This window comes from Erpetoichthys calabaricus, chromosome 11, assembly GCF_900747795.2.
Source record: "Erpetoichthys calabaricus chromosome 11, fErpCal1.3, whole genome shotgun sequence".
Classification (NCBI taxonomy): domain Eukaryota; kingdom Metazoa; phylum Chordata; class Cladistia; order Polypteriformes; family Polypteridae; genus Erpetoichthys; species Erpetoichthys calabaricus.
In genome coordinates, this window is record NC_041404.2 from 83,587,116 (window position 1) to 83,659,204 (window position 72,089).

Here is a 72,089-nt window from a genome sequence, read left to right on the forward strand (position 1 = left end):
CTCCTTCCTAAGAGCTGCCTAAAGCATTTCTATTGAAGATGTTACCTTTTCAAGATCAATCCTGGTCAGCAATCTTGGCATGATTATGGACCGCTTACTTTCATTCATCAAATATGTATGTTTCTTCAATGACTCAATCCTGCCATTTCTTTCTTTATAAAATATTCAGAGGATTCAACCCCTGTTCAATAATTATGCCATGCAACTCTTTATTCAGGCAACAGTTCTCTCTCAACTATTGAAACTCTCCCCTGGCAGGGTTTCCTTTAACTGCTATCAGAACTTTCCAGGTCCTTCAGAGTGCAGCAGCTTGACTGGTGTTCTCAACTCTTCATCTCACTCCTAATATCCCTTTGTGTTGGTCTCTCCAGTGGTTTCCTTTTGCTGCAAAGGTCCAGTTTAAAACTCTTAACTTGACCCACAGTTCTCTGAAAGGTTCTGCTCCATAAGTATCTCCAGTCTTTAGTCTCTCCTTTATGTCCCTTTATGAAGTCTGTTTTGCCTCTGCCTGTCTGCTGACCATTCTTCTTCTTGCCAGATGTGGCAAGACTAGACAATGCTTATCCATTCTTGCTCCAAATCTGTGGAATGATCTACTTGTCAATTAAAATGACACCCAATTTACTTGTGTTTAGGAATCTTCTGAAAACACCTAATTAAATATTTTGGAAGTGCTTTGTTTCTCTTCCACAGAATAGCTATTCCTGTACCGGCAAAGAACTTAGGGTACAGATTTTTTTGTCCTCGTCTAGTTGTAGATAAACTGTAATTACATAGTAGTACTACTCCCTATTGCTCAGTTTTTATCTTGTTTTCTGTTGCTTTTGAGTCTACTAATCATTGTTGTAAAGATTATAAATAATGTAAATATTATAAATATTGTAAATACGTTATTTTGTCTGCTCAATAAATAATAATAAATATATACATTAAAATATAAAAAATGGACTAATCATGTACAGTATAAAGTTTATTTGATCATTTGAGGTGTTCAATACAATATGTATCAATAATAAATTTTTCAGTACAGGACTGAAGCAGACCAAAGCTAATTCAAGTAACACTGGGAACAAGACAGGAAAAAGATGGTACACACCACCTCACTCATTTATACAGGAAATGTTTAAATCGGCAGTCAAATTAAACTGTACATCTTTGGGAGGAAAGCAGAGTACATGGAGAAAAACAATGAAGGCACCAAGACAGCATGCAAAATCCAGAATACAGTGTTTGGAGCTGAACAGGAGCAATGCTAACCACTGCTCATCTGTGCCACCTCGAGTAAACGTGTTACAGTATTTACATATTTAATTTTTTTCCGAAAAAAATATAATTTTTTTAAGTACAATTTATTTATGACTTGGTTAAACAAGGTGTGCCTTTTAACAAACTGTTAAAAAACATTTTCATTAAGAAGAATTAATTCTGCTTTCAGGTTTCACAAACATATAAGTAGTACTAAGCCTGTAAGAAATCAAGGCTGATATATTTTAGTTTTTCTACTGAAATTAAGGTATGTTATTGATAATCATGATTTCTAAATTGGAGAAATGAGATTCCATTTAATAGTCTTAACCTGTAGAAAGACTATTGCAATTTAATTGCTGACCTTTCTTTTGGCATGCTAATGATCTATCATTCCTGTTGCAGTGGTGCACACTATGCTAGCTTCCAGGAAGAAGCTTAAAAGTATATGAAAAGCATTATAGTTTTTTCTATCCTTTCACAGCAAGTGATAAAATCCCTGTCACCAATATAATACATTACACTGTGCTTTCCAGTTGAAGCATGTTAAAGATCCAAGTTAGTACTCATCGCCTCATCCTGTGCTCAATGGTTTGCATGTACAGTAAGATTATTTCAGCAAAGGAAGTTCATTAGGCGTATCAGAATTAGTGCCCAACTTTATTAGAAAAAGACACACTTATATCTGCCAAATACATCTTCAGTGATCTTAGAAAGAGCCACCAATGTGGCCTAATGGCTAAGGCTGTGGCAGTTCAGGCCACACTTTTGACTCACTGTACGACCCCTGAGTAAATAACTTAAATAATCTGCCATTGCTCCAATGCTGTGGATGTGTCACTGTCTAAACAGTTAAAGGATAAGTTTGATATTTTTCAAATCTTTACAAACATGGTATATATTCATTTGTCATATAAAACTGACAACTGTGTTGGCCTGAAAAATTAATGCGTTTGATAAGTTTTTCAGCTTTTACTCCATGCCCCATAGATTGCAATGTAAAGCAAAAGTGCAGGCAAGATATATTATTTTTAATTTATAGAAAGTGGTTAACTTTAGAACACCATTTTGTGTGGAAAATACAGATATAGCATGATTGTGAAGAAATACCTTCATCTTGAAAAATACTGATCCTATCCTTTAAGTTATAGTTCTCCCATTGTCAAGTGGATTAGAATCAACACCTCTAAAAACAACACAAATTACAATGTAAAGATTATTTACATGGATATAAAAGCATGATATGGTGGGTTAAGTATTAAAAACTAGCTTTGCAATTATCACTGATGCTATTTCATTTAAACAAAATGAGTTACAGTATTTTATTCATTACAAGAAAATTCTTTTTTTTTAAAGAAAAACAATACAAAACATACAGTATTTTCATTCAGTGCATGTATTGGTATTTTCACCTTTTATGCTGGTTATGTGCCAATTATCTTTGGTTTTCAGAACACACTCCAAGCAAAGGTTATATTAAAATGGTTAAGAATATGACTGAAGAGCAACTATACTCGATTCAGCAAAATTTAGGTCCAATGTTTAATTGACTCCACTTCCACAGCAATACAGGACGCCTTCTGTACAGTCCTAAAGACAAGTTCTGCTCTGCTCAGGACTCACTGGAACACATTCATCTCCATTAGAAAGATATCCAGTTTGGTAAGGCTCTTTTAGTGTCATCTGAAGCCTGAAGAAGACATCAAGTAAATTGATGGAGACTTTGCAGGCAATGGTGGCTTGACACGAGGCAAAGTGCCTTTGCCACTGGTCTTTTTTGGTCCACCAAAATTCTGCGTGAGTTCAGCAACGCTTCTTCGTACCACAGTGTTACTTGGAACTTCATTGGAGTGATCATTATTTTGCATTGTTGCTGTATTTGACACTTGATCGAGTTTGAAATCTTGACCTAAAATACAAAAAAAAAAGGAGTTTCAGATATAGAGTAAACAAACATGTATAAAGTAAACATAAAAAATATTTGGAAGAATTAACATTAACATCCTACACAAATGGAAACTGCAAAATTACTTACATTTTTCTGTTATTTTTCTTAGCTCCATTTGTGTAAAGTTTTTGTGTGTAGTCATTTATCCTGTAAGCAATGAGCAATATTTGCTACCCTAACCAACAGGCAGATAAGGTTCAGCTGCACCAGCTAAATTGTTTTCAGCTTAAAGTATGACACAAAAATAAGATTTCACCAAAAAAGAGTGATTTATTTCTTCTGCATGTTTGAGCTTTTATTACAGAAGTAAAGGGTTGCCGAGATGCTGTTAAACACCATACAGTCCTTGTACTGTGTTTGCATTCTCTCCATTACGTCATATCTGTATGAAGGGGCATGTGCGAGTACATGAAAGGTATCTTGACTCAGAAAACTTGAATATTTTAAAGTTTGTGGAGTTAAGGTTTCCATTTCTGCTTTTTGGGCATGATGCCCTCTTGCTGTCATCAGAATGTCATTTCCAGTGTCCACTAGAAAATACTGCACTTATAAGTGATACTGTCAACATATAAAAAATGTTCAAAATCTTTTGTTTGAATTCAGAGTTTGGAGTAAGAGCCAATCATAGCAGCTCTAGGCAAAATGCAGGTGCCAACTCTGGATGTAGTGCCAGTACATTGCACAGCACCTCTCACTCACTGAACCACACAGAGTCAATTTAGAGTTGCCAGTTACTTTAGGAGCAGAATTGCCATGTTCAGATCTGAGGTTCTGTTTTTTGTCTTTGTCTGCATTTGAGTTAGGAATAGCTTTCTAAAGTGAGGGAGATTAAGTAACTTAGGGTTCTGTTCATATAACTGGGAATAAGGAATAATAAAGCTAAGCAATGCATCGGTGAACAATGGCAATACTGTAAGTGCTTTTCCAAACTGTGGCAGTTAAGTACAAACCATACCCTCAGACAATGATCCTAATTTAGAGGTCAGTGTGCATACTCATTCTCACGTCATGTCAGACCCTTTGGGCATTAAAGAAAAGAATTAAGTCACAAAAATAGTTAATCAAAAAGGGGTTCTTTAGGTTTGAGAGGAACATTATTTACAATATAGATAAGGAGCAAGACAATCTAGGAGGACAGCAGGGCACAGCCCATGCTGCTCCAAATCAAGAGCTAAACTGAGCATCAAGCGTGGCAGCCACACATGCCTCCCTGAAGGAGGTTTATTGGTTATGGGCACGCAAGGACAGATGAAGGACTTAGTGAAGGAATCACTGCTCACACCTAGCCAGAGTAACAGATATTTAGGAAGTCTGATCTGTAACACTCATTTTATTACCACTGCAGCCATCACCAGAAAACCGAGAAAGTCATAGATTTATTTTTTTCATAAAATGAAACCGGTGAGTATATCAACATCTGCAATTTTGCATTAGTCAGTAGTTTTCATTATGAGGCTGCACAGCAAGTTGTTTTCCTATATTATTGTTAAAAAGAGAATTGTGAAAACTAAACAGGGCTGAATTTTCTTCTCACATTATTTATCAATAAGGATAGATCCTGGCTTCTTCAAGCGACAAACATTCCTCAGGGCAGCTCCGGAGGCTCTCTGACATTAGTAACTGGAGCACAGCTGTTCGTTCTTGGGTGCATTCCCACATTCATGTAATTTATAAAATGGGAAGGGCAGTGAATGCCTTAGAAGTCAGAAGAGCCCAGATGATCAAAACTTGTTTTCAGCAGTAACATAAAGACACATTTATTCTTTGCCTAACCACTCCAAAATATTGCAGATTCTGATGAGATCTATATGATGTTCCCGTCTGCTTATGCATGTGATGGTATTTTTTAAAGGATCTAGGCAACAAACAATAATTTTTTCTTCATAAGTCTTTCAAGCGTATGTCAATAACTGTGTTAATCTGCTGTTATTTAGAAACAAACTTGTTATTTTTGTTACATGTTTCTGAAATTTAAATCAAGTTAAAGCATTTTATAAGTACCAGGTTTGAACACTATTGTGTTGGCCTTTTTATAATGTTATTGTAAATTTTAGGACTTTCTGCACACCCTTGTGGCTTGTTCTTTTCAAATTGCTTTAAGAACAATTTATAATGTTCTATTAGCAAGGACTGAAGATGAACATTACAGCATAATCCAAACAGGAAACAATGGAAAAAAATAAGTTTTTACTTGAAAAAAGAACTAACCTTTTCTAAACAGAAGGGTTAGATAATTGAAATAGCTGTGAGTAGCCCATACCTGCAGTATGCCCTACAGGCAGCAAACCAAGCAATGCATTACGTCTGATTACAAATGAAAAAAAATCTGACTTGCGCAAAAATTTAACAAGGCTAAACAAAATTAGTTACACTATAAAAGTGATCTTAGTGTTTAATAAGCCACCACCCTCCACACCACCAAATTAAAACCAAACGCCAATTTGCAAACTGAAAAGATTCTATCCTGTACAAGTAAGTGAATTCTTTTATCTTAAACCACCATTTAATACTCTGTTTCCAGGCACAAATGACATCTGAGAGAAAACATAACATTTGTAATAATTTTCACCTCTGCATTATTGCTATTGTTTAAATACAACAAAAGCAAGGCAAGGCAAGGCACCGAAGATATGCCATTCCAGATTTTCCAGTTCACTGAAACTCAATGAACCTGAAATGACACCACCCTGGCTATTTTTCTTTTACACCCCGCCTGTGTGCATTCACTTATTTATAACATAGAAGAAAATGTTTGAAGTTCTCCGTGTCTTATTCTCCTGTACAAACAGCCCCACCCTGCCACTAAAAGTGTAATGTAAAGTGCAAGCATTTTTGGTTAAAAAATTACATGTTTTTTTTTCCCTACAGTGATTTTAAAAGTTTCACCTCATATGTTGTTTTTTACTTTTTTAAAACATGCTTATAATACGTAAAAAAAGAAGCACAGTATTTTTTTGAATGGGAAAGCTGTAGTTGTATCTTGTATACTTTCACAAAACAGCTTGTTTTAGTTCTCTAAAAAAGCAATACAGCAGGTGCAGTAAGGCTTTGTACCATGGCAAAATAGATCTAGAAGCATAATTTTACCCCATGAGGTCCAGGTGGAAAAATGTCTGATCAAGTCACATTTAACAAGGCTTTTATTCAAAGCTTATTTCACAAGCAAATCGAAGCCCATAATTTGTCAGTTTCCTGCATTTTCCAAAATGCCTCAATGTCATCAAATGTAAGAGAGAGACAGGAGCCATTGGCATGCTGTAAGCGCACGTCACGTGCCAACCTTGCCAGACAGTACGGATTAAGCTGCTCCACTGTGTCCCAATTGTGGGCAACATTTCAACAAAGCTGGCAGGACAACAGGACTGATGACCATCCAAGATCTGATAATCTCGAATTAACCACACACCAGAGGAGGACTGATACAGATTCTGACAGTTCATTTCAGATATGCCATTCATACAGCTGCTGAAACTGCTGCCAGTTATAATGTCTGTATTGGAAGCAGGACAGTGGGGGACAGATTCCTGCTGTAAGCCTTACAGCAAGGCAACAGTGTCTGATGCCCTCTGCTCACACCTCCTGATCATACATCAAGACAATGCCAGGCCACACATAGCTTCTTTGCACACACCAATGCTGGTGTGCAGGTTCTGCCTTGGCCTGCCTTTTCTTCTGACTTTAACCTAACAGAGCTTTGGGATGCACTGGATCACAACATCTAGAGAGACATGACATACAGTAGCCTTCCAGAATAGTGAAGTGGATTTAGTGGGTTTGAAAGTGTATGAGAATGCAGGAAGTATTTACTTTAAGCAAATTCATTCAGGTCATTATATATCATTCCTTTCACTACACAGAAGAGTCAAAATAAGAAAAGAAATACATAAACTGTAACCAAATGAACCAGAATATTTTAAAAGATAGAAGGCAAAGGAGGAAAGAAAAATTACAATTTCATGGCAAATAATACATTGGAGAAAATTTAATCTTGGGGGATCAGAACGTTGAAAAAATGGTGGTCACCTGCCCATCTACCGTTGTACACTATGAAAAACTGAACACTGCCAATAAAAAAAATAAACAAATAAATAAATAATTAGCACAAAAGCATGTATGCAGAATGATTAAAAAATGGGATGTAAAAGTAGCTTTAGTTTCAATAGGAATGAAAAGCCTATAACTAAATATCTTGCCAATCCATATTAACTTCATTTATTTGCCACATCCAGCTGCATATGCTTTGCTACGTTCTGTCACTGAGAATGTCTCTGGGTGCAACTTAGTGGCACAGTCTAAAGACATGCTGTTAGATAAACAGCCTTCAATAAATTTCTCTGGTATATGTTTGTATGTGCTATATAATGAACTGGCACTGGACTGTATATAATGTGGAGAACAGCCTTGCATGGAGGCTGCCCTTAGGCTCCTGTGACACTCACCCGCATACGAGGTTATGAAAATGGACAACTGAAAAGACAACATGTAATACCATAAAATGTGTTATAGTTTCACATCAATAACACATTAGATGACCTATAGTCCGTGTCACATGTGTGAGCAAGTCACAAATCTCTCAGGGGCCAATTTCAGTCAAACTGGGCAATAATATTATGCTTACACCAAAGACTAATGTTGTGTTCATTGTGAAGTGGGAAGTTGGAATTTCTGAGTTCCTTATCTGACTTCAGACCATGATGTCAGTCCTAAATGGCAATGTACACCATAAGCTTTAGTGAAACCTGTAGTATTATACTGTTTGTTAGCTTTTGTATGTTTGTGAAACATTAAATGAGTTGTACAAACAGTACTGTGGACATGGTGCAACGGTTTTTGGATACGCAAAATACTGTGAATGCGGTATTGTCAACTGCTATTTATTCCAATGGAGCAAGCACAACAAAGGTTTTCCTGGACACATTCATATTGGTTTTCTGAATGTTTTACTGGAACAAGGTCAATTTGGGTGAAATGCCATTTCCAGCTCTGACTTCCAAGATAAATGGAATGCAGCCTTAGTATTTGTCCATTTCCTCTGCAGCTGGGAGGACTTCAACTCAGAAGAATTCTTTTGAATCTGAAGCTCCACCTGTTCCTGTCTCTAGACTTTCTAGTTGAATAGATCATCAAACATGGCATCTGAATGGATCTGCAAGTGATTGAAGCACATCCGTATAGCTGAAGCACAAACATCCTTCAATTTGTATTTTCACCCTCTCAATTGGTAGGGTGGCACAGCAGCACCAGGGTATTCTCCCCATGCCTGTGTGGGATTCATCTGGGTGCTTTGGTTTTCTCTCACAGTCTAAAGACTTAAAAGTAAGGTGGATTGACCTTAGTGTGTGTTCGGTGTGTGAGTATATGTGTGTTCACCCTGCAATGGACTGACACCTTGTCCAGGGTTTTCTCCTGCCTTGTGTCCTATGCTAGCTGGGATAGGCTCTGGCACTTCTCATGACCCTGTTCAGAACTAAGCGGATTACAAAATGACTGACTGACGCCCTCAGTTGCTCTCCTGGTGAAAAAATGGGTTTCATTTCTCTGTTTCTGTTTTATTATAACGTTCAGATTCAAACTGTAGAGAGTGCAGGCAGGGTGGAATGGGTGGAGAAGTATGTCAGGAGTAATTTGTGACAGACAGGTATCAGCAAGAGTGAAAGGGAAGGACTACAGGACGGTAGTTAGATCAGCTATGTTATATGGGTTGGAGATGCACAGTGGGTAGCACTGACCAGAAAGCAGGAGACAGAGCTGGAGGTAGCAGAGTTAAAGATGCTAAGGTTTGCACTGGGTGTGTGGAGGATGGATAGGATTAGACATGAGTACATTAGAGAGTCAGCTCAAGTTGGATGGTTGGGAGACAAAGTCAGAGAGGCGAGATTGCGTTGGTTTGGACATGTGCAGAGGAGAGATGCTGGGTAAATTGGGAGAAGGATGCTAAGGCATAGAGCTGCCAGGGAAGAGGAAAAGAGGAAGGCCTAAGCGAAGGTTTATGGATGTGGTGAGAGAGGACATGCAGGTGATGGGTGTAACAGAACAAGATGCAGAGGAGAACAAGATATGGAAGAAGATGATCTGCTGTGGCAACCCCTAACAGGAGCAGCCGAAAGAAGAAGAAGAAGATTCAAACTGTACCTAGCATGTTTCAGACAAAGATTTAAAAACTTTCAAGTGCAACGCAGACTTTTTATGTTTCTAAAACCCTATTACTCTAATAGAATACACATCTTAGGGTCACAAAGGGGGACTGAACCATATCAATCCCAAGAGCATTAAAAGCAGGATGTAAGAAGGATAAGTCCATTGCCAGGCACGTTCAAGAATGGGGTCTCAAATAGGGTCAGCTTACAGTCATGAATTAATCTAAAGCATAGGTGTTTGAAATATGTGAGGAAAGTTAGGGTACTACTACTGAGACAAAAAAGACAACATGAAACTCCAAACAGACAGTGACAAGGCTGGATTTCAAACCCAGTCTTCTAGGCCATGGGGCCCAATAGAAAAACAATTATTAGAAAAGTTTTCCTGACAAAATTGATTGACATTTAAAAACACAATTTATGTATTTGAAATAGTTGTCATAAGCCTACTGGACATTAACCTGATGGGTTATATAATCTCAAAGTTGAACCAGTGAATAAAGCCTTCTCCAAATAACCAGTATGAATCACACTTCTAATGCAACCTTAAATTTAAGTCCAGTGACTTTATTTCTAAAGTTTCTGCTTCCTGCATTGGAGAGTTTTCCCAGAGCAGCAGCAGGTCTGACAAAAGCCCAATGAACTGCAGAGACATTGAGCTGGCAAGGACGTGTCCAGCACGAAGGTGACAGCACAGGGAAAGCTTCTGTGGCAGAGAGGCAGTGACAGATGCTAATGTGCCTGGAGGGTAGACGGTGCAGAGTCAAAAGTGAAAATAAGGAGAAGGGGGGTAGGGAATAGGTCTCGCCATCTGGGACACACACGCAGCAGGGCTTCTGACAAGCTTTGACTACCTGCGCTCCTGCACTAAAGTGACAGCTGCCCAGCCACCAGGAAAACAGAAAAGACAGACCGTGTCTGAAAGTATGAAATAGGCCACCAGGGGTCATGTGCATGGATGCCATGAAAAAGGTCAATCTTCAGAGATGGCGTGCGTGTTTGAGAAAGGAATGTTTAAAGAATGAGGGAAAAAAGTTTAGTAGAGTATGTCCCTGATTTTCAAGGTTAACAAAAAATGGCATGGACAAATGCATTTCTTGCTCTCACATGGAACATATTTTGTTATTCTTTTTCATCTTATAAGGAAAACAGACTGTATTTAATCCTTACCAGAAGTAAAGTTCATTTTAAAAAATGTTCTTTTCACTATTAGAGCATAACACACATGTATATATGCCGTGTATATGTGTGTGTGTATATACAATATATATATATATATATATATATATAATTAAAAACTTTAGATATTTGGCTACCTGTTCTTTCTTGACATTCCCCAGACTGCATTGCAAGGACTGTGGTGTCAGTATCTTTTTGACACAGATGTCGGCGGTAGAAAATGTCACATGCTGATGTTGCATCCTGACTTGCATCTTCCTCTTCTATCTCCTGTAATTTAAAGAGAACAAAGGTTGATATGCAGAGATCCTAGGGCATTGTGCAATGTAGAGGATGTTATCCGTGTAGAGGACAGAACCAGAGTTTAGATTCCAGATGCCCAATAGGATCAACCCGGGGCCAAAGTGAATAGAACCTGGTTGCACATGTGACTTTGAATAGCAAGGTGTAATTGGCCTGGTGTGTGTAAGTTTACGTTTGCACATAAATATGTCGAGCATTGGAATGGCTTCTGGTGGGATAGACTCCAGCTTACCACAACCCTGAAAGAGAATAAGTTACTGCAGAAAATAGGATGACTTGTTTATATTCTAATTTATATTGTAAATAGTAATCACTTCCAGCTCAGTTTGTATTTGTGCATTAAGGACCAGTAGGTCCCAGCCCCACCAAATGTTGCACAAAATATAATAATAAGTTAGCCTATTATTAAAATGTTCATAACAACCCTCAGTTTTGTCTTCTTAAGAAAGTTTTTTTTTCCAGTTTTCTATCATGTCCTTAATGTAATCACGTATCTATAAAAATATTACTTCTTGTAGCACGCAAATGTTTCTTCATGCCAGGTGTTACAAGCCTATTTCTGGCTGAAGGGCTGAACCAATTGGTTCTGCAGTGTTCTCTATACCCTTGGGTGTGTGAATATGCCCAACCTGACCTTTCTAGTGGAACTTGAAGGTCATCATCAATATTAAAATGAGGACTGTGTTTTTTTGTTTTTTTTTTTAATCATGTGTTTCCACTTCTAGTCTAAACTTTTTCCTAGATGAGGCCTTGTAGTGAGAAGATGCGAGAAGTCCAGTGAAATTTGCTCCCATAATGTTAGCCACGGTAATTTGAAAACCAAAAAGAAAAGTGATCAATATCTGGATGAAAAATGCACTATATAAAAGACATTACACTAAATCTTGATTTTCAACAGCCACTAATGAGAATCACACTAAAGTTGAAAAAGGTACCAAGGAGATCTATTTGTGCTTCTTCCACTATGTTGAAAGAAGCCAGCTGTATGATGCTCCTGTTTCAAGGAAGGATTAACTCTGGGGGCAGAAAGGACAGTTTTGTATGTAGAAAATTGTCTTTCCTGGTGTTTATTGGCTTCAAAAGGATTAAAAGTCAAGACAGAGGTAAAAAGCTTAGGGGTAACTGTTGACTGTAATCTGAATTTTAAATCGCATATTAATCAGACCACTAGGACAGCATTTTTTCACTTAAGAAACACAGCAAAAGTTAGACCTCTTATATCATTGAAAGATGCTGAGAAATTAGTTCACACTGTAGCGGGGCTACATAGTTAGTGTTGTCAAATGTCAGTACTGAGTGCGTTTCGTTTCCATTGTCCCGTTTGCTGTTTGTGTGTGTATCAGTAAATGATGATGGAAGAAGACCACAGCCTCAAACCTGGAAAACACCTGTTTGCTATTAATCAATCACATCCATCACAGGACTATTTAAGCCATCAGGAGGGAATAGCCAAGGGGGAAGAGAGAGGAGAAGGAGACTTTTTCATTTTCATTTTCATTTTCATTTTCATTTTCATTTTCATTTTCACGACCACGACCACGAGCCATCTATACCTGCTGTATTCAACATCGCGCATTTTCATCCAGTTTGTTTTTCAATTCGCCGGACTTACTTCAATACCCTCATCACGAGAGACCCCGGGATCGGACTTCATCATCCACCACGCACCGAGGTTTCACGGTGAGGCTGCTCCATTTTGTTCCGGGAAAATCAAACGACTCATTTATCATTAGTTCAGTCAACCGTATTCATAACAGTTTTAATGACCGGACTCAAGTTCACATTCATTTCCGTATCTCATTCATTTTTGGTTATTCGTGTTGATTGTTATATGTTACAAGGGCAAGGGAGGGTTTATTGTTTGTGTGTATATATATATATGGTATTGTTGCTTCGTTGGAGGGTTATATATGTATATATAATTATTGTGCATTTTTTTCTTCTTATTGCTCATTTAATATAATTACCTATTTTTACATATCATCTGTTTTTTGCTTGCTTGTTTAACCCGTCGATTGTGGGGAAAATTTTCATTTGTTAGAGGTACGGCTTGTTATTTAGATTCAGCTCAGTAATTTATCCAGGCCACAGGGCTTGGAGGTGTAGCTGCTGGCTGGGTAAGGGAACGGCCGTTACAACGCGTTTGTTTTCAGTCAGCTACCTTACTGTAATGCAATCCTCTCAGGAATACCCAAAAAAGACATAAATCGTTTGCAACTAGTGCAGAATGCAGCTGCTAGAATCCTAACCAGGAAAAGAAAATCCGAGCACATTTCTCCAGTTTTGATGTCACTACACTGGTTACCTGTGTCATTCAAGATTGACTTTAAAATTCTGCTTATGGTTTATAGAAGATGGGGAGAGATTATTTAAGGCTTTATATCGGAATGTCTGACATCTTATATTCCTCAGATCCTCAACTGAGTGTCTCCTTAGAATTCCAAGAGCAAAACTTAAAAGAAGTGGTGAGGCGGCCTTCTGCTGTTATGCACCTAAAATCTGGAATAGCCTGCCAATAGTCTGCTAATACAGTGGAGCACTTTAAAAAAAACTGCTGAAAACACATTATTTTAACTTGGCTTTCTCATAACTTCACTTTAATTTAATCCTCATACTCTGTGTATCCAATTAATTATAATAACTATTCATGGTGGCTCTAAAATCTGTACTAACCCCTACTCTCTCTTCTGTTTACTTTTCCGGTGTCCTTTTGGTGGTGGCTTGTGCCACCACCATCTACTCAAAGCACTGTGATGTACCAACAGTGATGGATTAAAAGCCAGAAGTCTGCATGACCATCATCATCAAGTCCTTCTGTGAGAACCCTAAATACAAAGAGGACTATTTCATTTATGTCAGGTAGAATGCCCAGAGGGGACTGGGCGGTCTCGTGGCCTGGAACCCCTGCAGATTTTATTTTTTTCTCCAGCCGTCTGGAGTTTTTTTTTTGTTTTTTCTGTCCTCCCTGGCCATCGGACCTTACTCTTTTTCTATGTTAACTAATGTTGTCTTATTTTAATTTCTTATTTTGTCTTTTATTTTTCTTTTCTTCAATATGTAAAGCACTTTGAGCTACTTTTTCTATGAAAATGTGCTATATAAATAAATGTTGTTGTTGTTGTTCATGCTGACCAGCAACTACCTGGCTGCATGGTAGTTAGTGCCGTTACTGGACATGCAGTGTACAGTTTGAGTTGTATGGTGTGTGTGTGGTCCGCGAAACATTTCCATGATATTCCAGTTTGTCTTTTTTCACTTCAGAGCTGTTCATTTCTAAACATGAGGTGTTTTTATTTCAATTTAGAAAATTCATAGCCAATATATTTTTCTGAGCAGTAGGTGGTTGTGGTTGTTGCACTCTACAATATATGGCTGTATTTTGTCGGAAAATGACAAAGTCAGAGGACATCTTAATAATCTGATGCCAACTGAAATAGACCAGTCACAAGAATCTCATTGTTTAACTGATTTTTTTGTGCCATGAAAGGTATCTGCATGATTCATTAGTTATTAGCAAAACAGGGACAGATATTATCAGTTAGACAGGGTAGTTCCCCAGAATTAAAGCACACACATAGGAAAATTATGGTATTGTCCACCAGAATTTGCATGCCCAAAAATACCACTGTTCCTGCTTTTAAGTAGTAACATACATTTAGGATCCTTTGCTTTCATTAACAAAGTTCTCAGGACAGCTCAAGAGTTTACTAACTGAAATTTCTATGCACCACTGATTTTGTGCCATTCCACATATTGTCTCATAAGTTCATGTTGAATGTTTTTAATAGCCCAACAGATATCTTTTTTTAGTTTTGTATTACTATTTAGTATTAGAAAAACAATGGAAAATTAAAGCTGAGTGTGTGGCAGGACAGTGGCACAATGGGTAGTGCTGCATCAACAATCCTGGTCACTGTCTGTGAAGAGTGTGCAGATTCTCTCCATTGTTTGCATGGGTTTTCGTTTGGGTATTCCAAATTGATCTCCCATACATATGATGGTTAGGTTAACTGGCAACTCAAAATCAGCCTCCTTCTGTTTGAGTATGTATATATGTGCCCTAGAATGGGCTGGCACTCTGTCCTGTGTTGTTTTCCATCTTATAATAAAAAAAATGGATTACATTTATATAGCACTTTTCTTGCTACTCAAAGTGCTTAACATAGACAGAGCTGAACCACTCCAGCCAGCTTGGATGATGCAACAGCAGCCAATTGTTGGGTCAGAATGCTTACCACAAATAAGCAATTAGGTTGTAAAGGGGTGAGAGAGATAGCCAGTTAGAGACAGGGGATGATTAGGGAGCCAAAATGGACAAGGTTATTATTGGCAATTTAGCCAGGGCATTGCAATACGCCCTTCTCTTTTTGAAAGATGCCCATGAATCCTTAATGATTACAGAGAGTCAGGACCTCGGTTTTACATCTCATCCGAATGACAGTGCCATATTTACAGCACATTGTCCCTGTCACTGCAGTGGGGCACTAGAATCCACACACAGACGATCGATGAAGCACCCCTGCTGGCTTCACCAACTCTTCTTTCAGCAGCAATCCAAGCTTTTTCATAGATGGTCTCCCATCCAAGTAATGGCTGGGCTCGAACATACTTAGCTTTCAGGTGTATCACCTATTCTGAAGCACAGGTGGTATGTCTGCTGAGACAGACTCCACCATGACCCAGAATTGACTTTAGCTGGTTTGAGAATGAATGTGTCTACCATCTGGCATAGTGATTAAGGCTTTGGACTTCAAACTATGATGTTGTGGGTTCAAATCTCTTCACTGATGCTGCATAACCAAGAGCAAGTCACTTCATCTGCCTATGCTCCAATTGGATAAACAAAAAGAAATGTAAATAATTGTATCTTAAATGTTGAAGGTTGCCTTAGATAAAGGTGTCAGACAAAATAAATACTATATCAACTTATCTTCAAATTATAAATGTACAATTTAGGGACTTCACTTAGGGACATTTTACATAGTTATTAACTTTATTAATTGTTTATACGATATCATTTCACTGTATATTTGCTCTGTTTTACATTATACATGAATATCTGATCGGTATTTAAATGGACTGGTCTTGCAAAATAAACTAATTTATTCTGCAATTAGAAGCATACACCTTTTTACAGTTTAATTTTCTGAGCTTGTTTATAGCAGTAACACTTCTAAAAAAGAAACATTCTCTTTTGTATTAAAATATTAATAAAAATCCCATTTGAAAATTGCAAGAAGCAAACTGTTTTGCGCAGTACCTTGAAGAGGGGGAGTTTTTAATAAATTTTAGCACCGTTTGCACACAAGAGGAAGAGCGTTCTCAGGCTGACACACTTGGGACATCAGTAGAATGTAATCCATCTGTGATTGGTCCTCAGACCGTCATAGTCAATTTAATTCCAAGTTCAGGTTTTTCTGCCATCTGCTCAAGAGGAACAGTTAACAGTGTTTACTCCCATTGGTGTTCCACTCAGTGGAAGTATTACTTGTTCCAGCAATATAGTTTTAGCTTCTGTCCTATAGAATTTAATCATTTAATAGCCACTGCCACCTATCTAATCAGTATTTTATGTTGTAAAGCAACCTTTAATTTGTACCAATACAATATAGGAATCAATAGTTTTGAAAGTCCAAAGAAATTGTTCAGCTTAGAAATAGCTACACTTTAATAAGCAGAAAGTCGTTATTCAGTATTTTAAAAATAGTTTCTTTAAAAAAAATCTATGTGCTTCTGATTTTTAGGTCGACAAAATGGCTATCATACGGTATACTGCATGTATGTTTTATTTTGAAAAAATGAAGAATTTGTGGAGATCGGTAAAATACAAATTTCGAGCTACTATGGACAAATAAAAACACAAGAACAATTCTGTTTCTCAACCTACCTTGTCAATATCTATTTACAGAACTTTTGTAAAATATCATCAAGGTAAAATCTGAAAAGTTCCAAGTTTAAGCTACGTATCCACCTCACTACTTGGCAATTATTCCAAATATCTTGCTGTGTTCTCCTTGCCCTCATTTCTAGCATTAACTGGTCACTAAGCTGAGGAACAGTTTATACCAGGCATATAAAAAAAACTAATGAACATACTTTTTGCTTGACAGCTGAAAGCGGTGAACATATGAATGACAAAAATTCTTCAGTATTATTCCTGTGTTAGCTATTATGTTTATGTGAAGCATTATAGTTAAATATTTTAATCGGCTTTTGTGATGGTGACTAAAACTAAGTGTCTCAGATCATTGTGAAATGCAGGCAAAAGACCGTGTTGTTATACTTAAGAGGATAGAAGGGAAATGGGCAGTGTAACAATAGATAAAGCACAATCTGTCCGATTAGCTACTCACTTTAGAACAGGAACTAAAATAGTTTTGTGGGTTTTTCTTTCAAAATACATTTGTTCTAGTATTCTGTTTATCATGGATTATGCATTTGTGACCATTGCCTGATTTCTTGACTTCATCACCCCTTAGTCTTCACCATAGGCTCTTTCCTGCTTGCACCATGAACTCTTGTTATCTGAACTATCGCCTTTTGTGTATCCCTTAATGTGGAATCCATCCTTGAAACTATGGTAAAGTTGACCTTTGATGGCCTTTTCGTTTATAATGCTCTATTGCTGGAGGCAAAAATGATTGAATGTCGTTAGTGTTTTAAGCAGAACACTACTGCCTTGAAGTTGGATTACATCCATCAATTCATCTATTTTCTAAACCCTCTTATTCTGAGCATGGTTGCAGAGCCCATTCCCAGACAATTAACTTTAATTTTCCAGTGTCAAGATCCTCAATATTTCTTAGTTTATTATGGGAATACTAGTGGTCCCTGTTTTGATTTTCTTGTGTATTTGAAAATTTTCTTCCCCAAGGATTCTGGTGGTTACATCTGTTTTTTGCCAATTAACTCAGTTTTGCTTGCATATGTTTATTTTTACAGTTTTCACTGCAATTTGTTCATTTATTGGCAGTGCTATTTTGAGTTCCTATTGTTAGGATAGCACCACATTGCTAGGGTTGTGTCCTCTGTGGTCATGAACTCTCCATCATAACATAACAGGATAAAAGTGCACTTCAAAGTTGTTTCTGTATCCAAGTATATGAATTCCCCAAACCCTCTTGTTGTTGCTTTGATTAAATGTCTTTTTTGATTCTATGATTTTGAATAATTTTTTTATATTTTTTCGAATTATGAATGATGTCTTGCTTTTTGGTTTTGGTTGGTAGTATTTTTGATCTACTGGTTTTGATTTTCGTTTTGTTTTTGACTTTGCCTCTTCTCCCAGTTGACTATTAAATCATAGTGCATGACATTCAATCATGACACCTAGGAAGAATATGATGGTGTGGACATTGGCAAAAAAACATTCAAAAAGCATGAATGTCCATTATGAGATATTTCCTGCTGGCACTATGTGTTAACACTAAATACAATGATTTTCCAGGCAGATTAATGATTCTTTCTGTTTATTTCCTAGGAAAAACAAACATAACAACTGAAACATATTTGAGGTACCAAATGTAGTTCATTTGTGAAAACATTTTGTTTAGTGTGATGGCAATTTATCCATTGAGTTCTTTTATCAGATTAAGAATCTCGTGTGGAATGACCAAAATGTGGCAGAAAGTAATAGGGGAACTGAGATGTCATGGCAGCCTGATGTGCCTCTGCTTTGTGATGACTTGGATTAATATTAATCTTACTATATCTAGTATTAATATATAGTTGTGCACAATATAATCTAGAGAGCACGAACAGACTCAACATAGTGCTTGTATTTTCTTGACCATAATATAACATCATAGTTGCACATTTGCTACAATCTGCTACAGTCCATACATTATCTTCATATTGGTTGTCTGGCATACAAATCTGCATTGGCTAAATTGGGGGTGGGGGGGGGGGGGAATACTGGGATATCCATGGCATGTTACAAAAAAAATAAAATAAATAATTGCAGGCGATAAGGGCTGTAAACTTCTTTGCTAAGATTACAAATGAGATTTTGTGTTACAAAAGACCTTCACACAGCTTTTCACTTTTAATATTTATTATGATTGCACTGGGAGACATTGGGATTTTTACGAGACTAAATATGTTTGACTTGAGGGGAAGACAATAATGAAAAAATGCCATTGGATTATTTTCTTATGCACTTTCCTTCCCCAGAGTGTTTCTTGATTCGATATACTTTTGCCCTATTGTTCTCTCTTTCTCAGCAAACATTGATATGGCTTAATAAAAACAAAAATTTAAATCAGTGTTGTATTACTGTATTTACTATTGATTGCTGTAAAATGTGTGACTCCTTAAAAGATACATTCTGTAGTTTTGAATTTAAGGTATTTTTCAGAACTGTAGCATACATTAATTTATCCCTGGAAATATGAATTATTAAGTAAAATATTACTTATAAATGGAGAAAATAAGCCTTGACTCCAGTAGCTTATGCTGGTTTCCTATGCTCCTCCAGGGTGTTCTAGGGCAAATTTATTTCCACTTAATTTTCTGTTAACAATGGGAGTTGAACAAACTATTGTTTAATCTTAGTTAAAAAATTCTTTATAGCAAGAAAACATGGGTCAAAGGTGCACTTTATGCTGTCAAAGTGGCTCCATGAGAGATAGAAGAGTTTTCAAGAGATAACTGATACAAACACAGTAATAATCACTAAACTCCACTCAGATAGTACAGTTAGGCAGCTCCGTTAAGCAACAGGCCAACGGAATGTCAAAGCAAAAATATGAATAAAATTATCTATTGATTTTAGTAGGATCTGATGGTGTAAATTGTATGGCAGACAATAGCCATTAGAAGATCATTTAGTCACTTTAATAGAAGATGACTCCATACTATAGGTCACTCAGCTCTAATTTTCCAAAACGCCAGATCACAACTTCATTTTACAGATACTGGAGACAAACTGGAAATTAGCCTTTAATTACTGAGTTCATGGGCATCCAGATATTTGAATTATTATTTATTTTATGCTTTTTTCTTAAAAAGCTTTAGGAAGCCCTGAACCCTGATTCCAATGACGGCCAGACAGAGTCCCACGAATGGAGCATTTTGCTGTGAAACACAACTTTGAATTCTGATGTGTTGCTGTGTTAGAAATTCTTCCGGTGTTCTGAAACTTCTCCTGCCTTTAAAGACCCACTGCTAAATTGTGAAGCGAAGTGTGAGAGTTCAAGAACTCAACGGAGTCCAGTTTTTTTGAGCACTACAAAAACCACAATAGTCACGCCATATATTGTAATTGCAAGATGCAGGTTGTCTGAAAATTTCCGCAAGACTGAGACATTTTCATTAGGGCCGCAAACTCTGGAAAGCTGTATCTGGCAATATAATGGCAGATCTTGTAAGGTCTTTTGCCAGGCTAAGGAACTCATTGTTACAACCTTATGGTGTTTTGTTTTGTTTTGGTTTTTTTTAAAGTCTTGCGATTAAACAATTCTGGTCCCCTAATCAGCCCCTGTCCCTAACTGGCTACCTCTGTCACTCCTTCAACACTTAATAGCTAATGTGTGGTGAGTGTACTGGTGCAAAATGGCTTCTGTTGCATCATCCATTTCATTACTACATATTGATGGTGACTGAAGTAGCTCTCAGCTATGTAAAGTACTTTGAGTAGTGAGAAAAGCAATATGTAAAAGTAAAGAATCATTATTATTGTTATTGTTATTATTATCATTGTTATCTAATTATTTTGTACTTGTAATTAGTATATAGCCAGCTGGGACTTTTAGTGAAATTCATGATATGAGAATCCATTGAATTTAATAAAAAAAATTTGCATTGCATTGTCGTAAAAAATTAAAGTAACTTAAGCTCAATCCTTACATGATTGGACAACAGAAATACATCTGGTTTGTTGTTAACTGTTCTTGCACTGATATGGATAGTTTCATATTATTGTATTTTGCAATATGAGTTCCCCATGAAGTCAATATACATGGTTTAAGGATGTGGGAGAGAGACTGGAGTACCAAGAGGTAGACCCCTACAAACTTTCAGACTCCAGAAAGTGACTGTCTCAACAAATATGGCAGTGAATTTGGTTCTGTGCTGTCACCTGATCTTAATTAAGCTGAGAACGTTTAAGAACGAAGTGTACAAGGTGTATGACACTATGATGTCTCATGGACCAGGATAAATAACGGATGCTCAAGCACATTGTTGAATCAATGTCTTTAATGATATTCATCCCATTCTAGAGGAAAAAAGAGGATTTTACTGGGTACTGTTTAGGTGTACCTAATGATGGCAAGTAGAATGAAAATTAATAAATTAACACCAATCAGTAAAATGAAACAAAGGTGTACTGTATGTGTATTACAAAAGAATGCATTCTATATAGTCCTTTTTTCTTTTAAATGCATGACAGTGCTTCACAGTTAAAGTGATAAAAAGTCTTCCCAGCCCATTATGCATATTGAAAAAGGAAACATTTCTGGCTGATGACAGTGGGGACTTGTTATAAATTATGAGGGAAATGCCACACCTAAGCTGCAAATGCAGCTTGTCTGTCATTGTGTCATCAATGTGGACTTGCGTTACTCACTAAAACAAAACCTGCACTTAATGAATAAAACCATACAGTATATCTGGACATTTTTCTAATTTTTAGAGACCTACTTTCAGCAGCAAAATTAGCCTCTGGGCTTCTAAAATGTCACTTGCCCTCTTGTAATCTGCTTGAGTTAGCCCATAGCCATACTAGGTTTTCCTTCAGGCATGCTGATCTCTTGCTCTCCTAGGATCTCATTTTAATGGAGCAGCAAGTACACCTAAGCTTGCAAATTAGGTTAATTACTTGCGTCTGTTCGGTATGCTTTAATTTATTCATTTAAGAAACTGAAATGGTCATGTTTAAACCTAAGGAGCTTCTATAACCAACTGCAGCCTTTAACAACATTATATTGTATAGGCTGAGCATATACTAGCAGATCATAGATTGTTGTACAAAAATGTTACAACTTTATTATTTAGAAATAGGAGGGATGTGTATCAGAAAAATAAAAGATACTAAAATAACCTTTTGACCTGATTACAGATGGCAGTGTTGGATTGAACTGACTTGATCTTGCTTGTGTGTTAAAAATGGCAGCAGAATATAAAGAATGCATGCTCACTTAGCAACACACTACATAAAAATGGTTGTCATTACAAAGAAATAATTCTGTCTTTGGACTACACGAGAAACAGAGTAATTAATCTTCAATTCATGGCACTTTTTTATGAACACATAGGAAAAGTTAACTCGATTTTAGCTCAACAAATACAGGATAGTGGAGATTAAAATGTAAAAGGGATAAAATTATGGAGTATAAACACATATTTAAGGAATATTACAATAATATTACAATAAAAATAACTATCTATACATTTTAGAATGTAATAAAGTAGAAGTTCATGTTAACATAATTCTTAATAAATTAGAATTGCAACAATTTAGTACACTGCTTTTAGAGGAACTTGGTTAGTTACTGAGGCTTGTTGGAAGTCAGGATGCTGTTATTTCTTTTGCAAATGGGAAAGCTCCAGGTCCTGACAGTTATTTAGCAGAATTTCACAAAAGGATGTTTGCTAAACTTGCTCTTTTAATACTAGCTATGTCTGAAGAAGTACATAGAAGATGAAAATATTCTACTCTGTACCAAGTGTCAAATGTCACTGTGTTTCCAAAGTAAAACAAAGACCCTTTGGAGTGAGCATCTTTTTAACCAATCACATTACTGAATAATAACGTCAAAGTATTATTGATCAAAGTTCTAGTGTAAGAAATTGAGAAAGTGTTCCCTATAACTAATATCACAAGACTAACAGGCAGGTAGCTGTCATCAAAAGATTAGCACGTTTTGGGTGTACTGTACACTCACTCAGCAACCACTAGATGTAGAAAAGGTCTGTGATAGAGTTTTTTGAATTATAAGTAAAGGAATGGTACAAAAAAGTCTCTTAATACAGACGATAGGGTTCTGTTTCTCAGAACCATTAAATGTCCATCAAATGTATCACTGCCAATTTTGGTAAATGTATTAAGTGACTTTTAAAAGATCTCTGGATTTAAAATTAATCCAGAGAAGAGCATGCTTTTTCCAGTAAACATGTTAACATGCAATAATATATTAGAAGGCTATCCGGTGACTGTTTTAGAACAATTCCAGTATCAGGAAGTTACAGTTACAAGAAGCTAGAAACACAGTGTTGTTAGTTTGAATGGAAAGCACTGAGCAAGAAAGCAATAGATGGCAGGAATTAATGTAGTTAAAATGAATATCCCAACCAAATTTTTATTCCAGTTTCAGAGTATTCCTAGCATTATTAATAAATATTTTTTAAAAACACTATAAGCACATGTGTTTATATGCTACCTGACTTTCAACTATACTAATGGGTTGTAAATATTCGTAATTTGAGACTATGGAAAAAGGGAAGTGTTGAATATGTACTAGCTTGATTAAAACTGGAAGAAAATCTTATAAGAACTCCTACCTGTATGCTCTTCTCTGTGCTCTGCTCATTAGCAATTATCTCAAATGAATTAGAACGCAGATTGTGTTTCACTCACTCTAAATATGGAACCAATGTAAAAATACTTTCAGGAAAAAACACAGAGGTCTACTGTTCCATTACAGGTTAACTTTCCATTTGACCCTCACTCAATTACACAGTAGCTACAGTAAATCTTGGAAGACAGTACTGTAGATATCACAGCCTTCAGAGATCTGTATATTGATAATGTGTTTGCACCTTTTAATCAACCCTACTAATAACCTACAAAGCTTTAAATAACCTCGCACCAAACTACATCAGTGACCTCCTCCATCACTATGTGCCTGCCCGCCCACTAAGGTCCTCTGATTCTGGTAATCTTGTTGTGCCCCTCACTAATCTACACTCTATGGGTGACAGGGCCTTCAGCTGCATAGCGCCCAGACTCTGGAATGACCTACCAAAATTAATCAGGTCAGCTGACTCCATGAATTCTTTTAAAAAACAACTCAAAACTCATCTGTTCAGGAAGGCTTTTAGCTCTACTTGACTTTATTACCTTTCTCTCAGTTTACTTCTCTGTCAAGATGCCAATGTAACCTGTATGTGTGTGCTAGACCATCAATTATGTTGTCTGTTTTTTTTCAGAATTTACTGTCTTAATCTTCTTTATTTATTTATCTGGTTTGTACAATGCTATATACTGTATATTCTGCCGTTCTTTATTATATTCTATAAGTGCCTTGAGCATGGGAAAGGTGCTATATAAATAAAATGTATTATTATTATTATTATTATTAACCCTGTTGGAAATATGGAATTTCTTCAATGCACTATTTTTTCTCTTTACAATTTAGGAACTTTGTGAAAAGGAATTTGCCTAACTTTTCTAATCAACGTTCACACCCAGAAATATTTTTACAAGTAATGAGATGAATAGTGACAGCATTTCCAGACTTTATCAATTAATGTGCTCATTGCTAGACCACCTTACAACGTTGGGAAAGAAACCTAGCAATATCAATACCTCAGGTAAAAAATGAATTCAATAATTCATTCAAAACATTCATTCTTCATTAATTTGTGCAAAACATGGTGCAGTTCAGGTGAAATGTCATATACAGGGTACAATTCTTCAAATTAAAATTATTCAAAATATAGCAGTTATTGCACCCCAATTGTAAATTATGCCAGGTAGCGCCAGCTTCACTAAGGTACAGTATATGATTTTGGACTGTCCAAAAAATCCTTTTGGGAGAAGATTTCTTTTATCTATCAGTGTATGATTTAAGATCATTACAAATACTCTAGCAGCATTGTTTGGAGGTATTTCAGATAACATTAGACTTGTGATAAACTGCCCATTATCTCCTACACTACATTGTTAGCGTGTTGACTAATTCTGCGCAATTAGAAAATCCTAATGCTCCCTTCATAACTCAATAAGAAAATTACATATTACATATTATCAAAAACTAAAAAAAATATATAATTTCTTTTTGTGGAACTATGCAGCGCTTCTTTAGAATTTAGCAATAATTCCTTTAATGTTATTCTAAAGTAAGTCTGCCGAGTTCCAGCCTGCATATCTGATAAGTGTCTGTTGTTTTAATCAATTTGAGGTTGCATAACACAGGGGGCTTCTTTTTATTAATAATTAGCTCTCTGTTTTGGGTGAAGGTGGGGGGGGGGTTAATATATTAGTACATCTTAATTGTTTTGGGGATATATAGAATTGAATGTATTTCTGATTGAACAGACTCTTTTAATCTCTTAATTGGTGTTTCTGTGAAACTTGTTTGATTGTTATAGCACAGCTTTGGAACAATAACATATTAATTATCCGTCCATCCATTATCCAAACCGCTATATCCTAACTACAGGGTCACTGGGGTCTGCTGGAGCCAATCCCAGCCAACAAGGCAGGAAACAAACCCCGGGCAGGGCGCCAGCCCACTGCTGTATATTAATTATTATTATTATTATTAATACATAATTATATTATTCATATAGATTTAATAAAAATACAACTAAGAAAAGTTTGTCATTTGGATAAAACATGATTCTTTGAGGAAGCTTATTTTTTTCAGATTCAACCCAGCCTCCATTTTGGAGTCACTCCCAAGCCTGAATAAATGGGGAGGGTTGATGTCAGGAAAGACATTTGACCATAAAAATCACAGCAAAATCTCTATTGGAGAAGTCTATTCAAAAATAAATAAATAAATACTGACCCTGCAAGGAAATGGGAAAAAGCTATGGAGGAAGAAGAACAAGGATCTTTTCAGGCTCAGGTTATGAAGTGCTGGAATCATTAAGGCAGAAAATGTGCTTATCAGATACTGATGTGACTCTTCATTCAGTGTTATTTATTTAGAACTGGCTGTAATTAGCAGAAGCATGAAATATGTAGTGATATTTGCAGGTTATGCAAAGGGATCAAATGTATCAATGGGTTTCAGTAGGTGTATTGTATGTGAATAGCATCAAATTAATCCAACAAAATTATTTAGTTGCTTTAATTTCAGTCCGGTTAGCAGTGAAGAAATTGAATACACTGTACAGTGATCTGGGTTAGCATGTCTGATGTGTTCATTTGTAAACAATAACTGAAGCATTCAAAAATAAATGGCATTTTTTAAACTAGAGACTTGTGTAAATTACAGCTTCTGATTGTAGTCCAATGATATGATAAATGACAAAAGAACTGATAATTCCTTTAAGCAGTAAACGTTTACCTTATTTTAACCCAGCTTTAAACACAAAATCTCAACTTCATAGAACGTTAAACTAAGTAAATATTTATAATATCTCTTCTGAATCAGAATTCGAAAATGCTTAAATATATTATTATTACATTTTTGATATTAATGGAAATTAGTGATAAAGGAAATACATTGTTATAAATAGTAAAATTTATAATTGCAAAAACACTTCTCTGTTTTCACTTGCTGTGATAAAATATGAAGAACTGATATTATTACAGTTAATGTTCTTGAAAATCAAGTTTTAGCCATTTTCTTTTCAGGTGGAGGAGTGCCAGCCTGCAGTTATTGGCTAAAATACTCTGAAATGTTCTGTAAAAAGTTATTAAAATGTAAAATTGTATTTTTAGAACAAAAGTAAAATTTCCAAAACTTTTCTACTGGATGAAGTTAAAAATGTTATAATCTAACCTTCAACTGAGAGTGCGTATCACCTCTCTGTACCATTAAGATGTTGCCTTCTGAACATTCGTTTTCTTCTTGGGGTAGGGTACAGTGCAAGACGTCACTCTTCATATTTTCCATATTTATTCTGCAAAACAAGAATATGCTTAGAGAATGAAGAAAATATAGCCCTCAGACAGTGAACAGCATGTCCAGAAACTGTAGCTAAGAACTAACATATTTAAATTCTGCTTTTGTAAATTATAGCACAGCTTTCAATAGCATTGCTGATGGGGCTTTGAAATAAAATTAGTCCCTGTATTTAGAATTTGGCATTCCATTAGGTGGTCTGATTGTTTTGTTTTTTATTTATTGGTTTTTTGGCATTGTTGAATTGATGTCAGTAATGCTATTCCTCAGGCCCGCCATTTTTTTGTAAAGTGGTGTTTCTAAATTATAATTTAATTTTACTTTACCTGCTGTGATGATGGGTTTCCAAAATGTTTTTCATATCTACAGTAGAATTACTCATAGCAGTGATCTGGCAAATATGCTGCTTCACTAGTCTGAAAAGTATTAACTTCAAAGCAGCAGTTGGCATCCAACACTGACAATTTTACCCAAATAGGATTAAAGCTGACAGAAGCGTAAGTGTTGTGACTGTCTCTGAAAAAAGCCATAGTGAATGCTGAAGTGAATTTTTTTAAATTTAAGAAATAAGAAATACAGTATCCTCCATTGTCCAGTTATTCCCTTTTAAAAATTTTGAAACATATCACAGTATGTCTGCTTCATGACTCCAGCTGAGCTCCACGTAATGTGAATACATTGTTTTGAATGTCAAGCGTATAAATTCCCTGCATGACTCACTGTTTCAGTGCCAATTCCATGTAACAGATTAAATGCGTTCTAACATAGCCCTTCACTCTGATAATGTTAATCATCAATCCATTCTCTGTTCTGTTTATATACATTGAAGGAATATTATGAAACAGTAACAATTTGAAAACTCATTTTACAATAGTTATTTAAGTTCTCATCCAGTGAAGTATTGTGAAAGGAAAAATACATCTCATTTTAGTTTACATTTATTTAATCTGACTACATTATTTGTCCTTAGAGGATAGGCTCCAGTCTCCAGCTAAAAGATTATTAAATTAACAATTCTATTCTTTTCTCTTTTCATGATTAGTGCTTTAAATATTCAGTAGTACTTAGCAAAACCTAGCCTGCTTTTAACTTGAAAGATGAGGAAAACACTTAGCATAAGTAAATCTTTCAGGCCGCGTAAGTACCAGCAATAATGGTAAATGTTTTTGGGATACATTCCCACACTAGGCCAGAAAATGGATAGATTGATTTCAACAGGACTTTAAAATGGATTTTACATACATAACACGTTTGAAAACAAGTTCTCAATAACTGGGGCAAAGCTTATACCATGTTTAAAGATACATGAGGAAAACTGGAGTACCATGAGGAAACAAAAGGAGAACAAAAAAGGAGAACATGGACATTTTAATTGAACAATGCCCACACATGGGATTCCAACCCACAACGATGGATCTGTAAGCAACAGTACTTACTACAGCACTGCCTACAAAGGTCTTATACTATTAATTCATATTAAACATACTAAACTATATTTCAGACATCTTAAATTGCATTACCAGTATCCATCTATCTTCCTAATCCACTTATCAAGGATGGAGTGAGCAAATCACATGGTGCCATTCTGGAGTGAACACACATACATACACACGGGCACGTTTAACAATGCCAGTTCACAAAACCAACATGGACATGGAGGGAACATGTAAACTCCATGCAGAGAACACTGAGGACGTGAACTTTGCTGTGAGCCAGCAGCACTATCACTGTGCCACCCTGCTGACATGCATTACCATAATATTGAAATGGATTTCAGAAATTTAAAAGTAAATATATCTCAAATGTGAGTCATATGAGTTCTTAAATACATTTTAGACATCTGTTAATAGCTTACTGTTCATTTTAAATTATCTATAATGCAATATAGTTAGAGCTACTCATATATTCCAAAAATAAGGTTTAACATTTGAGTAACTCATTAAAACATTTAACACTGCTTTAAATTATTTTAGCAGTAACTTCAGGTTGGAACACTCTACTTGAATTTGTTTTTGACATTAGAAAGTCTTTCAGTTGTTTTTGCTATTGGATGAAAACTGGGGCTGGAAACTTTGTTCAGACTGATTTATATGCTAACCTGCATACTGGACATAAGAACCACTTTCAGAAATTAGTTATAGGTTAAACACATAGTGAAATTTATAAACACAATAAAATAAATCAGTGCTATTCTCATCTACAAAGAAGGATTTCTAGTCATAAAAGCTATTTTTGTAAAGATATGTATTAAATAAAGTAGCTTAGTCAGTCAGTCATTATCCAACCCACTATATCCTAACACACGAAACAATTAAGAAATATGAGCACCTTAGTTATGAAAATAAGTTTGACATGACATGGATTTGAAAAAAATAGATACATATTTACAAAACAGTAATATAGTATGACCTCTAACAATATAATAGTGGGAGGTCTTTGGAATCTAAGTTGGAGTCACATAATGGTACCATTTTGTTTCATTATTTCTTTTATTTTGTGAATTACTCATAAAATGTGTGGGCAATATACAAAGCCTGTTTTGGATAAAGACTATTTACCTTATAAAATAATGCAATATTCATCAAATTTTTTGTTAATTTGTTTCAGATGTTAGAATTGCTTAAAGTTACCTTCTGTGATGGGAACATGTTTCATGTTGGTCAGATATGCAAGAATTTCAGCCTGCTCGGTGCAAGTGACACAAAATGTGAATGTTTAATATACATGCTAATTCAAATCATTTAGAAACATACCTTTTATTATTGCTCTGTTCAAACTCTGCATAAATCATCTGAAAAGGCTTAACATCAGGTGTTTCACCAATTATGAACACATGAACATCACCATCGCTTCCCAAAAGCCAACTAACTCGCTTTGTTGGAGCTGTAAGGAGGAAAAAGAAAGTTTAATTTTCTGGAGCATTCAGTTAAAATTTTTCAATTCAAGAAGAAAATAAAACAAAATGGTTCTAAGAATATATATACTGCATGTAAAACATAACCTTTCTATCAAAAGTTGTTGACAAAAATTATAGCATCACAGCTTTAGTAGGCCATGTAATTGACTTCTCAGTCAAGGACCACATTCTATTTTCAAACAGTGTTATTTAACGTAGTTAGGCAGATACCATAGCATAGTTAATTATGTGCAACAAAGGCTTGTTTCTTGTACAAACAAAACTATAGTAGTCCAAGGCTAGTGGTACAGCTACAGAAGTAGTTCTCAGAGTTCAAACAACCCTAGAATTGCTTTGATAAAATAATAAATGGCAACACACCCTAATGCTCAAGCCATCAGATTGGTCTTGGCCTATGGGTAAACACAAAGAACTGCTTTGAAAGGGAACGTCAAAGGATGTCAGTGACTGGAAAGCAGAAGGGAAAGCTGTGCCATTATCAGAAAAGAACATACAAGGTATGAGGAGCAGTTGAGTGTATGCAGTAGTGCATTCATGAAGAAAACAGGAGTTAAATTAGAAGACGGGGTTAAAATAAGATTAAAAGTAAAAAAGAACAATCCTAAAACAAGGAATTTTGGAACCAGTGACTCAAATTAGTTAAACTTAAGTGCTGGCATTAATGAGGCACTAATTTAAAAATAACTAGAAATACTCAAGCAACTATTACTGGGGAGCTTATAGTTTGAGAAATCATAAATTACTGATTACCATTACAGAACAACACATGATTACAACATACAAAGCAGAAGAGAACTAAGAAATGATTATTATTGTCCTTGTTCCAGTAGCAGCCTCTATGCACACTTTATGATTTGTGCTTTAATGTTATTATTTATTCTAAAGGTATCATGTAATAATTTTGTGAATATTCTGCATTATTGGAAGTCTCTCTCTCTCTCTTTCCAAGTGCCATGTCCAGTTCAGAGATTGGCAATAGTGATCTTCCACCTGTTTCTTTTCCTTGCCATACTAAAAATCCATTTCAGCTCATGCTGTTCCTACCCATCTCACAGCATATCCACTGATGGTGTTTCTCTGCTGTCCTATTTCTCTTTATCCATTGATTTTACCCAGCAATACAACACTTTCAGTGCCTTCAGCTTTGATGATATGGCCCAAATATTTTAATTGTCTTTTCTTTATCTCTTAGTAAATGTATTTTCACATGTGCACTTTTTAATATTTAATGTGTTACTTTATCTCTTCACAATTTGGGAGTGCAGCTATTTAAAAAAGCTTTTCAAGAAAAATACACAATATCTTTACTTTCGGTGTAATTTCAGCAAAGAAAGATTGATGAGTGTTACTAAAATCAGATTTTATAAGCTGCAAATACTTTTTTGTTGCAAACTAAGCCACATTCATTTTAAAATGATTGAAAACAGGTAGATGCAGCAGCAGTAACTGTGACATTCATTTTAAAAGTATTGAAAACAGGTAGATGCAGCAGCAGTAACTGTGACAAGCGTCAGTGCATCTTTAAAAGAGGTGTCATGCAGCCTTGATGACAAGCCTCCCATCCTTGCAGAGATATGACCTTCACTATCAGCCACCTGGCAGACTTATTCTTAAAGTGTGACACATTTACAGAATCACCAGGAGGAGCCGAGCAGTCCTTAAAACCCCTAGAGGTTTATTTTCTCCAGCATCCAGGTGGCAGCTATCTTTTGCTTTCCTCTCCTCCATGGCCATTGACCAAACCATTCATTTATTATGCTGGACATTCTGATTCTAATTTTTACAGTTTTAAATAGCCATCTATTAATAATGTTTCTTCAGTTTTTCATGTTTTTAGCTTTTATTTTTATTAAGGATTTTTCAGCTACTTTCAAGAGTGAAAATGTTCCCTATAAATAAATGCTGCTATTTTTGTGTGAACCAAAGCCCAGTGACAATTAGCAAAATAATTTTAGATCAATATTCCAATTCTATTAATAATGTTTCTTCTATTTTTGGCTTTTTTGAACTCTCTTTAGCTTTTATTACTGTTGGGCACTTTTTCAGCTACTTTCATGTATAAAAATGTTCTATATAAATAAATGTTGTTTTTGTATGAACCAAAGCCCAGTGGCAATCAGTAGCATAATTTTATATTTATATTCAAATCAGAACAATGACTGCTCCACCCTGGTAGCTTCCAACAATGACAGCTCCCATGGGACAACAAGACCTCTTTTAGACTAGTTGTTTAGCTCATCTGTATACCTGCTCCAAGAATATGAGGTGTTAAGTTTAATCCCATATGTGACAAGAGGTAAGCAATGACTCAGTTTCAGATTTTAATAGTGTTATTTAGATTGCTAGATTATTTTAATAGATTTATTTAGATTGCTTCATCTGTAAAAACAGTAACAGCTCTTTACTGGATACAATGATTATACTAATGCAAAACATCTCATTAAGTGTTCAGTAATTTCATTCAATGATCCCTGCCTTTGTCCCCACATCCATGGTCAGTTTCTCTATAACGTCTCTAATTCTTACAATGCAAATATAAAATGTTAGGTAAGCATCCTTGTTTTCCAAAGCATTTTAAGATTTAAACTGAATGTACTAAGTTGAAATGTTTCATTATTGTGTAACACATGAATGAGCACTGAAATGAAATCAATGACAACAAAAATTTTAAATCCTTTTTCATTCAGGCATATTCTATAACCACAGTGTCCCACCCAACAACACCATTTGTAAGGAACACCTCTAAAACAATAAATACAGGGCATTCGTTTCTGCTGTCCTCCTGTTCCTAGCTCCTATTTGCATTTACTAATCTCTCTTTTTCTCCCTCAATCTTTGCTAATCTGCTTGCCACCAAAATATTTCATAACTTAAATTAGCTAACTGCCTTCTTTGTTGGTGGATCAAACATCGCTAATATGCAATAAAAAAAGAAATTTGGTAAGTCGTTATAATTGATATATAGTTTATTAAGCTAAATGACAAACATATCCACTTGTTTAGGAAAGAATTTCCCACTATATTCATTGAATGAATCAAGAAAGCATGTAGTTCACATTCTGTGTACCTTTAAGAAAAGTGATGGTGTACAAAATAAAATTATATTCGGGAAGAGAACCCTCTTATAAATACAGTATCTCAAGTGTTGGACTCTCAGACTTTTTGATCATAGAGACTTGTCCTATGGCCACATCATTGCTTTGCAGAATGAATTTTTTTAACTGTGGGGGGAACATGTTAACATTGTTTTTTTTGGGTAAACCAGAGATTTAGTAAAATGTTTTAGTTGCCCCTGATGCTTTGATGTATGTGTTCCCTGATGTGCTACGGTATACACAGCACAATTATTCATTTTCTGAGGGATTCAATTTCCTTGTCTTCATCGCATCTGATTTTCATCAGTAGGAATTCTTACTCTAAACAAAGCTCTGCATTATAGTTGGACATGGACTAAACTAATACTCCACCCAAAAAATTAATTATTCCATGTACATTGTACTGGTGGCCAAGAAAAACATTAAATCTCTTGTTTTAATTCAGAACAAAGAAGTTTGTGACATAATAGAAGCCAATTGCAACCCTTTCTGAAAAAAGGCAAATGATGTGAGAAACGCCCATGGAAAAAAACAAAAAATACAACTTCCTTTATTCTATAGCCTTCACTGTGAACCACGGCATACCTTTATGAGAATGATGTTTTTATGATAGTGTTAGATTGAAAATTATTTAAAGTAGTGGCAGAGATAAATTATAGTCTTTCTTTTAAGGGTTAACAAATGATAGTCATGTGCAAAGCAATCAAACCAAACAAAATAGTTCTACTTTTTTAGTTGCAGAAATATTTTTAAATGGTTTACTCTTAACTTTGTATTTTCATCTCTTTATTCCATGGTTTTCAAGTTTTTATGACACACTCACAACTATTAACAAAAGTAGCAAGTATTTGCAAACCTACACTCTGAAATTCTAGGTCTCCTCATTTTATTAATACGTAAGTATTAATTGCTTAATTGTGACTGTTTATTATTGTAATTTACAAATAGAATGGTTGGGATGTGTAGACTTTTCTACAGCTAGGATAAATTTGTGGCTCCAAGTTGGAAAAAAAAATACCCACCCTCAGAAACCTCTAATCTGTTTGTAATAAACACCCGAATGAACGGAATAATTTCTTGACAGTTCAATATAAAAACTAGGCACTAACAACATGTACAAAATTGTTGTTTTGCTTGTAGAAGTCGGGCAGCATGGTAGCACAGTGGTAGCGCTGCTGCCTCGCAGTAAGGAGACCTGGGATCGCTTCCCACGTTGTCCCTGTGTGGAGTTTGCATGTTCTCCCCGTGAGTTTCCTCCAGGTGCTCTGGTTTCATCCCACAGTCCAAAGACATGCAGGTTAGGTGCATTGGCGATCCTAAATTGTCCCTAGTGGGTGTGTGTGTGTTCTGCGGTGGGCTGGTGTCCTGCCCGGGATTTGTTCCAGCCTTTTCGCCCTGTGTTGGCTGGGATTGGCTCCAGCAGACTCTTGTGACCCTGTGTTAGGATATACTGGGTTGGACAATGGCTGACTTATAAAAGGTAAAAATGTACAGCACTGCTTTTTGACATATCCCTCCTCCACCTCTGTTCTTAATCACTGTTTAAAATGCAGAACATTTAAGAAAACCATATTTTTTGTTATACTTTAATCTATCCATCCATCCATCCGTTTTCCAACCCGCTGAATCCGAACACAGGTTCACGGGGTTCTGCTGGAGCCAATCCCAGCCAACCCACCGCAGTTGTTATACTTTAAATACTTTATAAATTACCTGCATTTACACTTATGCTGGGAAGTAATCATGCTTTCAATGGGTACAGATTGTGTAACTCAAAACACTTGATGTTAATGCTCAGGAGCACTGCTTTCACTCATTACGTCACTGATAATAAACCAACTACACCTTTGAATGGATTCATTAGATATGTATTGAATCATTCCTTTAGGAGTTTTGAACACTCATTACATTAATTCAATGGAGTGACCAACTGATTTGTTTATTCATTAATTAATTTTAAAGCACAGAATAATGGAGCACTCCTTTGTGATCAGGTTACAAAGGTTGTTCATGAGATACCACTTAAGTTTGCTTAGCAGTGTAAACAAAATTAGAGACCACAAGGCTACCTTCTGCACCTACAAATGGGATTAAATGCTGAGTCAAGCTGTACTGAGATGGTACTTTTTGTAGCTTTTTAAAATAAACAGTACACACTATTAAATGTCTGTATTAACTGCAATGTCAGTACGTATGAGTGGATTCAAGTCTTTCTCTCATGATTAATATACAAAAACTAATTCATAAAATAATGAAAAATGCTGCAAACCAAAGCTGTAGTAATTCATAAAATAAAAATATTTATTAAAATATTTATTATTTTATAAAAATATGAATGCACCAAGTTTCTTGTATTCCTAGAAGAACAGTAAATCAGTATATTCAGTGCATATATTGCAAAGACACAGCAGGTATTAACAGAATACCTAATTTAATATAAATCCTTTAACTATTAAAATCATTCTTATATTCATTGCCAACAGGAATGGGACTATATACTTTGACAATATGCCTCAACCACTAACTTAATGGGAATTTAATATTGACTGTCTCCAACAAGGGCAGACAGAGTAGTCTTCAAATGAACAGCAGCCTGGTTTTTGCTAAGGAAGTGAATGTTGCAGCAATAAGAGTGGATCAAATTTCAAAGCTGCAAACAAGGCAAGAGTTATCTGACCATTTTCGAAAACATTTGAAGCATCCAAGAACTTCAGCTACTGAACATTTCAACACTTATATTCATACCAAGATCATTCCTTGCTAGGAAGCGAGGTCAGACAGTTTTCAGAATACTGGCCTTGGAAATTATGTGCATACTTTACCACTTGAGATAAAAATATGTTAGAATTGTCTGGATTGTCTGTTTTAAAGTGACAATGTAGCTTATTGACAGAATTAGTGTGTTGATGCAGTTAAACTATGTTGTAAAAATGTAATTTGTGTATTAGTTTTAAATATATTATGAGTAAATTGACCACAAAGCTTTCATCAATATTATCCTTTTAAGAGTAATAAAGGTAATCAAAAACTAGTAGGCATTAAAAGATGTTTACATTTTAATTATGATTTTGTGTAATATATCAGTGAATGATATATGTCACCTTAATCAATTGCATTCTTGCAAACAATTATTTAGAAGTGACTTACAAGGGATTTGTGACTTAAATAGGTGCTTCTTTGATGTAAACTTTTATACCTGTAAGCATTTTAACTTATTTGTATTTTTGTCCTCTTTTTCTTACACTAATTCACTAATTATGATAATGGATGGATGGATGATTATTATTTGTTCATACAAAGTAATTTTGGATATCTGTTGTAAATGTGTTGTAGTATTGTATATATTTGTTAATATAAGTGAGATTTTGGATGAAATACCTAAAGGGAGGCAGCACTGTGCTATACTGTATGTTAGGGGAGCAGATATCCCTAAGTGGGGGTACCTGGGTTTTTTAATCACTGCACAGAGGGAGAGGAGAGGTACATCTGAATAGAGAAAATGGAGTTAGCTTTGAAAATGAGAGGAATAGTCTAGAAATTAGATGAAAACTACAGGAAGATGGACCCTTTTCTTTTATTGGTGTGCCATGAGACAAAAGACAGAAATCCCATTGTCCATAAAGTATAATTAAAGACCATATATTTTTGTATACAACTTTTCAGTTAGGATGTTACTGTGGCTATTTTACTACTTATTGCATTTTCATTAGAACTTGGGCAATTTTAGTGAATTTCATTGTAATGATATACAAGATGTGATCATGGCATTGAAGGAAGTGCTTGGACAAGGTGCACAGTGCCCACCCTCAATAAGTTGTGCTTTAAGTTTACAGACACACAAATGGAAAGCAGTGAATTTTGTGTGTCATCGAATGTATAATACACAATTTGAGGTAAAGGATTCCATTAATATATTATACAACTAGTTTTTCAGGAAAATGTGTTTAGGGTTGTGAGAAACTACCTGAAGCATAAAATATGACTGGAGTTGACCTTTCAAAACCACTGCGAAGGGAATGACATGGAACTCTCTGCATATGAAAATTCCACTTAATTCAACAGCAAGACAACAATAGCTTCAAACTAGGGGTTATATGGTAAATTAATTGAGTGCAGTGGCTTGAGTATTTTAAACTTGGAATTTTTACATAACCTTAATGATCCAATAGGTATTTTACAAAATTAATAAAAGGCCAGGGTCTTAAAGAATTGCATAGAGCTAGCAGCGGGTAACTCTTCAGGTTTTAAGGATCAAAAAGAGAGACAGAGAGACAAAATGGGATGATCAGCATCCAATAATTTCCATGACCGGCCATTTTACCTTCTAAAAGTACACAGGGTTCTCATCCTGCACATCTTGTAGAACTGTGTGATGGCCAAAGTGATTGTCTACACCGTGGGGTGGTGGGGTGGTAACATTACTTCAAGAGAGGCCCACTAAATGAACAAGCTAATTAAAAGAGCATGCTCAGTTATGAGATGTACTTTGGACAGCCAGGAGAGAATTAAAACAAAGCTGGGTGCCAATATGAACAATGCTGTACATTCTCTGGTTGACACAATTACACTGAGCCAATGAATTATTTAGCAGAAGTCTGTCAAGAAAAGTTACAGGGGCTCCTTCATACCAAAAGCAATACACCTGCATAATGCCTCACTGTGACTGCCGAGTAAGTTTTTTTTTGTTTTAGTCATTCAGGTGTGTGTTCAGACCATAGTGTGTACATATACACATTTTCTGTAAAAAGCCAAATTTCTCCCTGGGGGTAAATACATCTCTATCAATACTCCAGATTCTAGATGATAAGATCTTACCTTTGGCTTTGTATCTAATACACTTGTTTTCCATCTATGACCAGAATATATTTCACTGACTTGAGAAAAGACCATTCGTTTCTCAGGGATTAGTAAGTGGTAGAAAATAGGGTGAGGTGTCAATTTTACAGCTGTAGGTATTTTCAGGAAGGAGAACCAGTCTAACTCTATAGCTCATGCCAATCGAGTGATACCTCCCTGAAGTTTAACAGCTGACTTATAGGGTCTTGATGAGTTATTGACTGCTTGAAAGGAAAAAGAATTGTGATTAATGTGAAATGACAATGACAATGACACTGATTAATGTCTAGTGAATGTCATATGTGGAGACCGGGCAGATTATAAATTTATGATGAACATCAGAGACACCTCTGTATTTGACACTCATCAAAGAAGATACATCTTCACCAGAACAGCAAGTTCACAAGCAATCGTCAAGTGTTACACGGAGGGGCTACCAAAATGGCTCTTATACATTGTGGTTCTACTGAAATACATGGTGGTGACTGTGACTTTGTACCTTACTAAGACTTGGGGTCCAATAACTAAAGGGCACTAGTAGGATGTTGAATTTTAGTGACACTCCTGAGTCTTAAGAGTATATGCCAGAGTTTTTTAATCACACGTGCAAGACAGAAAAGCTACAAGATAAGAAAGGGGAACCTAGCAGTTCAAGTAACGAAAAGAAAGAAGAAGGCATTATTTTTAAAACAGTTAACATGAGTAGATTACTTTGTGATTCCACAGAGAGAATTGGCAACAGGAAGACAGATCATTCTTGATGCCCATTTTTATTAAGACAACAAAGTTCTGGTATGCAAGTGTCTACAGCACAGCATGATTCAACCATATCTCTGTTCCAGTAGATGATGCAGGGAAGATTTTAAAACTAAAACTGCTGTGTTAGAGGTAGCTCTTTTTGATTTTGTGGCAGGATAGCCTTCAGCTTTTTGTAACCCTCACACAGATAAGAAGTTAATAAGGAATAGATTGATAAAACAGAAAAGCTCCAGTTATCAATCACTTGTTTTTCTTTGTAAGGTAACTTAACACCAATAAGTAATGAGTAATCCTTGACCAAAATGTTTGGGCATAGAAAGCTAATTATTAAATTGCACATTACAATAGCAATATGCCATAGTTTAAATGTAAGTTTTTGAAGAAATTTGCCAGTACTTTATTCCACTTTCTTAGTATGTAGTCACTTTAATCTTTTATTTAAAGTTGCTAATTATTTTATTAGCTGTATTTGAACTGAAAGCAGATGCTGTTGGTTATAGCAACATTTTTGGAAAACCTTACATTATTAACAGAAGAATTATAAAAATGTAAGTTTAATTTCTTAGGATATTAAATGTAAACAAGGACCTAAAAATGATGTTTTTAAGATGTAGTATTGTTTGTCTTACAAACATATAATTTATTTAATGCTATTTTTAAAGTTAGGAAAAATGTATTTTTATGAAAAAATAAGAAAGGGTTAAACATTTTGAGTGTAACTCATGACTAAGGATGTCTGTGTACTTAAAATAAAAACAGAACCATCTTGCTCTCAGTACAAGTAATACTAATAGGACAGCAGTTTTGTTAGATTCAAGCAACTTTGAAGATTTTACGCATGTACAAGTATCTTGAATTATATAATTTAAAAAAATCAATAAGTATATGGCATTGTTGTAGAGAATATGGCAAAGTACAATATAATTTTAAAAAATCATGCAGTGTTATAATGTGTAATTGTTTTTTTTGGATGAGTTCTTGTTCAAGCTAATCATTATCATGGCTAGTTATGTAAAATTTAGACTTGTACAAGATAAATTCAGCAAAACAGAAGTATTTTGAGATGAGATTGGATTAGTTCAGATATTTTAACCTTTGCTGATTCCACTATCACTCAGTTTTGCATCATTCTTAACATAGCAAGGTCATTTTGAGGAGTTTTATTATAAAATTATTAAAGTTTTTAAATTATTGTGAATACTTTTTTTATTGTGCACACTGTATGTTAGTCAATTCTAGTAACTCAAGCAGAGTCAAAACAAAAAAGCCTTTTCAGCAGAAGCCGTAGTACAATTATTTCTTTCAGATCAGTGTGGTGAAAATACATAATACAAGTACATTATTGTACATTATTGGTTATACAATATTTTAGCACTTATTACAAATAAACTTGAATGATTAATAGCTTTAGATTTGTACAATCAAAAAATTCAGCTGTTTTCAGAAAAAGTGCCTGCACGACTTCTGGGATGGGACTAAAGTTTAAATCTTTCATTCAGATAAAGTGAAATCATCCATTTGTTTAGCAATATAATTCCCTCCTTTTTTAATTTCAGCTGTAAAATACAAGTAGCTTGTGATAAATATTCTATATGTATGCTGGTTGTTTAAACTCATTTTATTTTCTTGCCATACCTTCTATTTTATAAAATGTACTATTTGTTGAGTTAGGTTTTTAAAATTAAGTAAATATTCAACAGAATAAACAATTGGATTAAAGAAATGGCAATGTTGCATTACCCTTTAAAACAAAGTAGTTGTACCTCTCAATTTCTTAACTCATTATTTAAACTGCAAATACAATAAATACTTATTGCCAATTTGTTCTTATAAAATAAAGACTTTAATGAGAAGTTCTGTATATACAGAAGTACCTTCCAAATCTGCACTGATGACAGATGTCAGTAACATAGACATATGAAGTGAAAGTTAAACAACAAGTAAAAAGAAGGAGTAAAACAATGAAAAGAGCAAGTCAGTGTGTGTGAAAGGGAGATATTTAGGTGACACCCAAAAAAATTACACATACAGGTGAGTAATTATTTGGTCACAGGTCATAGTTAGAAATGCCCTTGCTAAACAGGTTACACCACAATACTCTCAGAGTGCATAATTTAACATTTGTATAAAATCACCATAGTCACCCAATCCGTTTACAAACTTCCTAGATGTAAAACCACTAATCTTGTGGTAAAACAAAAGACTATTTATACATTTTATTTTTGTATAACTGTATACAGAAGGTTTTAGAAAATAGAAAGGTCGAGGTGTCCATTGGCACTTCACTTACAACACTGAGGTCATAATGTATGGGTGGTGTTAACTTAAGCAGCATGGCTGCGTTTTATACGTAACTCACATTCACACTGTATGTAACATACAATTATTTTAGCCTATTGTCCAAATGCTAGATTAGCAACCTGATGTATCGCAGTGTCTAGGCATCAACCTATTGCTGCTACAGTTGGAAAAATTAAGCTAACCTGCATACTGTATGTGTTAATGCAGTTGAAGCAAACTTTATTTCATCTTTCTTTATAAATTACCATTCTTGTAATATTTGCAATACCGTAAAAGTGTAATGCAATGTGTGCTTTTAAGTTGTTTGCTACTAACAAGAGAATGAGTATGTCAGTTCTTGTCAGTCATATAGGAATAGCCCAGCTGATAAGAACTGAGCTTACTAGTGGGATTCAAGAATCCCACTAATTGAAAGCAATGCTCTTGTGTGGCAAGTCTTTACAGAAATAGAAATAACATCGCTGATTCTGAAGATTAACTATGTAATCTGAAATAATATACATTGATGCAGTGAACACATTAAACCAAGTAAAAACTGGCTGTTTTTGTTTTTTATTTGCTTCCTTTTGCCATCTTTCACTTACTGTGAAAAGATAAGCATTACACGGATATTAAACATTAATTACGGGGGATGTTCAAAAAGTTTCTGCACTTTTTTTAACTCTATTTATCAAGAATTTCAAAAACAAATTACATTACTTTTCTGCATAGTCACCTTTGTTTGCAATGCAATTTTCCCAGCGTCGTACCAACTTTCTAATGCCCAATTACTACTCCTCTCGCCTTCACAGTTTTCAATGAAAATATAAAAGTGCATAAACTTTTTGAACGTACCTTGTACTATAATTCAGAAAAAGTAAATTCTTATACACCTGCACATTCATTGAATAACACATGAACATGCTCAATACCTATTATGGTAATCAAAATGTATCACTAATAATACACCATACTAGTAAGGCTCCACTCACATGGAGCTGAAGAACAGGAATATAATTTCTGTAATGAGGTGATATATATCTAGAGAGTTAATATAGAATAAATTGTTTCAGCTGTACTATTTCAATGTTTACTTTCACCACAATGATATTATTAATAATCTTGATATCTTTGCTATAAAATAAATAAGTTTCATACACGTATTCTACAACTTTTATAAACAGTACAAGGCCATTGGCACTCACATCAGCAGATTCAGTGACAGTGTCTACCCACAAGCCATAAAGTTGCTGAACAGTCAATCACAAGAATATTGAGCTCCTGAGCATTAACATCAAATGTTTTGAGTTGCATAATCTGTACCCATTGAAAGTGTGATTACTTCCCAGCATAAGTGTTTATATATTTACTGTATATATGTATGTAAGTACATATGTTACATGATATTTATACTGTTTATTTATTTAGTTTTGTAGTGTATTGTTGTCAACTGTTTAGAGGATAGACATGCAAATAAAAAATTCATTTACACAACACAATAGACTCGACTTCACTTAACAAATATCATAACTAGAACTAGGAAGAATGAGATTATACAGCCACTTAACTTTAAAGGCGATTTTAAAAGGCATGAATAGCTTTGTCCACTTTTACCTTTCAGATCTCCTTAATTTTAGAATTCCGAAGTCAACAATCTACTGACTAGAAGAACCTTTAGCTAAAGCCCTTACAAACTCTGGAGTGATCTATTTTCTATATTAAGATATCTCTTGTTAGCAGTCACATTGAAATCAAGGTTGAGGAGCCATCATTTTTAGCTTAGCATACTTTGGCTAGAACTATTATGGTGGCTCTTCTGTCACTTTATTTTGCTTTGTTATAATATGGCAGTTGTTGTGATCATCTTTCTGTTTTGTGTGATGACAGTAGGTTTTGCTACCACTTTAATCAAAGTATCCCTCCTGATTTTGGAATGGTACAACAGAGTGAATGGAAGATTTTTACATACCGAACGACAGACCTAGTATCAAACCTTCATTCTTTTTTCTCCAAAATTATAGAAAGAACCCATTCACAGATATTACTGATCGGAGCTTTAAGACCAAAGTAGATTAAAGATATAAAGGTATTTTCTCTTTTCTGGCTGTGATTAGAGATCTTGAGAAAGTAATAGAAAGTAAAAACAGTTTAGATTCCTTCGCAGACAGTTGACAGTCTGCTGAGTGGTAATTTAATTTCCAAGAAACGCTATTTTTACTGTGAACGATGATTGCGGTAAAATGCAATGGATGGATATTAACCCCTTGAAATTAGAAATGAAATCAGATATGCATGAACAGGAGGCCATGCTTTCATCTAAAATATGCATTGTCTATGTCAGTTAAGCAAAGATTTAAATACATACAGTCAAACAGAAAGTGACTTTTAATAGTTACAATGTTATTATGACAAAGGGGCCCTAAGATTACAACTAGGTCCATTACAAGGCACAGGGCTAGCTGATTTATGGTTTTAATTATGTTTACCATTGGTTTGAAGCTGTGTATTTTCCCTAAAGATATTCTGGAGGCTCTAGCCACAATGTAACTGTTGTGGTTTTGACCTGCATAAATTTACAGTAAGGCATGTTAAACATACATGGTCACATTTTTGAGATAGCTAAAAAAGTCTAACTTTCTTAACAACCTTTTTACAGTACTTGATTTAAGTAAATCTCATAAAGGCTGATCAGCAAAATTAATATTAATAGTAAAAATAGTGACAGTCGCATATTTAAAATGTACTTTAAAGTCACTACTTAAGTTGGAAATTCCTTTTAATCTGGTGCATTTATTTATTTTTTTTTCATTTTTATTGTGCCAGCAATGAAAACACATTTGTAATGTCACAACCAAACTAGGAGATTAGGATTTAATTGAATTTGTCCAAACTTAATTGGCCTACAGTTGTTGCAAATGTATAGGCTAAAAACCTCCTTCTGTTTTTGACCTGCTACAATGAAATGTTATTTCTGAACATATTTTGCAATTTATTCAAACTAATCTAATATGTCAAATTACAAATACACTTCCAACGTAACAAACATGGTTGAAGTACAAAAAAACACAGTTGGGGAGCACACTCTACAGTTAGCTTCACTTCATAGTAAATATGATTAAACACAAATCAAATAAACTTAACAAGTGAATTTTTTTTCAGAAATATGCAATGCATATTTGCCTGGTATAGTACATAAGTTGCCACTTTACAGTTCCAGCATCCTGGGTTTGAATCCTGCACCCAGTCTTTGTCCATGTTGCATTTGCAAAATATCTACATGAGTCCTCTGGTTTTTCTGTCACACTGCTGGTTAGGTTAAACGGCCTTTGTAAATGTGAATGTGAGTATAAGTTTGAGAGGGCCCTGTGATAGCCTTCAAGGCCTTTCTCCTGTCTTGCTCACAATGCTGCTGAGATAGGCTCTGGGCCCCAGTGACTCTAAATTAGATTAAGTGATTCTAAGAATATTACATTAAACGAAAAATGCAAAAAAAAAAAAAAAAAAACAGGCTGCATATGGCATAACTAAGGAAATATATTGTGTTAGTCTACATGTAATACTATTGATTAACCAACTCGAGGTACAACAGTAGATGAGTAACAACTGCATGTCATTAAATTCAAGAAAAAAGCAGAGGTTCTGTTTGTAGACGGAAATTTGGAAAACTAACAAAATACTGTCAAGTTTGAATTTAAAAGATCTTAAATATTGTTTAGCTCATTTCATTCTAAATTCACAGTAGACATTAATCTTGGCAGTAATCTAATCTTTGGTTAACTCATTACTTGCTCTATTCACAATGTAAATGTAAGGAAAAGTATGCAGGACACAGAAATGTTATTTCAGGTATGTTCAAGATAGAATTGAAAAATGCAAGGCTTTGCCCTTAGACTCTTAAAACTGTTCACTTTCTGTCCTATAGTTTATGCTAAATACGACTCAAAGGAACATAAATAAAACTGGAAAGTATTATCATAATACTCTATTTTTAAGTTCCTAGTTTCCTGGAGATTCTTAAGCTACCTTTAAAGTTCTTCTTATCTGCATAAGTCATAAATGGTTTTCCTTCTATTTTCCTTAAAAAGTGTAACATCTGTTCCCAGAACATACAACACAAGTTATAAATACAGCCCTTCTTCCATTTTGGAGGATTAAATAAATTAAATAAATATTAAATAATATCAAATAAACTATTGCGGGATGCAAAACTTTTACTGATGGGGTCGTTAAAGTCTGGAATGATCTGCTTGGTAATGTAAGAGTTGACCCTTCAGTCTCGGCATTCAAGTTGAGATTGAATGTCCAATAATTAAATGCAACGTAAAATCACTAAAGCTGGTTCTACAACTTTATAGTACGCAGCATATACATTTGTGGCAGTTTTCATGAAAAATTGTTACCGTTCTCTCCTTTTCAAACATGTTCTCAAAAATGTAGTATCTTGATTTGAGATATTTATGAATATTGTACCTACTTTTAATAAACTCCCAATATCTTTTAAAGTTCCGATTTTATTATACTTTTTAAATATAAAACACAGTAGCACCTACAACTTTACTTTGCTGTTTGTTTTAGCCTTTATCTGATAGTTTACTGGAAAATTTGTCTTTAATGTGTGAAAAATGGAAAATGCATTATATACATATATATATATAATATATTGTATATATGGCTAAATGATTTAAATAATTTAATATTTGGGAGCACTCACAAAAACCCATATAATGCATGCTTCTGAATTAAAATTTTTAATGCATTTTTAAGAGAACATTATTCTAAAAAAAATATTCTAAATTATATTTTACTAAACAACAGCAACTAGCATAAGCAACCATATTTTTAATCACTAAAGAAAAATACTGTATATTGAATCAAAGTCTGTGCCTAAAATGTGGCAGTGCATGTTAGTGCTATGATGAGTTCTGAGAGCAGGCAGAATTATAGCTGTCTCAAGAGGATTAAGTATTCTTTTCAGATTTGCCATTATTGTTTTCAACTATCATTACACAGCTTGCCAGTTTATAGAGCAGATTGTCAGAAATTACAGTTTTTTCAGGAACAAAAGGTGTCAAAGCCTAAAGGTTTCACAGAAAACTGAGTCAATCTGATAAAATAAAGTGCAGAAATGCAGATGAAAGAGAGAATCATACTTAAACCACATTGAGGGTGGAATTAAAATCTGCTAAAATTGATTTCATACATTTACAACAAATTTGATTACCTTTATTTGACTTGGGTCTGGTAAATACTGGTCCCTCCTTTTCAAGCTTCTCTTCTCTTTCTTTCCATCTTCGCACTTGTTCCTGCCTCATTTTAAGGAACAAAATTTTCTTTTGCTCTTCGTTTAAAGCTTCCAGAACATCAGGATCTATGTACATGTCATTTAAAATTTGTTGCAACATTTTTGAAAAGATAGTGATGAATAATTCTTGGACCAGTTGAAGGTTGGCAGTAAGGTTGGTTTCAGTCTTTCAACAGGGTTATAAAACGTCTTTGCTTCCTTAATATATTGGACATGGTATTAAAAAGAGCTCTAGGAAAATTCAAAGAATAGTTATACATTACATTATTGCATGTAACATTTCTTTTAGATGTGTTATAATAAATGTGCTATGCAATAATATTGTTCAAGTCAAATATTTGTGTGAAATTTGCAAGAAAAAACTATTTTGACTGAAATAATTATGAGGTATAAACTAGATGTGTCTACATACTAAAGCTGCAGGGAACATAACGCACAGTGTTTTGACTGCATATTTCACAACAAATACATTGCAACACATTCTGTTTAGGACCTGGATGATAAAGACATTAGTTAAAAGATAAGTGGCAAAAGCCCAAAAAAGTCAATTTCAATCATTCAGGATTGCAAAATGCTGGCAGTGCAAAAAAATGAGGGAAACAAAGGAAAAACAAAGTAAAAAATGTAACATTCTGGATAAAATGGCATAAGTTAAATCAAGTTTTTAATATTCTACTTGTTTTTTAAACAGTATAACTCTACTAACTTCCTTGATAACATTTCTAAAATATAAACCTGGATGTTAACAGTTTTTCTTTTTCTCATTATACAATAGGAATGACTACAAAGCCAGTACAGCACATAATGTTGTTTTTTGTTTCTTCCCATACTCTGTTTACCAATCCCACTCCAACTTATTATATATTTATGCTTTTTGTATATCCAACTTTACCAGCTAAGTATAAAAGATCACACATTAAAACATAATTTGTTTGAAAGATATAAAACTGATCATGACAGAGTTTTTCTATCTGAAAGAGAAAGGCTAAGCCTAATGCTTAGCGACAATAAGTTTCTGTGCAATTCTCACAAATCAGTATGCTTGACATGCTAAGAAAAGGCCTCCCAGGTCTGTGATCACTTTCAGGCATGCAAACTAACTGAAAAGCCCTCGTGAAAGCAGTTAACGTGCAAGTGCTAGATGCTACTTACAGAAATCACGGCAATCAGGACAACAAATTGAACACATCAGCATACATTGGGCACCCACTGAGCGAGTGCAGGAACAGCTGTATATTCATGCTTTTGTAGTTGATCAGCCTGATGACGTCAGAGCATTCCATGTGCTCTCTGTAAGAGCCTTCTCATTCAATTGTGAAGCAGAACAATAAATTACTGAGGAAGCTGGCTGAGCTCAAATAACTAAGGGATTAGCCAAGGACAGTCGCTGTGTAAAGGTGGCAGTGCTTTCTTTATTTTAAATCATTTTTCTTAGAAAATGTGAACGTTTGAGTAAAAGTCAAGAATACAGTTTTTTTGGACTGGTCAAGCAAGCTTCTCCAGTCCAGTCTTCTTTCATTCCTCTTGTCTAAATTCTGCCTGTGGCTTAGGAGCAGGTATTAAGGTGAAGATTATCTGATAAGCAATCACTTGAAGGCATTGCTATAGATGTTATATAACACATAATTAAGAAAGTTCTGACAGAAGATAAAACATATGGGTCATCCTTTAGCACTGCATTAAAAATAATTATCAGATAAAGAAAGTTCTGTTATTTCTGTGATTTTCACTCAACTGAATTTACTTTTGCTGATTATTCTAACACAGATATTTTCATTAGATGCTTTATTTATTTTCTATAAAATATATTAGTCTTGATAATTATCCACTGGAATAAATTATAAAATGTTTATATCAAATACAGTGTGCTTGCTGTGTTTACCTGGCAATGTGCAGTAATAAACTATTAAATTAGTGTATAACTAATCAAATAATAATTTATTGGACACTTGTAGTTTATGATGAACTATGCATAAAACCATCAAATGCAGTAATAAATGTTAATGCTTAGTTGTTCACTGAAATGAAAATACAAAGATTGTATATACTGAATTCAGTTTAGTTCAATTTCATTGAAAAGTTAGGTTTTAAATATTAACAAATATAATGCTTTTTAAAGGGTTTTTAATTTTAGATTCCACTGTTCCAAGTCAGTCATTCTAAAATGGATCACTAAAGAAGACTAAAGAAGAATACCACAAAGGCCTGATGGAGAGTTTATCACTAGTAAAGACAACCTCACTCCAAGGTACACCACCCTCGAACACTGAGAAGAGAAAGAAAATGAGAGAGACTTACATAATGCCAAACAAAAAACTGCTCCAATAATTTAAAAAGAGCAACATACTGAAATAATCGATCTTTTGCTTTGATGCAAATGCCGATAACAACAGCGTCTTTCTGTTGTTAGCTTTCGAGCTTTAATTTCTACCACTGTACAGAAACAATATTCATCCACACATCTAGCTTTATACTGTTACTTCCAACACACTACCTAAGAGTTAAAATGACAGCCTCAGGTATACCTTAATACTGCTGCACAGAAGTATATATATATATATATATATATATATATATATATATATATATATATATATATATATATATATACTGTATATACAGTGTATATATATATATAACAATGTTTATAATCTGTTTCTCGCAACTGAGAGGATATGGTTACCATCCATATAATCAGACTGCAATTCAGACCTATGAATATATTTGATATTATAGTATCTGCCAAATAATACAAAGAGTACACAACACATGTTTTGCCCTATTTGGGGCTCATCGGGTGTATACACTTTTGCTTCACCTTGCAGGCAGGTGTTATATATCATGAGAGGGTGTGGCGGACATCTGCCGACTGGCTGACCAATCACAAGTGTTACCTGGTAGGTGACCACATAAATATCAGAGTTACCAGACCTATGCATATATATATAGTGGGTGTAACAGCACCACAGAGCCCAAACAAATTTTCACAAACACAGTCCCAAGTTCAAACACAAACATTTATTTTATAAACTACCTTTGAAAAGTCTCTCTCTGTGTATAATACAAAAGATACCACAACATATTTTATCTCTTCACCCTGATGAGTGTCGTCCAGCACATCTCCCGAGCCCAACTTGACTGGCTGAATCAGAGCTGCCTCCTTTATCTAGGACCCGGGAGTACTTCCATCACCTGTTGAAGAAGAGAATTTTGTGAGATGCTACTTAAGAGAAGCCATGTGAGGGCTCAGAGAGAGTTCGGGGGATTGACCTGTGCAGGGTCCAGAAGATGAAGCTGGACCATGCAAATAGGAGCTGTGACTGGGAAATTAATATGAATTTGGTGGCATGGGAGCCAATGGGATGGGGTTAGAGAGATGTCTGACTGGAACTGGCTGCAGACATCCCATGAGGATATTCTAAGCACCTCAAGGGCTAATGAGATGCAGCTTATGTTGGAGCGGTGCGTTTAGTGATTGAGGTATAGTAGCTTTCTTCAAGCTCCATGAAAAGGGAAGAAAGTGATGCAGTGTTATGGGGTAAAGTCGTCCAATTATTTATTGACATAGAGGCAAGAACCTGGGAAGGACAGATGCTGCAGTTGCTATTAGGAACTGCTTAGAGCTACTTGTATTCTTCTGACAGTCCACGGAGGAGAAAGTAAGTATGGCAGTGCCTGCTAATTGAAGTCGTCTGAAAGTCTGTGATTAAAACCAATGTGGTGAACTAATGGCATGAGCAAGTCTTAACCTGTGGAGGAGCTCAGTGAAGTCTCTTTGCCTGGAGCAACTTTGGGGAGGCAAAACAGCAAGAACCTGAGATTACTGATTTTTTTTATTATAATTTATTTATAACTGCACTTTATTTTTTGATTGTGTCAGTTTTTTGTGTGGCCCAAAAATCTGAATTGGCACATTGAACATTACTCCACAGAAATGCAATTGAATCCGTTTTGGCTTGGCTCTATCTAGTTCCTCTTGTAAGTGGAAAAGATGCAAACCTGACTGGGGGAGAATTGCATGGATTCCTGTTGATGTAAGGCACTATCTCTAATACTAAAACTGCTACTATTTTTTTAATACTATAACTACCAAGGTTATGTCAAGTGGCATCTGAATATTTTTCTTCTTTTCACTAATGGCTTATAAACTTGGAATACTAACAGCCCCTATTGCCCTGCTTCTAAAAACCATAAATACCCTAAACAGCTTGAGTGAACAAAAAAATAAACAATTTCTTGGCACAAGGTTTCTTGTTTGCATGTATTTACACTTAAAATGTTCGCATATGTCTTCAATTAAAAAAAACACAACTTTCATAGGTCATGCTGATGCTTGGCAGAAAGCTTCATTATTTATCAATAATTAATTCAAAATGCTGCTGCAAGAAAATATGAACACATAACTCCAGTTCTCAAGTCTTTATACTGGCTCCCAGTTAAGCTTGGGGCTGATTTCAAAATTTTCCTCTTAACTTATAAAGTCTTAAATGGCCAAGGCCTTGCTTGAACTTATCATTACTAACAAAACAGCACACATTGAGATAGCAAGATGCCTGCCTACTTAAGATTCCAAGAATTAATAAAATAACAGTGGGAGGTTGAGATTTTAGTTGAAGGGCCCAAAGCTGTAGAATGATCTGCCTGCTAATATAAGAAATGCCGCTTCAGTCTCTGCTTTTAAATCCAGCTTGTGCAAACTTAATTTCTGTTTATTACACATTTATATAGAAACATAAGTAATACAACATTTTAAATCATTAATAATGTTCCTCTATTCGGTTTCTCTTGTCAGTATCTGGATGTGGCATTTGGTGCCACTGCTGTACTACCTGGCTGCTCTCTTGTGTGTGGAAAAATCATCTCAGATAAAGGAGCGTTGGAATCATCGGATGGAAAAATTCTCCTCTCAGATTGGACTACCAGCCAGACTGCACTACGAAAAACCAAGGAGAGGGGTTGGTGTAAATTTGGCCAAGGATTTGTGGGGAACAGCCCGGACACAGACAGGTAGACATCGCTGATTTCAACCCACACACGTTTATTTACACTATTTACACAATAAGTGACCCACACAACCCAGTGCCGCAGCACCAATCACCCCAAAGTCCAGGCCTCACAATGTCTCTTCTCTCTTCTCAGGTCCGCCTCCACTCCTCTGCTCCGAGTTCCATCCTCTTCCACCTGACTCCAGCCATCGAATGGAGGGAGGCGGCCCCTTTTATACACACCCGGACGTGCTCCAGGTGTCTCCTGATGAGCTTCCGCCGCCCCTTCCTGGTCTTCTTCCCCCCAGCACTTCTGGGTGGGTTGAGCTTCTATGCTCTGTTCCCATGGTCCCCAAAGCCACCAGGGTGGTCGCCCCCCTCGTGGTCTGGAGGAGGCGCAATCCCTCCTCCGGTCCTTCCGGGCATCCCGGCTGGGTGCCACCCCCAGCTGCTTGCCACACATTCCTGGACAGTAACTCTGCCTGACTTTGTTTTTGACTTTCTCTTTTACAATTTTATCTCTTCTGTTGTCAACTGCCACTAGTTCTTCAATTAATTAATGAACAGGTATTGTTGTTTTCCATTTTTGTTTAATCAGTTTCTGCCTTGTTGTCTGTTTGTTTTAACAAAAAATGTATTTATATGTGTAAAAGTTCTGTATTTAGTAAGTAATATAATAGATATTTGTATTTTAATTCAGAATTATTCACAGCGCTCTGTGCCTACACTCAGTGAAGAGCGCTACACTAAAAATAAGTTTTATTGTATTGTGTGAAGAAAGTCAATATTATCTTTTTACCTAAAAGAAAAAAAAAAGACCACTGACCATTTTACAGATTTGTTCATTATTTTCTTCATTATGCCTAGTGAAACAATGTGAGTGTTATGGTACAGGTGCGCTTAGTTTTATTATTTGGTTGTTCATGTTTTATTCAAATACAATGGATGTTTTCAAAATTATGTTAATTCTATTTTTAGTTTTGTTTTTTCTGTGTATTTCTGTAAAATTATCATTTTTATTTATATGATGTTTATTGATTTTGCTGTTATTTCTAGGTTCAGTATATACAAGGGGCATTCAATTATAAACAGGAATTTTCATGCTGTGTTCTTATAAAGAGGGCAAGGTAGACATGATTCATTGGACAAACACACGCATATATGAACTTGTCGTTAGTAGTGCTAGCTGCTCTTTCCCCCCTTCCTGTAATCAACATATCAGAGCAGGAGGTACACAGTAGTGTTGTGCAGCAAATTATTATTGCATTATTGACAAATGAAGGAGTTCCATCTCAGATTTATTCAAGACTTAAAAAACAGTGTCTCATTGGTGTAAGTCACTCAGGCAGAGACTATCATCTCTTCAGTCCACTTAAGAAATTTTTAGGAGGGAAGAAATTCAAGTCAAATGAGGAGGTTATTGACGCTGTGCAAGAACTGGTCAACATGCAGTCAAAAGACTTCTCATCTTCTGGGATTAAGAAGCCTTCTGAGCACTGAAACAAGTGTATTGCAGTGGCAAGAAACTACACAGAAAATTAGTGTGTAAGTCAGTTCATTGTATTCAATAAATAAAGTGTAGCTTATAAATTCCTGTTTATATTTAAACGCCCCTCGTATTTATTGTTTTTGGTTATCTTCCTCACCTCTTGTATGTGGATCCTAAAGAGGCAGAACCACCTAATTAGGCAGCCAGGGTACTGGCCCCAGCACTGCTTGAATAGAATCTTGATCTACAGTTTTAAAATTTGATTTCTGGTTATAATTGTGTTCTTCTGTTTTTGAAATCCTGGTTTTGATCCCTAAGGTCGTGAAAGGTGGTTCTGTCTGCTTTAAGCCTTTGTCTTTTTAGGCAAAACATGTTTTTGCTGGTCTTGACTTTTTTGTGATTCATTTTTCATTAAATACATTCTGAGTAATTAATAAAAGAAGTTCAATTTTCTTTTCTTTAACAGTTTTCCCTCTTTCCCCATTTTGAACATTTGTTATTTAAAATTTGTCCTGCCTTTTGAGTTTGGGGCCAGGCTGCCTTGAGTGAGGTTAAGCCAGTGGGCCCAGACCTGAAATAAAGTATTTTTCTTTTTTTCAAGTGAGAGACAGTGTATTACCTTGGTGTAACAGTATATTTCCCTTAGAATAAAACTTAAAAATCAAAGAGTTTATATTTTTTCAGTGATTATTTTGTAGTTGTCTCCAGAAAAGTAACAGCAATTCACACTTGGGCAGCAATGTTCAATAATGTCAATAACAGAGGCAGGAGAGGATTTGTTGTGGTAAAAGGATGTACAAAGAAGGTCAAATGCAAGGAGAGAGACAGTGATTCACACCTAGGTACCAACATTCAATTGCCTTGAAACAAAGAAAAATATCAATAATGTTTTTTGAATGTAATTTCCAAGTTGCAGCCATATGGTCGCTTGCAGTGTAGCTATTTAGAAAAAGCCATGTAAGGATAGGAGATTGGCAGACACACTGATGAAATAACTAAACATTTTAAAAAGCACAGTGCTTCCTGTGCTACCCATTGGGTCACTATGATGCCCAATATTTCATTAACTCTTAGAATTATATGTATTTCCTTTAGAATATAAAGTAAAAAGCAAGGAGGCATAGTACAAAAAGCTATTGCCTTGTTTTTGATACAGGCCAAAATAATGATGGTGTAAGTGCTGTATAACAATGTCATTCTGAAAGCATGTGTATTGCAAAAAATATTTGCTCTCATAGCCTAACCCTTGAGTCTAACGCCAAAGGTCATGTTTGTACAACAGACACTTTCTCATGTCCGTGTCAAGGAAACCTGTGTTAAAGTTCATATTGTGCTAACTGGTATTTCTGAAATGCTAAGCAATTTTCTGTAAATGCCCCAAAAGAAATTGTGAAGAGTTTCAGCAGTCTAAACGAGGGACTGTTTGTTGTGTCCAAATATTTAAAACTCTTTTTTGAGAGTTTTAGGTTAAGTCATTGAACATGGAAGCTTCATGTTTAATTTTTTATAGTGTCACAGCTGTTGCCCAACCTTTGAAATTTAGGAAACAGATGAAAAAATAAATAAATAACAGGTGAAAATGTGAAATTAGAATGTCAAAAAAAATAAATTGTGGTAATATATTCCAAAGAAATTGATCAAATTTCAATAACATTTGTTAAACAAAAAATAGAGAAAAAAGGACAATTTTCTAAATATTACTTCCAAGAATATCTATGAAACTATACAAAATTTAGATGCAGGACGAAGGAGAGGCTAGAGCCCCGTGAAACCAAACCAATCACAAGTGTGTAGCAGAAAATACCGGTGGAACCATATTGATGGAGTCACTCTACCAAATAAACACACAGCAATTTGGTATGCTCCACAAGATGTGGCATTTAGCACCATCTGTCTCCCATTATGCAATGCTGTGTGTTACTGTTTTCTAGTGTTATTATTGTCATGTGTACAATGTACAGTAAAATTCTTACTTGTCACTCCATGTCACTTCGTTTGAACATTTTCTGCTATTATTACTGTATATCAATAGGCGATTTATAGAATAGAAGAATTATACAATAGAAGAATTATTATAGACATATTATTATAGACATATCAAATTTGAATTTAGTCCTTCAGAGTTAGTCACAGACTCCACACTAAAACCTGAAAGTGCTTGTAGCCAGACAAAACAGGGAGCTCTTTCGCCACATATGAGTAATCTGCATGCTGTCTTGAACCACCAAACATGTTATTTGGAAACAGGTTTTATGATAACATACTAAACATTCTGAACCTACACAACTTTGTTTGCAGCCTACAGAGGTATCTACTTTATGACGTCACTTCATTTTGTTTGTTGATTCAAGTACATGCTTACAATTCAGTGTTTCTTTAGAAAATTGGCTGCCTTTTCAGTAAATGTTCGCTATCATAATTCCTCAAACACCCAATGTCAAGTGAACAAATGTGAGGTAACGAGTTCAATAATGTCACAATCCATCTCTGACAAGAAAACAATGAATAAAAACTGTAATTTCTCTTGTGTATCACTGGATTGCTGATGTTATTAGAAGTCAGGGACATAAGTGGTAGATGAAAGTACGGACTGAAAACAACGCAAGGGATTATTAAAGGGAAACCCTTTTTATTTATAAATGCCATTCATGCATGGAAAAATCTCATAGTCAAATAGCAATTTCTATAAAAGAGCATCTTATGCAAGGGGAGAAACTGGAAATCTAAACCACTACAAGGTCAGTAACAGAGGATCATTTTCTTGTAGGTGATTCAATGGGCTGTCATTGTCATAAGGGAAGCCCAGAAAACAGAAACAAGGCAGACAAAACTTGGTGAACAGGCCAGCTCCATATACAAGTAGGACAAGACAGCTTTACAGACAGTGTCATAGGTGACTGAGGTCTTAGTTCGGGTGAGTGGTTGGAACAGACAAAGTGCAGACTGGAAGCTGCTGATTGTTTGTGATTATGCTGCTGTACAGGCAAAATGGGCATGAGGAAGCTGACGACTGGTTGTGATCTGCAGCAACTCAGACTGGAATGCAGCTGCCGGATATCAGCCAGCCGGCCTTTTGATTTTTGTCACCTTATTAGGCAGATAACTGAACAAAAACAAAAGAGCTGCAAGAAGAATTACTAGCCAGCTTCAAAGAACCGGAGAGATGTTGTTTAGTGATTTTAGCACCTCCAAAACGACTTGAAGATCACCACTCAGCAAAATGTGAATGATTTTCAGGAACAAACACTAAACAGATGTCAGATGCCACCTGAACACAAAGTGCATGCAGCAAAAAATAAATAATTAAATAGATCAGATTTTTTCCAATGTTCTAGAGCTCCAGCTCTCTTTACACAAACTATGAAACTCATTTTTTTCAATGTTTTTGTTTCACCATTCTCATTGATAGAAGCAAAATACTTTCTTTTTGTTTATTTTTAAGAATAATGGAACACCAACAACTATTAACAATGAACAATTAACAAACATATAACATGGCATATCAATAGCAAGCATATTAACTATGTTATCAATACACAGAAGCAGAAATCATACAATTCAAACAAGAAAAGTATTCTAAACAAAAATAATTCAGTAAAAGTGCACAACTCCTATTTGAATTAGCCTTAGATGTAATTTTCTGAAATTTAAGGTATATAATTACCTGTATATAATTATGTTTGTCAAATCCTTTTAGCTCTGTTTAGGTCTCTTACCTGTAAATCTGGTAGTAAACTACCATTTACCTTGTACCAATTCCTAGTGTAACCCTACAGATCTATCCCACTTGTAACTGACATTATGAATACATTCTCCTACTATAATGAATACATTCTCATGGGAGTGAGGATGGGTTTGAGGTGGCACCCAGATACATTTAATATGCCATCCAGCTTCACTAGAAGCTACTGAACACTTGTAACTTTATGGTTAATGCCCTGGAACAGTATGCTTTTCCCGTCCTTTACTTAAATCTGAGCACTACCTCCTTATTTCTGCCTCTCTAAACTGTACTCTCTTAACACTGTTATTCACCTATTCGCAAAACCTTTCTGAAATTTTTAGGTTCATAGGTCATCATGGAGGCAAGAAATGAAAGTAGAAGCGAACATGGTGTGTGTCCACAAGTGAATTTCTCCGAGGACAGCAAATGAGTACTCATGCTCCACCATTCATTTTCATTGTGGTTTAATGGTGGGAAAACTTCAATATGCTGGAAGTTCATTTTGGTAACCAAGCACCGACCTGTGCATTGAGGTTTGCAGCGATTACATAGAGAAGTACAGAATGAATAAGGTTTGTGAGGAAAAAAAATTTTGGAGGCTATGTCTTTTATTTCTATTAAGTGAATGGATTTTTGAAACTCCCCTTGTAGATAACAAGTGAAAAAGTTCTGCCAGTTAACTAATACAGTACTATCCTGCAATATCCTCTACAAGTTCAAGGAGTGTGATCTGGTGAATGAGGTTGCAGGTGCCTTTTCCAGCAAAAACTGGATAACTAGCAGTCTTCTAGCTGTGTGAAATAAGAGCTCTAGCTCTAAAAGAAGTTAACTCTGAAAAAAAACAGCCACATTCTGGGAAAGCATCAGTCTTTATTTATTTATTTAACCTCCATGTCAAAGCAAAGGCTACAAATTCCTCTGTTTCACAAAAATTGCAACTTAAATGAGAAATGATCATATATTCAACTTTTTTGAAAATAATGTTGATTCTTTGTATTAGAAAATGTGGTCAATCCAAATGCTTGTGAAAGTCCAGCCTGTAAAACCTGGTAACTGTAATTATAAAGCAGAAAAAACGAGAACTTAAAATGTGGAGTTACTACTATAATTTAGTTATTAATTAATGCACAAAGGAGTATTTTAAAAGTAATTCAATTCAGTTTATTTTTGTACAGCACTCTTCACTGATTGCAAGCTCACAGCACAGTAACAAGTTCACAGGCAAAAATACTAAAACAGTTTTACAAATTACTAATTACATAGAAATAAAATCAACACACCAATCAGTCATTCTCAATTCAGTTCATGCTTTGGGGTTTGTAGAGTCTATCCTGACAGTACTGGGTTCACTAGTCCATCACAGGACCCATTCAGGCACACACCCAACAAGGGGGAACAGCCAGTGGCTCCATGTCCATGGTTTATTCCTGCCTTGTGCCCTATGCTAGTTGAGGTAGGCTGCAACATCCCCCCGCAACTCTGGTCTGGATTAAGTGAATTACAAAATGACATGAGATGACAGTTAAACTAAAAGAGGGAAAACTGTGAGTACCCAAAGGAAAACCCACACAGACACAAGGAGAATCTACATTCTACATGAACAACAACCAGGCAAGAGATTTCAATCCAGGGCGATGAATCCATTAAATGCCATCCACCAATCAACATGCAGAACCAATTATTTAATTTTATTTACTTTACAGTATGCCAACATTGTTTGTTCATAGGCTTTGAGATTGTTCTGAATGTTTTTCCTACCATTTCTCACACAAGGTAACCAAGAATGCAATTGCAGCTTTTCAAAGGTCTTTTGCTTAAGCAGTGAAATGCAGGTGGCTATTCGTAGTATAATTTGTTGAATTTTGTTGCTGTGCTCTGTAATTTGAAATGAATACTTCTTGCTTGTGTGAGTCATAATACAGCTGTGTCTGTCATCATATGGAATGATGGAATTCTGATAAAGAACACAGTGAGTTATAAAGCTTTTTTAACAGCATACTATACTGTATCTTATAAGTTACATTTTCACCAAAAAATACAAAAACACTTGCTTTATTCTTTTAATGCCATGGACTCGACTAATTTGAATTGCAAAGCTTTGCAAAGAGTGGTCTTGACATTCATTATGTAGTTGTCATATGTGCACTTATGTCGTGTGCAGAGGCACAATATTTACCTCAGCAGTGGCATTTCTTGTCATATGTAAGGTTAAGTTTAGATGTGTTATGTTACATATTATCAACAGATTTAGCCAGAAGCAAGTCTCACAGGGCTAGGAAAGCGCAGAAGTGTGACCAGCAGGGGGCATTACAGCATCCCAAACCCCAGAGACAACCTCACCAACACATGTCCCAGTTTAAATTAAAAGTTTATTTGCACAAATATCTTTCTAAAAAGGCAAATGTGACATGACTACAAGCACAATTCTCTTCACCTCTCTTTTTCTTTATCCTCACACTTCTCCAGTTTTGTCCTCTTCCACACTGAGGTCAAGTGACTTCTTTTATCTTGGTCCCAGGAATACTTCCAGTGCTAGGGCATTGCCTGTTGGAAGTACTTCTGGGGCAAACAGAAGCCCCACAAAACAGAGATCATGGATCCCTGCAGCACCCCCTTGTGGCACCCACGGAACAAGACAAGGCGGCCTCATGGGAGTGGAGTTCCTAGCATGCTTTGTGGGTGCCTGCACAGTTAGCATCGCCCATGGTGATGCAGCCACCTAGTGTCTCAGGGGAGCAAGTAATCCTGATAGGCTGTCTCCCCCTGTCCAAACATCACACTGGCCTCCTGGCAGGGTATTGTTCCTTGCCCCTTTCCAGCTGAGACTCCCACCCATGTGTGCCATCCATCACAAAACAAAATTTGTACTTTGTGTGAAGATTCACTATATGTTTGGCAACTCTACCACAGAAGCTGAGTGAGCTAAACTCCACACAGATGTCTCCTTCAGTTTCATTGACTGTGTAAGATACATTCAGCACACAGCAGCCAGCAACCCCACAGACTGTGTTTAAGGGCAAAATATTCTTATGGTCTACTGAGAAAAAGGCAGCACCCCAATACAAAATGCCAGCATTAGAATGAAATAGCCAACAATGCCAGCAAAGTGAAAGTCAGTAAGCTTTGGACAAATGTAGCTGAGGAAGAATATGTGTCCTACAATTGCAAGTTTGACAAACTGAGGAGTACAATTGGCAATGGCATAATGATAATGTGTGTTAATAAGTGAGAAGGAGTAACACATGCTGAGACAATAAAAAGTGAACATATTAGCTGAGTACAATGTGTCTTGCAAAGTTAGGAATGTTCCTCTATAAGCTTATGATTGTGATGCCAGTACCAGATTGAGCCAGGGCAGGGTTTTCTCATAGCCAGAGCCGTGCCTACTTGAAACACTGGATGGCAAGTTCAAACCATACTGCCTGAGCCTGTTTTTGATGGCTCCTTGAGGCAGTACATGATAATGGGTAATGGGTGTAACCATCCAGTGCGAAACAAAAAAGAATAAAAAAAGTGAAAAAAAAGTCATTAATGATTATTGTATTTTTTATTTTATTTTGTTTTGAGTGGCGGAGGTTAAATTTCCTAATTGGCCAAAACAAATGCAATTTAAATTCCAAAATGGAGCTTGTAGCAAACGTAATTCAAAATCAAAGGATTAACTGAAATTTTTCACCACGGGCAAGTTGAGATAAGAACTTTCCTAATGTCTGTGTTTATGTGAAGGTAAATTCATAAATCATAAGGGAAAAAGGGAAAAAATTACACCAGGGGTCAAGAATGAAAGTTAAAGCCTATCATTTGCTCAGTGAGGTTTCTCAAATACTTTAGAAAACAAGAATTTTAAACTACCCTAAGATTAAGTACAGTAAGTGTTAAACATATGTGAAAGTGCCATGTGCTGTGTCCACCTGAGCCTCTGTGTCATGAAAACACAGAGTTCCCCAGACATAGTGTGCAGCACGCCTTTGGATATTCCAGTTAATCCCTAAGGTGACATTTCTTAGATCTGTTCCCTGGGTAATGAAAGTTTTTCTGTGTCTTTCCCATTTGTCAGTTTTTAAAACGAGTTAATACAATATTTTGTACTTCAGGAAACTGGAACCTATTCAGGTAGCAGATTGTACAATATAAGGATCTGCTATAGATATGATGCTAGCCCATCACAGGATACATATATCCATATTCACTCATGCTGGAAGTAATATGTAAAGCTCTAGTTGAAAAAATTTAAATCATCAAAAACAATGATCAGTACTGTAATTCTTTCTTATTCTTTCTACCAATCATGTCACATATAAATGCCAGGCATATGCTCAATCCACAAAGTAACAAATGCCAATAACAAATTATGTAAATATGCTGTCCAGTAAAAAATGAATCGGATGTGGAGTACACTGGAAGAAAAATGTTAAAAGAACTTTTATATATATATATATATATATATATATATATATATATATACAGACAGGCGGACACGTTTACATCACCCAACACATGTTTATTTTCCTTCTCCATATTTACATAAGTGCACACGTAACCCCAAAGTCCCCAAAAGTCCAGGCCAACAACCAAATGCCTCACTCTCTTCAGGCCACCCCCTTGCCTCCTCCAAGACCTTGTCCTTCTTCCACTCGACTCCAGCCCCCAAAAGGAAAGAGGCGGCCCCTTTTATAATCACCCGGATGTGCTCCAGGTGCCTCCCGACGATCTTCCGCTGGCACTCCCCAGGGTGGCAGAAGTGCCGGCTGCGCACCCGGAAGCACTCTAGGTGTCCCCGATCCTCTTTCCCCCCAGCACTTCCGGGTGTGGCGGAAGTGTTGAGGTCCAGGGCTCCATAGGCATTGGGGTGCCCCCTGGCGGTGACCACGGGCCCCTACAGGGTTGAGCTTCAAAGCTTTGTACCAGTGGTCCCCATAGCCACCATGGTGGTCGCCCCCACGTGGTCTGGGGGAGGTGTAAGCCCTCCTCCGGTCCTCCTGGGCGTCCTGGCCAGGTCGACCCTCTAGCCACCTGTTCAGACTGTTTTTTCACTAGTTTTGCATTTGGCTACAGTCTGTGTCACTACTTGTAGTATGAGGCAATACCTGGACCCTACAGAGGTTGCACAGGAAGTCCAAATTCTCCAGGATGGCACATCAATATGTGCCACTGCCAGAAGGTTTGCTGTGTCTCCCAGCACAGTCTCAAAGGCATGGAGGAGATTCCAGGAGAAAGGTAGTTACTCTAGGAGAGCTGGACACAGCTGGAGCTCGATTGGCATTTGCCATAGAATACCAGAATTGGCAGGTCTACCACTGGCGCCCTGTGCTTTTCACGGATGACAGCAGGTTAACCCTGAGCACATGTGACAGATGTGAAAGGGTCTGGAGAAGCCGTGGAGAACGTTATGCTGCCTGTAACATCGTTCAGCATGACTGGTTTGGTGGTGGGTCAGTGATGGTCTGGGGAGGCATATCCATGAAAGGACCCAAAGACCTCTACAGGCTAGACAACAGCATCTTGACTGCCATTAGGCATCGGGATGACATCCTTAGACTCATTGTCAGACCCTATGCTGGTGTTGTGGGTCCTGGGTTCCACCTGGTGCATGACAATGCCCGGTCTCATGTGGTGATAGTATGCAGGCAGTTCCTGGAGGATGAAGGAATTGATACCACTGACTGGCCCCCACGCTTGCCTGATCTAAATCCAATAGAACACCTCTGCGGCATGCATACAAGCATGTGGGGGTCATACAAACTACTGAGTACGATTTTGAGTTGCTGCAATGAAATTTTGGCAAAATGGACTAGCCTGCTGCATCATTTTTTCACTTAGATTTTTCGGGTGTCTTTGAATTCAGCCCTCTGTACATTGATACTTTTCATTTCCATCAAACGATGTGGCATTCTTTCGTTCCTAACACATTACTCAGTCCATATCAGTATAGATATCCAGCATTATTTTTTTTTCCCATTGAGATCTGATGTGTTTTCAAAGTGTTCCTTTAATTTTTTTTTAAACAGCATACCTCCATAATGTTTTGGACACAGACACATTTTTCCTTGCATGCATTCTGGTCATAGGTTGTGCCTATGAAAGTCAATAAGGCATCAAAACAAGAATAAAACCATTGGAGATATCAGTATAACCTTAGGATTACATAAATCAACTGTCTAGAATATCATTAAGAAGAAAGAATGCAGTGGTGAGCTCAGGAACCACAAAAGGACTGGTAAGCCAAAGAAGACCTCCACTGCCGATGACATAAGAATCCTAACTGTGGTAAAGAAGAATCCTCAAATGCCTGTTTGACAGATGAGAAACAGTCTTCATGAGGATGTGTCAAAGACGACTGTCTGCCGAAGACTTCATGAACAGAAACACAGGGGCCACACTACGAGATGCAAGCCATTAGTTAGCTACAAAAACAGGATGGTGAGATTACAGTTTAAAAGTGCTTAAAAGTGCCAGCAGAATTCTGGACAGAGGTCTTGTAGACAGATGAAACAAAGATGAACCTGTATCAGAGTGACAGCAAGAGCAAAGTGTGGAGAAGAAAAGGAACTGCTCAAGACCCAAAGCATACCACCTGATCTGTTAAACATGGTGATGGGTGTATTATGGCATGGACATGTATGGCTGGCACAGGTACTGGTACACTTATCTTCATTGATCATGGAACTGCTAATGACATATAAACAGCTTATCTGCTCCAGTTCCAGTAAATACCTCTGAACTCCTTGGATGGCACTTCATCCTTCAACAAGATAATGATCCCCAACATACTGGTAAGGCAACAGATGAGTTTTTCAAAGCAAAAGCATGCAAAATTCTTGAGTTGCCAAACCAGTCACTCAATTTAAATCCAATTTAGCATGTTTTCCATATGCTAAAGAGAAAACTTAAGGGGACAAGCCCCTGAAACAAGCAGGAGGCTATTATGAATGAAATCATCAATACTAACTGTTCACCCATACGTACAAAAATGTCAAAATATTTTCACAAAACTATCAAGTGCAATGATTAGAAATCGACTATGCCGTATGCTCTGTGCACACATGTTGAAAAATATATGTAACAAAAAGTTAAATTTATGTGATAATAAATATTCACATTTAAAGACTGCATCTAAAACATCGTAATTGTAATTCAAAAATTAAATTGTACTGCTATTTCCTGTCTAAGGATATGAATAACAGGAAATAGCACATTGACTTGTGGGCAATACGAAGAAAGCATTAACAATTTTATCGAGGCAATACTTAAAGGTGGCTTTCACATCATGTCAAACAGTTCATTTGAGAATAATACAAGGCCATTTTGAAATTCTGGCCTCAAATGTGGCTGTGTTACTTCAAGAGATAATTTTTAGACTCCCTGTCCTGACCATGATGAATTCCATCTGTGTATGTAAAATGTAGTATGAGATCAACAACAGTCTTTACTGCTGTAGATTTACTAGATTTGGCTCAGGCCTATAGAACTCTTTTTTTCTGAAGACACAGTTGGTCTATTGAGTTCCTCTTAAAAAATTTAAATTTTAAGACTTTATAATGGAGTCTTTGTTTCTGTGTTAAGTTTCCTCATAATTGCTCTGGCAAGACTTTAATCCTATATTGTCCTATCTTTTTTTATGTTTTGGCCAAAATGAAATGCTCACTAGTTAGTAGTACCATTTTGTCTGGTCTTACAATGCATGTTTCTGGCATGCACTAACATGAACTTCTCAGACGCAGTTATAGCGGCTCTGAGCTTAACATATCCTGAACTTATAGGATTGCTTGAACAGGTTGTCAGTAAATGTCCGCATTTACTTTATTAACTCAACTCCACACTAGTGGAGTTAATTTGCAGTTTGCCCTATTTGGACCTGCACTAGCATGTGTTAGTTGGGGAAATGCACATGCTGATAAGGAAAGGCTAACCACAGAGACAAAACAAATTTGATCTAATTTTACTTATACATTTCTTTGTAGCATATCTGATCAAATATTATACTGATTGTCCTCTTTCCCTGATCTCTAATTTAAAAGGATTAGTTTGAGGAGGTGTGCATTACATTTTGCGTCAAAGGGGAACAATAATAGGATCAGTTGTTCACCTTTTGTTAAAAAGAACTTATAAACAGCAGAGTTATATTTCACCATATGTGGGAAAACGTAAAGGTGATGTTGCATGAAAGGAAAAAGTTAAACTTATGGCTCAGTTAGTGAAAAGAGGGATTCTCCATTAACCAAATTCCACGCACAACTTCTGGAGATGTGTGAAATATTCTCCAAAAAACATCTCCCTCTTTATGTTTTTGATTATATAATAAACCTGATACTTTTCTTGACCTGTAGCAAGAAATAGTTCTTTTGCCTGTAGTGGAGCAATAGCAAAGGTATAAAACTATTTTAGTAACATGGTCATTAGCCTGGATCAGAATGAGTAAAGGTAAGGAATAACTAAAAATAATCCCCCCTCCAACAATGCATCCTTTATTAGTCACACCAAACTCAACACAGATTTGACTGTTAACATTTAAAAATGTAATGGAAATAAACAGACACATTAGACACACAGTCCAGTGCATAGCATGACTCTTAAAGTGCTAGAGGGACTTTAAAGGAATCTCTTCATTTGTACAAGTTTATATTCTCTATTATTCTTGTGTATGGTTTACAAAATAAAATAATAGTAAAATATGCCTTAAATTAGAGAATATTTTCAAAGAGGAATTTGTGATATTTCTTAAAGAATGAAGGTGGATGAAATATTGGCTGATACAATGATACAGTTTCTGATTGGTTATGAAAGGAAGTGACAGGGCACCTTATATTGCATTTTATCTTCCAAAACATGCATTTACAGTGCCTATAAATTATTCATGCTATTTAAGGTTTTAGCATTTTATTGTCATACAACACTGAATCACGAAGGATTTAATTTAGCAAAATAATTGATTGTGTTAAGTATTTTCCTTCTTTTAGTCAGTATTTAGTAGATGAACCTTTAGCAGGTATTACACCCTTGAATCTGTGTGGACAAGTCACTGTCGGCTTTGCAAATCTGGACACTTAAATGTCTTCCCACTCATCTTTGCAAAATTACTCCAGTTCTGATAGGCTGCATGGGGATCATGAATGAAGAGCCTTTTTCAAGCCCAGCCATCAATTCTCAATTTAATTGAGATCTGTGCCTGTTCAAGTGTCTCAGAATGACTCCTAGGAATTGCACTAAATGTTTGACTAAGATAAAAATTTGACCTACCCCAGAGTAGAACATGAGAAGTATTTATGAAGAGTCCAACTCCCACTCTAAGCTAGGAGTAAGGTTCATGTTTGATATTGAATGATATTATAATTTAATGGCACTCTCATGACTACGCATGCTGATACTAAAGCTTCACCACAAAGATAATAAAAATAATAATAGAAGACATAGAAGAAGAAGAAGAAGAAGAAGGAGGAGGAGGAAAACAGTACATTAGGATAGTGTGCTAAGGTGCATGTAATTGTTGCCGCTTTTCAAAAACATTCAGAAAAATACTGTAACAAGCACCAAGATTGAAAGAGCGAGACACACTCACAGAGAGCAAAGCCCAATAAAGGTCACCTTCATTTAAAAATGAATGATCTACAGCCATACTTTCAGAAGATTCACCTTCTCGATGTTATGGCCAAAGGAATCACCTCATAAAGTAACGGGTATAGTGAAAGCCACGGGTTCATGGAAGGCAGAGCTGACCCCTTTGATATTTCACTGTGAATCACCCATCCTGTCCTGTCTATCTTCAGGGTATTATGCTGGCTACTGCAGTACAGTTTGCATCCATGAAAACCTGTGTATTGATACGTTATATCACTTGCAATTCATGTATGCATGCTCATTCACACTTGGGGCAAAGATCTTTATGTGTGTGCTGATTTACATAAATGCAGCTTGCTTTAAACTTTAACTCACACAAAGTGGTAAGGAATTGTATAAATGTGCATATTACCTCAAGTGTTGTATGGGCATTGAAAGTTTAGTGCAAAATTCAAGAACTGGTTAGTTGTGACATACCCAAATCATCACTATTGCAAAGCTGCATTTTACATGTAACATTATCAGCACTTTCTTTACACCAAACAGCACATGGCTTCTCTATGCAGATGGAGCGATCATGTAATGTACAAGATTTGTTGGTAATATTTTTCGATCTTTGTCAAATCAGTATTTTTTTTACAAGTCTGCTTTCATCCAGCTTTTCCAAAAAATTCCACATTTCCCAGGATATGTATATGCAGCAGCTCACAAGCTCTCCTAAATCCTGTTCAGGTTAGGAGAAGTTTAATAAATTAGAAAAATTAATAAAATACCTTTGCTTCTGCTCGTAAGAGTAGGACCAAATATTCATCACTCTAATATTTTTGACCCAGTTAGGGCTGGTTTTCCTAGTCTGAGAGTTGATAAATATGGGCACTGATACCTGACTTGGTCACTCCAAGACATTAGCATTTTTGTTTTGAAGCCATTCCTGTGTAGGTTTGGCTTTATGCTTGGGAGTCAATGTCTTGCTGGAAAACAAATCTTCTCCCAAGATGCAAGTGTACTTCTGGCTACCTCAGGTTTTCCCTATATTTACTGTATTCATTTTATGTTCACAAGCATTCCAGGGCCTGCTGAAGAGAAGCACTGTACGAGGAGGGCTAGAACAGACTGTACTTGCTAAGGATACACAGGCCTTTTAATGTGTGCAGCAAGCTGCTGTAAATGTTCTACCACTCCATAGTAGGCAGTATGGTATTCCACGCTGTAGTCTCCTGGGGAAGCAACCTGAGCTCAAAAGAAGTGCATTGCTTGAGCAAACTTATCAGGAAAGCCTGCTCCATCACAGAATGAACCTTGGACACAATGGACATACTTGAAGCTATTGTAGGAAAAGAGGATGGTGGCAAAATTGGATGGTATCATGTAAAATCCCCTCTATCCCCTGCAGGAGCTGCTGTCTTGGAGCACTTTTAGCCACCAGCTCATTCAACCATGGTGTGCCAAGAAGCACCTCTGGGGGTCTTTTCTGCCCACTTCTGTCAGGGCAATTCAGTGCTTCCAACCCGATGTACTCGTTAAGCTTATTTTATCAATTGATTGACTGATTGGCTGCATTTTCTGTCCTGTGAGTCTGTATCCTTGTCCTTGTCTTTTATGTTTCTGCTGCTTTATGCATTTGAATTTTCCCTATGATTGAAAAGTTTATCCAATCTAAGCATCACCACAGCATTATACTACTACCACCATGTTTCTGGGTGGGGATTGTGTGTGTCTGATAATATGCAATGTTTGACTTATGACAAACATGCTTTTTAGACTGAAGGGAAAAAGCTAAACTTTGGTCAAGTCAAATTTCTGGACAATTCTTCTTGAGATGTCAAGTTTGTTTTTTTAACACTGGCTTTCTCTTTCCGAACCTCCCATAAAGCTGAGACTAGTGAAGCTCCTGGGCAACAGTTGTTGTATATACAGACTCTCCAATCTTAGCCCCTGTAGCTGGTGACTCCATCAGTGTTATCATAGACCTCCTTATGGTCTCCTTTACTGGTGTTCTTCTTGCATGATCACTCCACTTTTTGTGGATGGCCTGCTCTAGGCAGATTTACAGATATGCCATACTGTTTCCATTTCTTAATAACTGATTTAACTGTACTCCAAGATATATTCAGTGGTTTGGATATTTTCTTGTGACCTTCCTTTGACTTGTGTTTAATAATCTCCTTTTTACAGAATTGGAGAGTTCTTTTTGTTTCCATTGTGTAGGTTAGGCCATGATAGTAACTCACCACAAGCTGGGCTTTCCAGATAGAAGGGCATTTATACTAAGATTAATTGAAACCCCTTGACTACAGATAGGTGATCTCCATTTAATTTATTATGCGACTTCTAAAACCAATTGACTGCTCTAGTGATGATTTAAGTGTGTCATATTAATTGGGAGTGAATACTTATGTGACCAGTTATTTTTTGCTGTAAATTAACACCACTTTACACCATTTTGCAGATATCTAGCTACCCTTCCAGGACTTTAATTTCAGCCTGCATAGGAGACAGCAAATTTTAAGTCTGAGTCTGGTTTTATGTCTTTCTTTTTCTTTTGGTGTCATCCATTTGTGTAGCTGTTTTTATGAGCTTTGCATTTTTTATGTTTTCTGCTGAAAATGAAGCTGCATGGCTGTTAGGTATATAAAGCTTTTGCCCTGTGACCTGTGACATCATGGTGTGCAAATTCTCTATGAGATGGTCACACTTTAAAATTAAAAAAGAAAGACTTTAAATAAAACCAAACGCTTTGTTAGGAAAAGTGTAATAGGGGTTTTAAACCTGGCAAATGTTTGGCTTTAGATTTTGTTTTTCATTTTGGTTTTGACATTTTGACTCACCTTTTGTTCATGTACTGACCCAGCTATGCCTGACTATTCTTCTAAATAAGTATATATAATGTACAGTACATATCTACCACTTGTAAATAAAACAAATAAAATCATATTAAATTGTATTTGAAGTCAAGCAGAAAGTCGACAGATCTGACTTTCTAATTAAATAAAAAGAGAAGACACTCATAATGATTCCATTTGTTTCCTGTTATAGGGAAAATGGTCACCAAGGCAACACACATCCACGCACATGTGCATACATGATGTCAATTGTGATGGTGACATCACAAATCTGCGGCAGTTAAATTTCAGTAAGGGTTTTTACCTTGGCTGTTTTTACGTCCTTTTTGTTGAGTTTGGTTGGAACAAAAGCCTACAGCCACAGTTGGCCCCCAGGACAGAGTTTGAGAACCACTGCTCTAGAACGGCTAACTTGGATTCCAGATAAAAACAAGGCATTGTCAGGAAAAAAAGAAACAAATTATGGAAATGCATAAGAAATAAGAAACCATCATATTCTGAAACATGTTGACCATTAGTGCTGCAACTTTAGTTCTGTAAAAATCTTGAACATCTTATTGATAACTAGAAATAACTACTGTAGTATTGATCATACAAAAGATTAAAAATATATTTTATAACCATGTAGGCCATATCTGACTATTTCTTTTTTTCTATAATTTTGTATTCATAAAACTTATTATTTACTAATTCAATTAGTGTAGCCTTGTACTTTTACATTATTATCTCAGCTACCCTATGACCTAGTCTGGTGAGCCAATTTTTGAATGGCTGTATAAGTCGGAGTCTGATTTTATGATTGATTTTTCGGGTTTCAAGACTTATACGTGAGTATATATGGTAAATAAAAACAGTTTGTTATATCAACATATGAAAATTATCTTCTGTAAGAAATATAACTAATAAGACTTGTGGTGACTATCAAATAGTGAAAAAAGAAAATTAAATACCTTAAGGATCTGAAAACAGCTTTTACTGATTGCCTTTCAGAAAAAAGAGACTCTTGCTGCATTTGCTGCCGGGCTCACATTTAGTGGAATTCTTGCAATACAGACATGAAATATAAAAAAGTAAAAAACAAACAATTTTCAAGTAGTTTCATCTGCAACTAAAAATAATCAGCTATTCAAATTCTGCAGTGGGTCATCTACAATATTCTGATGAGTATACACTCTTTCTCTACTAAATCAATAAGTGTAAAACTAAGGGTAAAGTCAGCATTTTTACAAATACATTATATGACATTTTAAATATTTAAAAGATTAAAAATATAAAAGCAAAGCCAATTCATAACCAGCAAATTCTTAATAATCAAAAATGAATATTTTAGGGAGTTCTCATAATTCCTAATCAGTAAATTCTTCCACAGTTAATTTGTCTATGTGAGGGATCAGAAGCAAAGCCAGACAGACAATGTCAAAGTCCCCTGATTCTCAAATAAACCTTCCTAAACAATGAAGCAAAGTTTTCTGTCTTGAGTTCCTAGAAAAAGTCATGTAGCTATTTTTATGATGCTGAGATGTGTCCAGGGCCGTCTTAACAGCATTATAGGCCCCTTGGGCAAAGCAGTGCATTGGGGCCCCTACCTACACAACCACTCAGCAAGTTACAACATACATAGATTAACATGGAGCCCCTGTGCTCGTGGTGCCCACAGAAACTGCCCAGGTGCCCATGCGTTAAGACAGCCCTGGATGTGTCAGATGCTCATGAGGATTATTTTGAGCAGTGGAAAAAATGGGAAACGGAAGATTCGAGGAGAAAGACAGAAGAATTGAGAAAACCTGAAACCAAATGATCATCCAACCAAATGAAAATTAATGATGCAAAAGTCTTAACACAAACTTTTCCTTTTTCTTCAGTAATTTGTTCTTTAGACAGCATCCACCACTACAGTAACAAGCTACTGTACCCTGCCATTTTATACAGACGGCACATGATGACACCCTATGTCACATGACCAGCAGTGGGCATAGCATCTATAAACAATATGGAGGCAACTATCCAAATACCAAACACAAAATGGCATTGCTAGAATTACAATAAAATTAATGAACAAGTTAGAAAAAGTAAAGAAATATAAGCTAAAACTTTTACTGCAGTTTCTTTTAAATACTTCATGTAAATTTGTGATTTGTGTGTTAACATTTCCACCACATTCCCAGGTCTTTTCACATCCAGGTTTTTGCATGTGCTTCATGCAATCAAACCACACACAATAACGTTACTTCACTAAATTGCCAGCAATCTCACTATCTCTCACATAGACTAAAAATAACTCCTTTGTTTTTGCTACAAAGAACTCAAGAGTTCTTTCTAGTTCATTTTCTCTGTCCTGTAGAATTTTTACTTTGTTTTTTTTCATTAAACAGTTTCTTTATGTTCTTTTATCTAAACACTGCATGAACAAAGCTAGCACTTACCGGAAATGACATCAGCCTCACCAGTTGCCAATCTTATGAAAAGATCTACTATTAAGTGCTTCTGAACTTTCCCTACAAAATAAAGCATTCTTTCTTCCCTACTTTCAAAACAACAAAGAGTTCTAATAAGCAGCATCTTCACCCACATGCCATTGACAAAGTTCAGTTGTAGGATTTCCATTTGCTGTGGTGACCACGACTCAGTCAGTGTGTTCAGAAAACTCCTGATGTGATTCTTGGCTTAAAGTATGCATAGTTTCATATAATCAATAAAAAATAGCTGTGGGTGTTTGTTTCTGTGAGCATCATGGAGAATAAGTGTAGAATAAGAACAGTAAAGGTCCATGAACAGATCTCCAATGAATGCTACATTTTACCATAGACAGCCATGAATCTTTGTGATTAATATAAAATCTTTCAATAAGATACCCTCTTGGTCTAAGCTTGCGTAGATAGCAGAAGCACTGTGACAGGTCAGGCAAGGTAGGCAATTGCCTTGGGTGCTAAACTGGGAGGGCCCTCCAACCCCTGAGGATGTCTGTTTACATAGGTACTCAATGCAATAACAAATCTACAGGAATTCCAAATGAAGCATACTAAAACAAAAAGATCGGAACCCCCCCCCAAAGGGGGTGATGAACGTTTACTTATTTTGTAACATTAAATGTAATCAGAGCTGACTCCATAAATCATAAAGAGCATTTGCACGTGTGGAAGCAAAAATTAGATTAACTCAGTTTGTTTCAATTCTGCAATTTCTGATTTGGTTTCAGTTTCTCCAGGCCCCACTTTAGTCAGTACAGTGCAGTCACGGCTGCTAAAAACAGCAGCACCAATAGAGCCATAGCGTGAGTGGGTAACAATGAGATGGGGGTGGCTAAGAAATTTTGACTGTTCTTATCATTGTTGCCTCAGGTGAGAGAAGTTTCCAATCTTCAAAGTTGTTTAAATGTTACTTGAGATCTACCATGTGCCAGAAGAGACTTGACACCGAGCTCTAACTTCAGTAGCATTCAGTGTTCAAAGGTCTTTGGACCTTGAGGACATAGCAGGTGCATTTGCAGTAACCAAAGCCTACAAACAGTGATCTCAGAAATTACAGTAATACCTTTACAAGCCTTTTTTTATTTCTATTATGTGCAGTATTTATTTACTTTTTTAAATATTATATTGTGCAATTTTTTCAAATTTCCATTTTATTTACTTTTTAGAGTTTGTGCTTATTAAATCCTCCCTGCTGATTTTATTAATTTATACTTTAATAAATTT

At 35.9% G+C, this 72,089-nt stretch overlaps 1 protein-coding gene across 1 annotated transcript; it reads right to left on the reverse strand.

Annotated features, from left to right (window-relative positions):
• Positions 1 to 957: 957 nt before the first annotated feature.
• On the reverse strand, positions 958 to 47,101 carry LOC114660647 (SH2 domain-containing protein 4A-like). The gene is made up of 6 exons (XM_028813478.2): positions 46,954 to 47,101; positions 45,721 to 46,032; positions 29,366 to 29,495; positions 26,490 to 26,610; positions 10,647 to 10,779; positions 958 to 3,154 (listed from the first exon to the last, which is right to left on the reverse strand). The coding sequence occupies exons 2-6, from the start codon at positions 45,899 to 45,901 to the stop codon at positions 2,925 to 2,927; spliced, it is 795 nt and encodes a 264-aa protein (XP_028669311.1). The 5' UTR covers positions 45,902 to 46,032; positions 46,954 to 47,101; the 3' UTR covers positions 958 to 2,924.
• Between the last annotated feature and the right edge of the window lie 24,988 nt (positions 47,102 to 72,089).

Bases quoted from the DNA above. Each gene is read 5' to 3' on its own strand.
- LOC114660647 (XM_028813478.2), bottom strand. From the start codon at position 45,901: ATGTTGCAACAAATTTTAAATGACATGTACATAGATCCTGATGTTCTG. The intron at 29,496-45,720 runs GTAATCAAATTT...TCCTCCTTACAG, and splicing joins CAGACCCAAGTCAAATAAAG to CTCCAACAAAGCGAGTTAGT. The intron at 26,611-29,365 runs GTATGTTTCTAA...CTTGTTTTGCAG, and splicing joins GAACAGAGCAATAATAAAAG to AATAAATATGGAAAATATGA.